The following is a 72,089-nucleotide window of genomic DNA, read 5'->3' as shown; positions in this document are numbered from 1 at the left end:
TAATTTTATTGTAGACATCTTCCACTATTTCCCTTCACCATTACATACCTAAGAAATGTCTATAAGCTACTCTCCAAATCAGTCCTTCACTTTCCCACCACTGTGCCTTTGCACATCTTTTGTCTGGAATTGCTTCCTCTTCATCGCCACTTGCTGAAATTCTAGTTGTCTTTCAAATTCAAAATCCATTGCCATCTCCTCCAAGTGGCCTTTTCTGATTTCTCTAGCAGGAGATGAATCATTTTCTCTTCTGTGCTTTCTTTACCCTGTTTATGTCTCTTAATTTTGTTTTAGTTCCTTCTAACTTCTTAATACAGAAATGTTGTTTTGTCCTTATTAAATCTATGAGCTTTTCAAGAACAAGAATCTTGACTTTTATCTTTGAACCCCTAATGCTCTGAGTTCAGGTCATTGTAAATAAATACTCAAGAATTTTTTTGTTGAACAAAAAGAATAAAAGAATGAATAAATAAATGTGTAGAAAATGCACACATTTATGTCATTTCCTCATGACTAGTTTAAAGAACTGGTATAACATATCTGATCTGCTTTAAAAGGAACACTTTAGATTTTTAAAACTAATTTTATTGAATTATCTCTATGGTACTAAAGAGTAAATATCATATTACAGTTTTAGAAGGCAGTCATAATAAAAATCTTCTGATACAACAGTATCATCTGGGTCTCTCTGTAACATACAATGCAATAAACATTGTAGATAATCTTTAGACCATGACCATTCTTGTAGTCTGAACAATTTCCCTACGGTTGATATGGTTCTTTAATGATGTTCCAATGTTTGTTTCTCCATTCTCTGATTTCCTTATTTTTCCATATTTTGAAAATGACAATGTTGTTGTCTCTAAGCAATGTCAGCCCAGAGCCCTAGGCAGACAGAGTGAGACAAATGTGCCAAACATATGGATGACAGGGCAATGATTTTCCCAGAAATGATAACCACATAAAAGTTTTAAGAATGTCCTCCTTGGCTTTGGGACTTTTTCGCCAAAGAAAGTGCAAATTATATGAGCTGAAGTGGGAGTCATACAGAGGGACAAGGAAACTGGTTCAATATTTTCAGAAAAGAGAATCACCTTCTTGACATAGAAAATAACTTCATTATTCCTACATAATATTGACTCTACTTCTAAAAGGGCACTGTTGGAAAATGGTATTTCTATGAAACAAGAAAATCAGTGTTGTTGGAACTAACAACATTTAGGAGACATAAAGGGAGAAGTAATTCAGTTATATTGGGGACATTGTGTATTGAATGCCTGCTCTGCTAGGCACTAGAGTAGGAACTGGGGACACCAAAGCTAATAATATAAGGCTTTGCCCTCAAGAAGCTTAAATTCTCAGCCACTTCGTACTTGTTTAATTCACTAAGGGGCTAATGGGCTTTCCACAATTTATTTTCAATGATTCAGCTTTTGGTGAATTAACCTGCTTCTGAGAAATTCTAAGAATTTCTGAGAACTGAGAACATAGTAGTAGGAAAAGATAAATAAATGATTTTATTTAAATGGGGTAAAGAGTATGATGGAAGTTTTCACAAGATTATTTGATAGTCTAAAGAAGACCCACCAAGACAGCTTTCTGGATGAGGCGATACCTAAGGTAAGTCCTAAAGAAGGAGAGGAAAGACCCAGGCAAAGGTGAGACATCTACAGGAAAAGACTTAGAGAGAGAACAGGATGTATTTGAGGAACTCTGCATAAACGAGGCTTGTTGGAACAAAGTGCAGCAGGATGTGCCCGGCGAGATGGGAAGGAGAGGTGAACAACAGCCAGATCATGAAAGGTCTCCTGCATGCTACCCATGCATTTGTATTTTGTATTGACAAACCTGGGAAAACTAGACAGAAAAACCTGAAATATCAATAGGATTGAGGTAAGACAGAATGGAAGAAGGGGCATTTTAATTTGTAGATTAGATGACATGGGATTGAAGAGAGAAAAGGAGAGGCTTGGTTAGTTCTTGAGCTTCTGCAGAGATGTGACTGGACCGCTCAGTGTAATGGAAACATTGGAGCTGGAGAGATGAGAGACAAGAAGGTCACTTAGGAGGCACTTGCCATAATTCATGAAAGAATCATCAGGGGGTGACAGAGGTCTAGAAAGAAGAAAACAGATGTGAGAAATATTGGGGAAGTAGTATTAACATGATTTAGAGACCTATTGGCTATGAGGGAGGAAGACATTGCAGATGACCTAGTGATCTCCAGCCTGGGAAACTGGGAAAGTGATGATGGCATTAAATGATAGTAAACCTAGTGAAAGTGGCACAGAGTTCATGGCGGAGGTGAGAGAAAAGCTTGCTTTATTTATTATGTTGACTTGCACACATTAGCCCAGCATCTTCATGGAGCAGCTGAAAATTATCCAAGAACTAAAAGTTTATAATTTAGTATGATTTTTCATTTAAAATGTTTTCTAAAATGTTGCCCAAACATGTCATTAATACGTAAAGAAGATGCACAGAAGTGGCTTTTATACCACTCTCAGAGTCGTTTCTATGTAATTTTACTTGGCCAAAGGAAAAGGTATTAATATTTGCCAAATACCTGTTATATGCAGGCACTGTTTTAGAGTATTTTTGCATACTATGTCCTCTAATACTCGCAACACTTGAAGAAAATGATGTCCAGGAAAGTTCAGGAAACTTAGAGGTAGTCATCTCCGACTATAGCCTAAACCTTAACTTTGTAAGTTATAGGCTTTCTGTGCCCAGGGCCACGGAGTAGCAAATGCTTTTCTTTTCTGAGCACAAAGGTAGCCCATAGACAGAATAATACTTTATCTTTTGAGGGCACTTAGCTTTGTACATCTTTGGTAAAGTGGTAATCCATTTGGTCTTGTGGTGTGTGAAAGGTTAAAATTGTAATATATCATTTGGACACTGGATGGCAATATTATAAACAGGCTAGTCTACTTCCTTATGTTGGGGACAGTCTTACACCGGGTTTACATAATAAATCTTCATTTCTGAAATCCTATTCAGTCTCTGGCTTTCTGAGCCTTGTATGGTATTTTTGCCAATAGAAAATAGAAAAGCCAATTTGGCTAAACCTGCCTGTCAGTCCATCCAAATACTTGCAACAGGTCAATCATATTATCCTTAATGAAGGAAATGATATACATAGTAAATTAACTCCAGGAGGCTAAGAGCTAAATTTTCTCATAGTGAAATTAAGAAGCTGAACCCACTCAAATAATTTCTGCCCCAGTGCAAAATGTGAGCGTCAATAATTCTGCAGCATTCACGTCTGATGAACATATTCTGAAATGGATGTGGTCTGGGTGTGAATATGTTTCACTGTCCCCAAAATTGGGGAATCTGTGATCATATGGATCTGTTTGGGGCAGCATAATACCAGATTAGAAACTTGAGGCGGGAGAGATGAGGAGAACAGTGTCAGTTGGGTGGAGTTTGGTATTAAGACAAAAGGAGAAGGAGTGTGTGTGGAAATGAGGCAGAAGGGACTCATTATCTGATTTATCTGTGCATGTATAAGACTTTCCCTGTCTGAAAGAAGGAATATAGAGCTGGGTGGTTTTTTTAATGTTTTTTGTTTGTTTGTTTGTTTTGAGAGATTCAAGAATGTGACTTGCAGCCAGACTTGTACAATTTCAGAAAGTCATACGCCAGGTCCCTCGGTGGTTCATACTCTAGGAAAATTCCCCAGTTTCTCCAACTTTTCAGAGCTAGATCTTAACAATAGATTAGAAATCAAAGCTAATAAATAAATTCCTGAAGCCAGCCATGTGTCTAAAAGCACAGATCTTGGCCATTTCCCTGGCCAGTGTCTCAAAATGGTAATAACCAAAAGCACCTGGTGAAGCTCAGCTCTTGGGAACAGCTGTCAAAGCTGAACCTGCTTCAGGAGCAGGTGTGTACTCATCTATAACAGCTTGCTCTCCTAAACTCTGTTGCCATTCTCTTTATAGTGCAAGTGATATTATGAAACACGGGGGGAAATACTATACCTTAAACAAAAAGCACTAGCAGCAAAAAGTTGTTCCCATGCGAAAAGCACATAATATGTGTATATCATTCAAGTGTTATCTTCTGCTGTATAGTATGATCTCTATGTGAGTTTAACTGAGATTGCTGAAATTTACAGAAGATGCTGAAATATGGGATCAAAATCATCTTAAGGTTAAAAAGAAAATATCAGAAAGCTAATCTATTTTATTGGATTTTAATCCCACTAATTTCTAAAACAGGGTGGAACTGAGGATAGTTATATCTTCTCTGAGTAGCGATTAGCAGTTTCTGGGTATACAGCAACATAACAGCAGTATGCTAAAGAAAAAGATTCTGTTTAGAAGTAAGAGAGTATGCATTTGTTTGAGCAGTAAGGGAAGTAAAACATCGTTTTTTAATTACATGTATATTCGCATTTACGTGTTATATATGCAGTTTTTTAAAAGTTTGAATGTATACTATTTCTAGATGGTTTATTACACTTGTGAGGAGGCAGCAATGAAGATAGTTAGGCAGGTGGTTGTGGAGGGATGTTCACAGAGGTTATCATCTAAAAATCCAGTGGATCTTAAACTCGACTCAGTAATTGGGAAAGTCTTTTAAAAATAAAGCTACATCCTAACTCCAATGAATCAACATCTCAGGAAGTGGCACATTCATATACTGTCATTAGAAATCATGAGAATATCCCCTTTCAGTTGGGTGCCATGGCCCAGCCCAGTAGGCAGCACTCTGGGGTAGGCTCCTTTCAAGACAGCTCAGACCTAACCACCATCCGAAATGTCCCTTGATCTTCAGGAAATGGCATGCTCTATTTCTCCACCAATGGACAGCTTACCCAACTGTGGCCTGCTTTCCTCACCCTGCTAGCTTCCCACTTTCATAATTCTCCAGGTGGGAAGCAACCACTAATCCCTATAACTACATACACTCCCGACCCCTAGAGAACATGCATTGAGATCATACCTGATGCTTTGGTCCATGCCCATAGATGTGCTTCAGCCTAGTCAATATCTGGTGCATGCCTGCCCAATCTTCTTAAGTGTTTCTTGACTTAGAGACTCTCCTTTGGCTGAGAAAAGAAGTACCCTCCTCTTCTCTGGGAAGAGAAAAGTCAGAATATTTCCTACTGCGACACATTTCTTTAGGAAATTGATTTTTCCAAATTGTAATTTTCTTCCCTATATGCTTTAGATGAGTCCTGCTAGTTAAGAGACAAGCTCATTCACCATGCAAAAAGAGGAGATAAATTTAGTAATTCTCTTTAGAATAGGGAAATACTTATCTCTTATTGTTTTCCACTTTCAGCCTTAGCCAACATTTAGGAAGTCGCTTTAACACCCTGTTCCACAGATATTTAAACTCAAGTCAGCTGAGTTCAATAATAAAAATATTGTGATGGTTAATTTTATGTGTTAACTTGACTAGCCATGGAGTGCCCAGATATTTGGTTAAACATTATTTCTGGTGTGACCCTGAGAGTGATTTTCGATGAGATTGACATTAGAATCAATAGACTCACCAAAGCAGATTACCTTCCCCAATGTGGGTGGGCATCGTCCAATCCATTGAAGGACTGAATAGAACAAAAAGGATGAGTAAGAAAGAATTCTCTCTCTCTCTCTCTCTCTCTCTCTCTCTCTGCCTGACTGATTTCGAGCTGGGACATGGGTCTTCTCTTGTCTTCTGACTTGGACTTGCATTGAAACTTTTATCTTTGGCTCTCCAGGTTCTCACCTGGAATCAGACTGGAAGTAACCCATCAGTTCTCCTGGGTCTCCATCTTTCAGACTGCAGATCTTGGAACTTCTCAGCCTCCATAATTGTTTGAGACAATTCCTTTTAACAGATAGATAGATCGATCGATAGATAGATATCTATTGATAGATGGATAGATAGATAGATAAAAAGATATCCTGTTGGTTCTGTTTCTCTGGAGAACCCTCATACAGATATGTAATTCTTTCTCAACACTCCCTGTTAAACTGATTTTGTTGGCCTGTTCTCTTACCCACACCAATTCCCCACCCTAGACTCCATGAGGAAGAACTTATCCTATAACTTTTCCCTTCTCTGTTTACCGCAGAACAATCTCAACTAGTTTGCACCAACTCAGTTGAGGTTAAAATGTATCTACTATTCGGAGACCTTTCGTGCTAGTTGTTAAAGTTTTGGTAGCTTGATGTTGGCAATCGTGGGAGTATTTACACCACAAAATTGGTGAATGCTAAAAATCAGGATTGGGGGGAGGGGATATAGTTTTACTAACACCAGTCAAAGAGAATAATAGAAAATTTGTCTTAAAACTACCCCCTCCCTAAGGCTGTGCACTATACTATAAGCATAAATGTTACATTCAACCGATGTTAATAAAAAGTTTCTTAAAAAGTAAAGTAGTAAAAAAGTTAAAATATAATAATACCCCATTCCCCTAACCCCAAGACTGTGGCTAGCTTTAGGCTTGGAAACCTAGCTTGGAAACCATGACAAGCATCTTATCTATTCTCCTTTCTTACTTTCGTAGTTCTCCTCTGCCACTCAGTACCTGCTGTTCCTGATCTTTCTAAGGTGGGGCTTCAGATGGAAGGAGCTTGAGGAGAAAGAACACAGCTTTAGGTAGCTGGTGCAGTTGTAACCTGGCATTGGGTCCCCATGACTGCGGTGGCTGCAGTCACTATAACTCTTCTCCTACGGGTTTCTTTTGAGGTCAGAGTTTTCAGGCTGGAGACCTCCAAATGGTCTCTGGCTACTTCTCTGGCTGATTGCTTAGGTCATTCTTTCAGCCTTTGGATTCAGACAGTCCAGCCTTTTGTTGAGGTGACATGGCCCTTCCAGGCAGTCCTCTTAGATGAGCTCCCTTTTAAGATGACTCCCAATAGAATCCCTCCCACTCACCTACATTTGCCTCTCCCTGCATCTTCTCCTTCAGAAAATAGGTACCTGCAGTCCTCAATCTGCTCTGTCCCTCAAGAGTCTCTTGCCCTTGACTTTGCAAACATGAGTCAAGGTCACTGTGTCCTCCAAACCCCAGATAGCACAAGGCAAGATCTCTAAGCAATTCTCTTGAAGCGTCCTTTCCCAAGTGGGCTAATGTGAAGAGGAAGGATCACCCAAGTGCCCCTCATTAGGGAAAGGAATCCATACAGCAGAAAAATGACTTTCCAAAAATGTTGTTCTCCCAATTTTTTTATAGCCTTGTGATGGATAATGAGCCAATAGCAGCCACACAAGCTTTATGGCTTCTCAATACATCCTGTATAGACAGTCTGGCATCTTGCTTTACTATGTAAGGAGAACTTGGTACCTCTATTATTGCTCTAGGAGCAATAGATCTATTGCTTTGGAGCCTCAGCAGAAATTCTGAGATAAAAAAGTCATATTTGACATCTTATTAGATATGTACCTATAAATATGTTTGAATTAATATATAAAATAACTTGAGCAATGCATATAATTATTACAACTTAACCTCTGAGGAAAAGCATTTGGGGGATATATATTCTTTTTACTATATAGTTTTTTGTTGTATGTAGTTTATTTCTACAAGGTGGATGTATTAACATATTCTGTTTTAAAAAAAACAAGATGGCTCTTGTGCCCTTCAGTTTTAAGAACCACTGACATCTCAGTATCTATTATTTTGTTTAAGTAACTTACTGCAATCTGTAATACTTCCACTATTTGTGTATATTTTTACTGTCTGCCTCTCTCTCTAGACTGTAATGTCCAAGGGCTGTTTGTATTTTTTACTAGTGTATTACTGGCACTAAGCAGTTAGTAGATGCTCTTTGCTGAAGCAAAAATGAGAGGCAGCAAAACGGGAGCTAGTAGAAGTGGTTACCCATAGTTGGTGGGTATGAGATAGATGGGAATTGCAACAATGCTCTTCAATGTATTTTTTTTTAATTGTTTGGTTTTTTAATGTATTACATTGTTCAAAATGAAAGTGTTTGAAAAAGAGAAAGCTGAAGCAAATATAGGGGGAAAATGAATATCTTCTTTGACTTAATAGTAGTATATATGTGTGTGTTATTTTCAGAAGTTTTGGTATGTATAAATATTTCATAATTTGTAATTTTTAAGGAAAAGATAAAAATTAAAACACCAGATGATGTAATAGTTTTAAAAACATTTGGCTGTGAAGTCAGAACAACAGCAAATCTGTTTTGTGCCACCCTCTGTCACCCAGGCTGAGCTACCAGAGACTTTAGGCAAGTGACCACTCCATTTGTAAAATGAAGAAGATGGCAAAATTATGATATATGTGTGTTGAAGTGCCTTGTAAAATCTAACATAGGATGCAAATATTAATATTTTTTTCTTATTATTTCAAATTCTTTAAATTTGGGACTACACTTTCTTCTTCTTTATATACTCCCCAACCATTATCTCAGTACCCAATTGCAGGACTGTTATCTTTATTTACTGAATATAAATTAAGATTTTTCAAGGTTGGCAATACAAAATAATCTCCACATGGGAAAAAGTCAGTAGGCATTGTAACCTTAACTTTTGTCTCCTTGGAAATGCATCCTCCATATGGGAGAAAGGCTGTTAATTATGGCTGCCAAGAGCACAGCATCATCCAGGGCCACTGCTCTCTTGTCAGTGTGGCCTCAATGTTCATCCAAGACTTCCCTTGCCTGCTCTTGGCATGACTGGCAATAAGCCAACACATTAAATAGACTTTACTAAATACTTGGAGATAGTGAAGGAGGAGAAGAAAGAAGAAAAAAGAAAGAGGAGGAGGAGGAAGACACCACCATTAGACCAAATAAAGATTTAAAACTCTTGATAAAAGATACACTAAACCAAATAATCTTATTTATAAAATTTGCTTCCCTTTCAGAAATTCCAGACCCTATCCCCAGCTTAAGCAATTGCCTTGCCTCCATGTAGAGGACTCTGTATTAGCACACATAGTCAGAATATGCCCATTGAAAGACATTTTTACAACTGAAAATGCAATAGTCAAAGAACAGGACACATAAACACACTCACACATACACACAGCTGCCTTTGACCTTAAACTTAATGTAATTTCAAGACTTCTTAACCAAGACATTTCTGAACTATTCACCAGATAGATTAGGATTAGTGTCTCAGAAACTCAGAATTTTAAAGGAGTTCTAAGCTTCAAAAAACAAAACCTTTACTTGTTTAAGTTTAAAGTTAACAACACGATCCATATTATACAATTTAGTCAAAGTAATGAACACATAGAGTAAGCTGAAGAGTTGCATTTTATGATTTTCTGTGGTCTAAAAACACATGCCTATTTTCCAGCTTAAGGAAGATTTAAATAGCAGGGAAAGAGAATTTTTCTAGGGTTCTATAAAGTTCAAATATTTCTTATTAGTTATAACATAAAACTTAAAGAAATTGTTTTTGTCCCTGGAGAGACATTTTTCCCTTACCTATTATTTAATTACCTAATATTTTAATAGAGACAGTCTTAAACTCAGGAAGTGAAACAACATAGAAAAGACGCATAAATCTCTTGAGGTATAAATGACCTCAGGCACAGATCAAAAACATTACAGCCATTATTATTATAAGAGAATGAAACAGGGGCTTCCTAATCAAATTAGTGAAGAAAAAGAAATAAACTTTCCACTGCCAAATTATGGTATTCGGTAGTATGGAATAAATTCACTTTCTAATATGAGTATAACATGAATCATGTCCAATTATGTAATTTGAAAACTCTACCCAAAAGAAACAGAGTGTAATCAGCACTCATTCAGAAAATAATCCAAAATTCAAAAGAGGAGAACTTGTTCTCTCAATGTATTTAAAGTGTTGAATATCCATTACATTTTTTGAATAATACCAAATTAGTCAGTCCAAACGGCAACTCCTTAAGGATCCAGCCATTTGTGATCCACTTTCAAGCAAACATTCCAGCTTCTAGATCCCTTCCCTGTAGAATATATATGGGCAAAATTCAGTGGCATCCAAGCAGCCCAAGGTATTAGACTATCCCCGACCTATTTATTAATGCATTCAAAATACATCTAGTAAGTGCATATCACATACCAATTTCAAAGGTGTGAAAGATATCACCTGCCTCTATGGGGCTTACTAAATAACAAGGAAATGATTGAACAAGTAATATAATATAATGTGGTAATAATTGAGAGATACAGTATTCTGTAGAAGTACGTGGCAGAAGTAACTAAATGTGTCATGGGATCTGTGGGTGTGGAAGGGAGCAAACTCCAAGGAAGTGATCTGAAAACTCATGTGTGGCTTTCTTCCCCATGTCTCCATTCATTTTCTCCTCTATTTTTCTTTTTTTTTCTTTTATCTTATTACAAATATTTTTCTTTTTCTTTTTTTTTTTTTCTTGTCCCAACCTGCCTAGTATTAGTTCCTTTACTCTTGCTACAGTTGGAATTGACATAGGACTTGAGCAGCAGTCCTCTTTACAGCTAAAACTCACTTAATTCAGATCCAAATTCAGTTTCCTAAAACCACAGAGAAACCTACAGCCTTGCTAAGTGAGTGAGCACTGAACTTGTAGTCAGAGGATCTGGATTTGAATCCTGTTTTTGCTGAGTAATAATAGCTGTGTGGCTGAGGAGAAATAGCCTCTCAGAGTCTCAGAGTCTTCATCTTCATAATGAACGTAACTTACAGGGATGTTGCAAAGAGAAATGTAGTGAAAATAGTGTATGAAATAAAGAGTCAAATGAAAGGGAATCTTATCATCCAAGAAACAAATAAACCAAAAAAATGTGTATAATTTGACTCACTCGTGAGATGTTTTAGGAGACATTGTTTTGAAATACATGAAAACTTATACTGCAGTTATGCCATCTACAAAATGAATCACATGGCAGAATTGAGATAGTTGGGGCTGTACAGTGTGTGTTTATTTTGTTTTTAGTGGATTTTGTTAGTGTCTAAGTGTCTGAACATGTCTAAATATCTTAACATGACAGAGTTTGGAGAATTTTTTTTTTTAAGACTGTACATTCATCATATATCCTACTCTTTCTATTTGTATAGCTTTTTAAATGATAGAATGAAAGCTTCTTACCATGTAAATCCTGGAAGCTGTCTTAAGCTTAGAATGGACTTACTTAATTATTCAAAATACATAGACATGGATTTATATTATTGTCAACAATTTTTTTAAACATCTAAAAAATACTGAGTAGTTTACACTTTATTTTCCATCATCTGCAACTACAGAGTCCTCAAAGAAATAGCAGCTCAAAGGAAAAAGGATATACTATTAGTGAATTACCATGGTCCTTGCATTTGCAATAGACCCTCATCCAGGACCTAGAGTGATAACCCACTCTTCTCTCATAGTATTACCAGACGGTAGGTCACCTTTTAGCAGAAATTTTTGGAAGCGTGTATTTTAAACTATATATATATTTGTATTTTATATTTATATATATTTGTATTTTATAAAAAGATTTTGTCACTTTATTTTCTTGGAAGATAATTTTTAAGTTTCCCTTTCTTTGCACAAAGCCATGTTCAATTCAGGGCATTTCAGGAAAACTATCTACCTCTATTTTCTTGTTGGCTAATTCAGTCACTATTTGAACAAATATTTATGGAGGAACTAGTATGTGCCAGGTAACCTTTCAAGGGTTATTCCATCTCACCCTCGAGACAACACTGCAAGTTATACATTATCCCCCATTTTAAGGGTAAAGATCCTTGGACAGAGACAAACCAAATAAAGTTCTGTCAAAAACACACGTAAGTGTTCTGTCATCCATATCTTTGTGGAATTAGTTTGCTCATCTAAGCACACTGGGCAGTAAATGCCAAAACCTGTTCTGAACTGTTTTTCAGTGGCACCCCATCACTGTAAAAAAGGCACTTTGTTTTTTTAACATCTTTATTGGAGTATAATTGCTTTACAATGGTGTGTTAGTTTCTGCTTTATAACAAAGTGAATCCGTTATACATATACATATGTTCCCATATCTCTTCCCTCTTGCATCTCCCTCCCTCCCACCCTCCCTATCCCACCCCTCTAGGTGGTCACAAACCATCGAGCTGATCTTCCTGAGGCACTTTGGCATCACTGTGTCTTGGCTGAGGGCACTCCACCAGATTTCCACTTCACACAGCGAACGCAATTCGATAGAACCCGGGAAGAGGGAATAGGAATCCTACTCCTATCTAGAGGATCTGCCACCTAGTGGTGAAGTCCTCTGAATTAGAAGTTGGGTGCTTCTGGATTCCTAAATTATCTGCCCTTTAATCCATTTTGAGTTTATTTTTGTGTATGGTGTTAGGGAGTGTTCTAATTTCATACTTTTACATGTACCTGTCCAGTTTTCCCAGCACCACTTATTGAAGAGGCTGTCTTTTCTCCACTGTATATGCTTGCCTCCTTTATCAAAGATAAGGTGACCATATGTGCATGGGTTTATCTCTGGGCTTTGTATCCTGTTCCATTGATCTATGTTTCTGTTTTTGTGCCAGTACCAAACTGTCTTGATTACTGTAGCTTTGTAATATAGTCTGAAGTCAGGGAGCCTGATTCCTCCAGCTCCATTTTTCATTCTCAAGATTGCTTTGGCTATTCGGGGTCTTTTGTGTTTCCATACAAATTGTGAAATTTTTTGTTCTAGTTCTGTGAAAAATGCCATTGGTAGTTTGATAGGGATTGCATTGAATCTGTAGCTTGCTTTGGGTAGTAGAGTCATTTTCACAATGTTGATTCTTCCAATCCAAGAACATGGTATGTCTCTCCATCTATTTGTATCATCTTTAATTTCTTTCATCAGTGTCTTATAATTTTCTGCATACAGGTCTTTTGTCTCCTTAGGTAGGTTTATTCCTAGATATTTTATTCTTTTTGTTGCAATGGTAAACGGGAGTGTTTTCTTAATTTCACTTTCAGATTTTTCATCATTAGTGTATAAGAACGCAAGAGATTTCTGTGCATTAATTTTGTATCCTGCTACTTTACCAAATTCATTGATTAGCTCTAGTAGTTTTCTGGTAGCATCTTTAGGATTCTCTATGTATAGTATCATGTCATCTGCAAACAGTGACAGCTTTACTTCTTCTTTTCCGATTTGGATTCCTTTTATTTCTTTTTCTTCTCTGATTGCTGTGGCTAACACTTCCAAAACTATGTTGAATAATAGTGGTGAGAGTGGGCAACCTTGTCTTGTTCCTGATCTTAGTGGAAATGGTTTCAGTTTTTCACCATTGAGGACAATGTTGGCTGGGGGTTTTTCATATATGGCCTTGATTATGTTGAGGAAAGTTCCCTCTATGCCTACTTTCTGCAGGGCTTTTATCATAAATGGGTGTTGAATTTTGTCAAAAGCTTTCTCTGCATCTATTGAGATGATCGTATGGTTTTTCTCCTTCAATTTGTTAATATGGTGTATCACGTTGATTGATTTGTGTGTATTGAAGAATACTTGCATTCCTGGAATAAACCCCACTTGATCATGGTGTATGATCCTTTTAATGTGCTGTTGGATTCTGTTTGCTAGTATTTTGTTGAGGATTTTTGCATCTATGTTCATCAGTGATATTGGCCTGTAGTTTTCTTTCTTTGTGACATCTTTTTCTGGTTTTGGTATCAGGGTGATGGTGGTCTCGTAGAATGAGTTGGGGAGTGTTCCTCCCTCTGCAATATTTTGGAAGAGTTTGAGAAGGATAGGTGTTAGCTCTTCTCTAAATGTTTGGTAGAATTCACCTGTGAAGCCATCTGGTCCTGGGCTTTTGTTTGTTGGAAGATTTTTAATCACAGTTTCAATTTCAGTGCTTGTGATTGGTGGAGAGGGTGTGGAGAAAAGGGAACACTCTTGCACTGTTGGTGGGAATGTAAATTGATACAGCCACTATGGAGAACAGTATGGAGGTTCCTTAAAAAACTAAAAATAGAACTACCATATGACCCAGCAATCCCACTACTGGGCATATACCCTGAGAAAACCATAATTCAAAAAGAGTCATGTAACAAAATGTTCATTGCAGCTCTATTTACAATAGCCAGGACATGGAAGCAACCTAAGTGTCCATCATGGGATGAATGGATAAAGAAGATGTGGCACATATATACAATGGAATATTACTCAGCCATAAAAAGAAACGAAATGGGGGTATTTGTAGTGAGGTGGATGGAGTTAGAGTCTGTCATACAGAGTGAAGTAAGTCAGAAAGAGAAAAACAAATACAGTATGCTAACACATATATATGGAATCTAAGGGGAAAAAAAAAGGTCATGAAGAACCTAGTGGCAAGATGGGAATAAAGACACAGACCTACTAGAGAATGGACTTGAGGATATGGCGAGGGGGAAGGGTAAGATGTGACAGGGTGAGAGAGTGGCATGGACATATATACACTACCAAATGTAAAATAGATAGCTAGTGGGAAGCAGCCGCATAGCACAGGGAGATCAGCTCGGTGCTTTGTGACCACCTAGAGGGGTGGGATAGGGAGGGTGGGAGGGAGGGAGACACAATAGGGAAGAGATATGGGGACATATGTATATGTATAACTGATTCACTTTGTTATAAAGCAGAAACTAACACACCACTGTAAAGCAATTATACTCCAATAAAGATGTTAAAAAAAAATTATCTGCCCTTTTGTTTCTCTGGCTCTCAAAAATGGTATTGGCAAGTATTTTCCTCCTTCATTTCCTGCTCTTTTTAACTTATAAAATACAAATTTCAGTATTCCTCACCAAATGACAAATGTAAAGTGTTTGGGAATTTTCAGAGGAACAGTCTTTTTGCAGACACTGCAGTTTGCCAAAAATTCTGAAGTTGAAGTCTGAAGAAGAACGAGACTTTCATTAAATGACAGGCAAGAAGTCTATCGTTTCTAAATCTTATGTAAGTATATAATTCTGTATTTTATGTTACAATCCTATTCTGCCACTGAAACATTCATAATATTGAGATGTGGGGCCAGGATGAGATTTTGTTTTGGAGTGGGAATGAACTGAGTCACTCATTCTCAGATAAAATGCACACAGTCAAGAGCTCCATGACTATCTGTGAGACAGATGAGAACTCCAGATGCATACCAGGCAACTATTCTTCAGCAAAGGAAACAAAAACCCAGGCGCAGAATGTATTGGAGCAGTGCAGATGGGCCTTCAAGGGTGTTCACTGTTCACAAGAAAAAGGAACAGAGCTCTCATCACTGAGTGACCACTCTTCCTGGGGATCTATTTCCCCAGCTGGTCTCAAGCAGCATATCCCCCCAAAGGCCCAAGCAGCAGCTGTCAATGACCTCTGGCCCTTCAAAGGGAAAGGCTGGGTGGCCGCTCTCCCCCCGTCAAGACGTGCTAATTACGTGAAAGCTGAGAGTCAGAGACTACACACTAGAACCGTTTTTCTATAGCCTGTCTGCTTCTCACACATCTTTCTCTTGTCTTCAGTCTTTTTAAGGAGAACAGTTTCCATCTGCTTCTATACAGATTCCTGGCATCTTTTCCATCCAGTTGTATGTTATCAGCTCCCAGTTCTGTCTGAAACATGCTGTTATTTCCCCAAATTGAAATTGGGGAATTGAAAGTCAACTATAAGAAGAGGAATTTGGAAAGAGAGAAGGGCCCTCTTGATACCTACCCTGTGCCAGGTGCATGTCCATCATTTACAGATGAAGCTTCATTTGATCACCATCATAACCCCTACAAGAGAACATTGCTGTTCACACTTGATGGGCAAAGAAACTGAAGCTAGGGGAGACTGATACTCTCCACAACTCTCTAATCTCTCCTCTCCTCATTTCATCTTTCACACTACTTCATTAATCTTTGTAAAATTCTGATTATTTCATACCCCACAGCCCTTCCCTTATCTAGTCAAGGAAGTACAAACTGCTCTGTCTGCCTCTTAAGATGTAGTCTCAGCCTGACCTGTATCAGCTGTATCCTGAGTTTCTGCCCTTCCTCATACAGCTAAGGCTTCTCTCACTTACCTTTCTTACCCTTTATTCTCGCCCTTCTCCCAGGGAAATTTTACCATATTTTGCAAATCAGCACAAATACCATCTCCCTAGTGAAATCTTTTCTCCACCTTTAGTATGTGTTAAATCCATTATAACTCTTAGCATGTTAAACTTGTGCCCCTTAATCCATTAAAGGTGATGTTGAACTATCTATGCCCACACTGAAAACCGTCACCAAAGTGCAATATTATAACGATCTCCACGGGACACCGTATTAGGCATATGTAAGGAGAATTAGAGAAAAGAGGCTGAATTTCTGATCTTGTCTGAGCTGGGTTGAAAGAGAGAGAGAAACAGAGAGTAGAGAACTGAGTCACATAATATAATATGAAATTAGGTTTCCAAGTAAAAATCTATTATCATTCTGTTTTGTCTAGAGGTGTTGAAATCAAAGATTTTCAGACACATGTGCTCTATAGGGATGGCTCAGGTGAAGGAAAATTCATATTGCCTCCCTACAATTGATGAGAACCTATTCATTATCTCATTTTATACATAAGCAGAGATGTACTGATAAATGTTTAACAATAGGCTCTCTGAAATAAAAAGGGGGCCTTGATCTGTACTCTTTGCCAATTTATTTAGTGTAAATATTTCTACTACTACTATTTCAATTTCAAACTACTGATATGACATCTCTGATCACAGAGTTAGAAAAGTTATGCACACCGGGCTCTTAGGAGCTGGTACAAGCCTCTCCAGCACACCTCTCTAAAAGCCTATTATCCCCATTAAGCAGATGAGGAAACTGAGAGTCAGAGAGGTTTTATAACTTGTGCAAGACCACCTTGTAGATATATTGAAGACATGTGCTTTTAGTCTGATATGTAAGATTACAAATTCCATTCTTTCCTGCTAAAGCAGACTGTCTGGACAGAGTCAATAAGTGATGGCATTAAGGACATTGAACACAGACACTTCTCAGTCCCTTGATGCTTCTACCAGAAGTAGGGAAGCAGAACACAAAGGAATAGTCACACAGTAGGCAAGTCTTCAGTAAAATATTTCAACAGGGGAGAAATATCTGGTAGCATACAGTGATGATTCTAAGAAAGAGAGAGGGATAGAGCAGGAATAGAGCTTTTGCCTTTGCACATAAACTTCCCTCTACTTTTACAAGCCCTTCATTTTCATGGAAACACACTACTTTCCTTTAGGCCTTAACTTAGTCACACAGTGAATTTCTCCCTGTAGTTTGCATTTTTATCCCTCCCTCATTTCTTCCCTCTGTCCCTCCCATCACTCCTTCCTTCCTTCTTTACTCCTTTCTTTCCTCCTTTCTTACTTCCTTCCCCTCTTCCTCATTTCTTTCTTTCCCTAACACTATTCTATCGTTGCTCTTTGGTTATCAAGTCTGAAATTATATATGACACTGTTTACCAATGATGTATACCACATATAATTCATCCTGCAAAAGTCACTTGGCCAAATAGGATACAAAAAAGTAGTCACAGAGTCAGGATCTGTTAATGGAGTGGACAAAAGTGTGTTATGAGGGTCAAATAAATTTACCCAGAGGCATATAAAACACTCCCATTGAAAGTTTGGAGTGAAAAATTAATTTCTGGGATAAGCAGCTGAATTTTGACCCTTCTCAATATGTACAAACCAAGGTTAAGGTCTAAATGTTCGTGCATATACCTTTCAGATCTTAATATCTTACAGAGAAAAAAGATTATAGTACTATAAAGAACGCACAAAGTACACTTCCTTTTATTCCCATAATGAACCTGCCTGATACACTGTTTAACACCAAAATGAATTTCTAACTTAGCCTTTATAATAAAAAGGACCAATTCGCTGATAGTTGACATTGAATATCAAGTGAAATACAAAACTACTCATGACAAAAAGAAGCCTTCCAGTTAAATCCAATGAGGCCACACACTCAGAAATCACTTTGTAGCCCTTGGCTTTTGGTCTAAAGTATTCACAAGGGAAGAACCAGCCCCTCTCCCACCCACCAACACCCTCTTCACGTCTCCCATTTGTCAAGCCATTTGTCAGCACACAGCAGTCTCCGAAGTGCCTGGACTTTGTCAGATTCTCATCTGGGAAGCAAAGTAAAGCTGTTAAAGTCACTCACACAGCCACCTCCTTACAATGACCAGAACTCAGCCTCCGAGAAACCTGCCCCGTCCTGAACTACACTCAAGGAACAGAGCTCTCTGAGTAGCTGTGACACATCTACCTAGAGAACCATTAAAAACTGGAGGAACCGAACGGACAAGAAACAGGAATTGAGACCTGGCTCTGAGTGTCTCTAGGCCTCAATTTCTTCATCTTTACATTAGACAGGATCTGGACCAGATGATTTTAAGGTCGTTTCCAGCTTCAAATCTCTATAACATAAATAAAGGCATCCCTAGGGTGTAGTTTACTTTTTTAACTTCATAGATAAGATTCAGGGATTCTACAAGTAAAATAATGTATTTTAACTTTTGGGATGTTTGTCCCAAACAGACAAAATGTGATGTACCAGTGTGTGCTTTGGAACTTTGTTTGGTTATCTTGGAAATTCTGAAACAAAGGATATATAAGTAAAAGATCTCAAGAAGGGATGCCACCTTTCTATGCAGGAGGGAAAGAGTTTGATTTCCATTTAACACCCACAGTGGGTTAGATGCTTGAAGTAAGTACACTAAGTTGGTAGCGTCTTGGTGGGGGTCACATTTTCTATGGTCTAGTCTCGAGTGTTCATGGTTTGGAGCATATTAATAGGTGCTTCACTTCTCTTTGAGATGAATAGGTTCCTAGAGCCTGCCTCACACTGATGAAATAATAATAACTGCCACACAAGGACCCTGTCAGGCACTTTCCCCACAATACGTATTTTCGTACTCACTAGAGCCTTATCAGTCCCATCGTATACAAGATGAGGAAGCTGAAGTTCAGAAATGCTGAGAAATGCCCCAAATCATACAAATTGTAAGAGGCAGAGCTTGGTTTCAAACCCTGGTCTCTCTAATTATGAAGCTAATTTTCCCTGATATGCCAATACAAAGTGTGGTCCAAAGACTACCTGCGTGAGAAGCACTTGGGGTGTCTGTTTATAATGTAGGTTCCTGGACCCCAGGCTGGACCTTCCACACAAAGAGTGTGTGTATGTGTGTGTGTGTGTGTGTTGCTGGGGAAGGGGGGCAGAAATCTAAATTTTTTAAAACAAATTTTAAGTGATTGTTTTACCCATTCAAATTTGAGAACTTCTGCACAATACTATGTTACCTTTTGAAGTGAAACTTACAGAACCTGATATGACCCAAAATGTAATTATAGAAAGAATTATAAAAAGAAATATAGATGCCAAGAGAATGGTAATACTCGGGTTGGTTGGGTCTATTCTGTCCCCAGCACATGAGAAACTAAACTCCTCTCAGAAGGGCTCTGGTGAGTGAGCATGGAGTAGGTGCAAAGGGGTTTGGATTAACTCAAGAATAACATCATTATGCCTGGGTCTACAATGGGCCTAACCTGACAGAGGAACCTCTATTTTGGCCAGATCTAGTCTGCACTGAAAAATTCTTGCTCCTTGTCTCCCCTGACTAATTCCAATCTTCCATTGATACACACCATCAGTTGGTGTGCAGTGACATTGACGAGGCTGTGGTTCTTGTTTTTATCTCCTGAAGAAGCAGCTTAGGTACCTCAGTTAGAATGGGATGCTTTCCTGATTGCACTTTTGCAAACTATTTCTTCAGCAGGGAATGGATTTGCAGTTAATTTAAGTAGCTAGCACATATATACAGTGTTCTAAGGATTTGACTTGTGTGATCTTAATTAATCTTAATTAATTAAGCAACCCTCTGAAGGAAGTACTGTTAATTGTCCTCATTTTACAGATGCAGAAACAGAGACACAGAGAGGTCAGGTAAATTTCTGAGGGTCACACAGCTTTAAGCAGCAGAACTGGGATTTGAACACATGGAGCCGAGCCCCCGTTCATTCTCTTATCCACCCTGATATATTGCTTCTAAGAATACTTCACATGCTTATTTTTACTATTTTTATTCTTCGATGATGACAAAACCTCTACATTCAGGTGACATTTTAAAGAGAAGATTGTGAATGTAACAATTAAAGGTACAAGTGACTCAGCATTATATATATCACACACACAGGAGAATACCTGAAAAAAACTCAATTGTCTTTATAATATCCATTTGTCATCTTTCCCATAAGCATAGCACCCATTCCCATTCAGGGATTATTTTGACTGAACAAATCAATTTTAAAAAACGTATAATTACATAATGTAAAGTCTACACACAAATTGTCACTGGGAATATAAAACCAACTGGATGAAACAGTGTAATGTAAATAATACATCACTTCTCTCCTATGGTTATATCAGCCCTCCTATGTGTGTCTAGATGTTTTCACTAATACGCTAAGGATCACAAGAACTCAAGTTAATTACACCTTCTATTTCATAATACTACCATTACCACATCACTGCTGACGCTGAAGACGTCTTCCAAGTCAGTTGAACTAAGTCCTACTTTTTATATTTATTTTTGAAAAGATTCTTTTGAAGCTCCATGGCATCAGGAGGTGAGGGTCTGCAGGAATGATAACAGGCCAGATACAAGCTGTTTATACTGTTTCTTCTCTTTCATGTAAAGACCTGACTTAACACAGTATCCTGAAATTTCCACTCTGTACTCACCGATATCGCTGCTGGGTCTCTGTCTCATAGAGAGACAGGGTTGTTGGAATTTTCCAAAGTGATTTAGGAAGCTGTAACCTCCTAAAGTTTACAGGAACTGGACAATGCTTCTTCTTGAAATGTTTGTTTTATTTTTATAAGCAAATTAAAAGAGAAAACACTTCTCCTCTTTCTTTTTCCCTGCCCTTGCTTTGATTTTATGTTTGGTTGCTAAATAGTAACCAGTGTACACTATTTCATTTTTAAGAAAAACCCCAGCAAAGTTACCCCAGTTGAACAGGAAAAAATTCTATAATGCTGCATCAAACCTAGATTAAAGTTAATTATAAATAATACAAAGAAGATTTTAGACTTCATGCTTTACCAGGTAAGTCAAGTATTTGATCAATACCTGAATTACCACGGATTAAATATTACCAGTCAACAAAAGATTAAATGATTCAGTTCTAGGTGAATGACTAGATGGATACCAACAGACCTTGAAAAAGAATATCAACTAGTCTTTCATTCTAGAGGAGGAATATCACATATTCACCTTATGCATAAGGTCTATGGTTGGCCCCTTGAGGAGCATGTATACAACACCAAATCTCCCAAGGGTTTCCAAGACAACCTTGATTCCAAACATCTTGCCATGTTCACCCCAGGCAATTACTGAGTGGCTCCTCTGTGCCATACAGAGTATATTACTGTTGGTCAAACTGTGTGTCCTAATTTTTTGTTTGGAAAATATGGTCAGAATAGACTTTTATTTTCTCTATCATCAATGGGCTTTATGAGGGTGACCTTTCAAAATGTATCTGATAGAACTTGGACTTGAATGAGCTAATTTCAAGAGTTCATGTTTCTGAAACCAGATTGCCTGGGTTCATAGCACAGTCCCTATTTGTTACTCACTTGTTGTGTGAACTAGGGAATGTAACTTAACCCCATGGAGCTTTAGGTTCCTCATCTGCAAAGTGAATAATAATAGTACGCATTTCATTGGGTTAAGATAATTTAGTAAGGTAATCAACATAAAGTTCTTAGAGTAGTCCTTAGCACATACTAAGTTCTCAATAAAAGTTAACTCAGTATTTTATCTAGGCTGACTATTAATCAATTTAATTGACCATTGGATGACGCCAACACAAGTATCTTGCCATCTTACCTCAAAAATGGCTCTGTACAATAAGAAGGGTGTACAATTTGTACTATGGATTTGTTGATATAATTTAACCCATTCCTAGAAAATTGTCTCACCTTCTACCTTGCTCTTAATTTATAGTGTATAACTACTGTATTGTTGTATAAGTACCTTTAAAATGTGAGAAAATATTTTTGTCAATTTTTTAGTGTCAATAAGTTATTACTTTAATTGCTCACTAAAGGAAAAACCCTTTAGGATGACAATAGCCCATCTTCCTCATTACCTGCCTCTATACATTTTCAAATGAATGGAACTGCCTGTTACACCAGGACCAAATTATTTAAAGTATTGCAACAAAGATATACTCATTTGCTGTTTTCTTTTCTGATTTGTCTATTATTAAGCATTGATACATATTTTAAAAATCATACATCTTATTTTCAATGTCTAATAGAAGGTTGGCAAATGAAATATCTATATGGCACCTTTGTTAACTTGGGATAAGAAATATTTATACATGACATTTTTTTCCCCCAAAAAAACAACGTAAATAGAAATAGTAATCCGGAAAAGCACATGAGCAGGAGAATCTGAGTCCAACAAATAAGAATCCATTAATTCTTGGGAAGTAAATGTTACAATAAACAATTACAAAAGTTCTAACTGAAGCTTGCAGAAAACCAGTTCCCATGGGTCCACTACGGGAAGGATGGATGGCATAATATGTCAGAATCAACTGTGTAGTGCTAAAGTAGTGTCAAAGCACCAAGCGGGGGAGGGGGGCGGGAGGGGGAGGAGGTTTATTAAGACATTTGTAGAACAACTTTAAACCACATCATCTAATATAAGCACCTCCCAGTTTTGCAGTCGACACAGCCTCACCCATAGTAGGAATTCAAGAAATGTTAGCTGGATGAATGAATAAATGAATGAGTTTGGTCTTGGACTGTAAGAGGATAGGAAATGCAGACTAATATATGTTGTGGGTTTGGGGTTTGTTTTTTTTTTTTTTTCATTTGTTTGGTTTTTGACAGAATGGTGATCACAAGTAACCTACTTCTCTAAACCTCAGTTTCTTCTTTAGGAAAATGTATACAGTAATAATGTTAAAATTGAATAATCCTTCCTACCCCAAAGGGTCATTGTAATTTTCAAATGAGTGCACTCTGGAATTTACAAATGCTCTACACAATTAAGTAATTTTTATTTCACTTCCTTGAAAAAAGTGAAAAGTCCCTGGTATGTTTCCACAGATTTTGTCCCTTTCAATCTACCTTTACATTATCTAGGGGGGGTCGGGGTGATGTTAAGGGTAGAGTGGGAAAGGGAGAAGTGAGCATTTGTACAAAAGAAGTGGAAGGGTCTTCAATCATCTTTCTCCACGATGGAGAGGGATTGTCTGCAGAAGGTGTGAATGAGAGAAGGGAGTCTCCATTTTTTCCCTCCGTAAGTCAAACATTGGATGGTTTATAGGAAACAAGGTGGGTGTGGTGAGTCCGCAAGGAAAAAGGTGAGAGCAGTTACAACCATAAATGGACGAACAGTCATCACAAGTTCAAAGTGTGAAAAGCACAATTAGTCAAGCAGGACTACTTTAAGCTTCACTTGCACTCAAAGCAAGCAGTATGTGAGAAGCTTAGGCCAACCCCCTCTCCCTTGCTGAAAGCAGAGAGGAGACAGATCAGAAAGGGGAATCAGGGTTTCTTGGGTTAAAATATTAATTATTTGTGGGTGGTACTTTTTAAACATAGCCAGGAGTTGCTATTGAAATGCAAATGTGTGTTTATAGCCCTGAAGGAGATGTTGTAAAAAAGAAAAAAAGTAGACAATACCCAGAGCTGGAAATTGCCCTCTGGGCCAAGGGCAGATGTTGGGCAAGAGCAGTAACAAGCAGAGAGGACAGGAAGAAGGGAGGAGGGGCAGGGGAAAATGGGCCAGGAAGAAGTAGAAAAGGCCAGTGTGGACATCCCATGAAAGCTGACAAAAAAGTCACAGCTGAGCCCAGACTTTGTCACAATCCAAGAAAGGATTCACAAGGTTTAGTGGGTAGAGTGGTCAACTACTAAGGACTGAAACACTCTCCCCCTGTATTTAGAAGTAAATATGGTCAAGCCGATCTATACTGCCTTAATAATGTGAAATGATACACATCTGCTCCTGGTGAGATATGGACCAGATCTCCCCTCTCCTTAGCATAAAAGTTGGCTTAGAAATAAAGCAGCCTTAGAGAACCCAAGTATGGAGCAGAATAGCAATATCACTAGAGATGAAATAGAGAAGAGGCAGAAAAGGCTGAACTTCCGTAATATTTATTGGAGAGATTTCCCACTAATCTTTTTTACCCAGAAATGGTGATAGGAGAGGAAAATTGAAGACTATTAGGAATGGGTCTGGAAGAAATAGGGAAGACCTGAATAATCAAACTCCCATTGTTTCATCACTTTCCCGCGTTAAACCATACTGGAATATGATTAAAAACAACAGCTAAAAACAACAACAACTAGTCTTAGACACAATCACTCATCCAAGAACTATTGCTATTTCTGGATAATTTAATACATAAAGGCAAAATGCTAAGGAAACCTGAATACATACAGGTGGGCTGGGAAGCAAGAACTAGAACTAAATTCATACCTTTATGTCTCCTATAGACTCAAAGTGCCTCTGTATGTGAGTCCGTGTACATTAATATGAAATGTCACAGAACTACATATTTCATTTAGAGGTTAAACCCAAGTCAAATGGAATTTAAACACCATTTTTAAAAATTTTATTTACTTATTTATTTATTTTTGACTGTGTTGGGTCTTCGTTTCTGTGCAAGGGCTTCCTCCAGCTGCGGCAAGCGAGGGCCACTCTTCATCGCGGTGCGCGGGCCTCTCACTATCACGGCCTCTCTTGTTGCGGAGCACAGGCTCCAGACGCGCAGGCTCAATAGTTGTGGCTCACGGGCCCAGTTGCTCCGCGGCATGTGGGATCTTCCCAGACCTGGGCTCAAACCCGTGTCCCCTGCATTGGCAGGCGGATTCTCAACCACTGCGCCACCAGGGAAGCCCCTAAACACCATTTTTTTTAAATTGATTTGTTCAATCAAAAATTAGTCATGAGTGCTTCCTCTATGCCACATGCCCTGCTGAGTCCTGGGACAGAGCCGTGAGCAAAGATGGGCATAGCGCATAAACTTTATGTCCAGGTCACAGAAACATAAGAGTGATGAGGAAGCTCCCCTAAGTTACCCAGGCCTTTTATCCTTAATCAGATGGACAAAAGGGACCATTAGATGTGTTTTTATCAGAAAAAAAAAAAAAAAAAGGCAGAATCAATTTGTACTGCAGGAAGATGATGCATTACTTGTATGCAAACAGGGGTGGATGGGAAGGAGAATGAAGAATTCGGGAAAATTCGGGAAAAGCGAGGTTGCTGCATAAACAGTCCTCAGGACACAGAAATGTAAACTAGAGTGGTGTCAATGAGAATATTTTTAAAAGGATCAGATCTTTACCAGAAGAACTGGCAAAACTTGAGAACAATTAGAGACAGAGGGTAAAAGAGGAAGGAAAGATTGCAAAATGATGAGATGCTTTTGGTTGAGAAATTCCACATGAAAAGGAATAATTTCCTAATATAAATGAGCTAAGTCATTCTAAGAACCATAGAAAACCAAGAAATCAGTAAGTTTTCCTCAAACCGGTGGTAACTGATAAGACGTGTCAAAATGCTCACAGCTCTCCAGGCACGGGGTCAAGAGTGGTTCTTAGATTTCTAGGTTTCTTATCTTAACTTCATCAGTAAGATCCTTAATGTTAACATATGCTGCATTAGAGCTAAGTTTGTTTTACAGTTGGTGGAGATATCATGCATTACACCAAAAAAGGTAAGTGCTAGAGGAAGAAAAACACATTTGAGAATGACCTCTTATTTATTCTTAAGGACGTGGCTTTATCAACTCACCTCGTTTCGCAGACCAGAAGATCTCCTTGTCAGAACACACTAGGTCTCAAGGATCCCAAAGTTAAAATTAGAGGGTAAAGATTAAGGATAAAGTGTAAAGAACACTGGATCAGGATGAACTTTTTTTTTCTTAACCCTGCCCTGCTACTTGCTAGCTATGTGCCTTGGATAAGAAAAACAACAAACACGCTGTAGCTAAATACACACACATACACGGGCACACACACACATACACACACGCACACACAACACTGGGAAGTTAGTGGCATTGATTCATTTGTTTATTCATTCAACAAGCTTTTATTGAACATCCTTTTTGTACTAGGCACTGTTCACCACCCTGGGGGACGGCAGAGGAGGAATTATAAGGTACTAATAGTGAAACAAAAGACAACTCAGTGTGCTGGGAATGCTTCCAGAGAAGACTGGAAAGCTCCCCTTGGCTATGGAGAGACTTCGCAAAGGAAGTAAAATCTGAACTCTCTCAAATGTCGAACAAGCGTTTGCCACGTGTTTCCACTGTGGATGACTTTCCTACTAGAAAGAACTGACTAGTAATCAGAAAACTAAAACCCATTGTATTGACATTTAAATGATTTTGAAACCAATCTTGTAAATTTTAAACTTAAAAGGTTTTCTTTCCAGAGAATAATACATATTCTTTTGAGAAGAGGTTAATAGGATGAAAAGAAATTATCCTGTTTGAGAGAAATTAAGAAATTTTATGAAAGTCTCAAAAACAGCTGAACAAGATTAACATTTCCATATAATCTAACAGAGATAGATAAAAATGTTTTAAAATAGTGACCTATTCGTTCAATATTTTTACAAAGTACATGAGTTCTTACAGGTTTTTTGATGTGTTTCATTCTTCTTTGTTCTACTGAAAAGACCTTAGTAAAGAAAAAAAATCCCGCCAAGTAAAGGATTCTGTTCAATTGTATGAGCATTTATAGAAGCGTCCTGATTTTTTTTTAATCAATGTTTTATTCTTATGATTGGGAGAATCAAGGCAATAAGAGTTTGTCTTTTGAAACAGTAATTACTTGATTCTATTCCATAGTTCTGTGTATCCACACATGAGGATTCACAGTAGGTCTAATAGGCAACAGTTTTTGCCTCCTACTGTAATATTCAAAAAAATGTTTTCTGTTGTTTCTTTGAGATATGGGTTATAACATGTATTTTTAAAGGTAACTTTGAGAAATGACATATTAGGACAACATAGTAAAATTTGTACTAAATAATCTCTAAATTAGAATGAAGTGATACAGTATCTTGAAAGAGAAAAAAAATCTAGTTATAATTTGCTGAGTTTCTACTTTGTGCCAAGCACGTTACATTATCTTATTAAATCCATTACATTATCTTATTCCCCATAAAGCACATCACAGCCTTGTGCTTAAGAACACTAGACACACTAGAGCACTATGCTTGGGGCCATACTGGAGGCAAAATCAGCAACAAAAAGCACAAAAATGTGAAAACCATGGCATCAGCTAGACTGTGAAAAGGACACCTGTTTATAGTATGAGAGCCGAAGTAAGACAGCAGAGGGTTGCCTTGTTCAACGTCAGCTGGGGATGTGCACGGTGGACAACTCACATTTTTCACCACACTGCACATGTTCATGAATGCCTGCAAAAGTGCCAAATATTGATTTTGAGGATACAAATAAATTTTAGCAAGTGAGTGAATTTGCAAATACAGAATCTTCACATAATAAGGATTGACCATAATTATTATTACTCCTATTTAATAAAGAAATAGAGGGAGCTTAAATAACTTGCCCAAGGACATCCATCTAGGAAATAACCGCTCAACAACTATTCAAACTTAGCCTCATCTAGGGACTTTAATCTTAACTAATTTTTTCAAACAGTCAACGTGCTAGAAGGATTAGGCTAGAAGGTTCTAGAATCTCAGTGGCTGGGTTCAAATCCTAGTTCTACCATTTACTATGTGTTTGACCTTGGGATATTGGTTAACCCCTCCAAGCCTGATTGTGTCATTTGTAAAATGAGGACCGATAACAATCACTACATAATTGGTGATTGTGAGGCTTAAACAAATAATGCCTGTAAAATGACTAGTACAGCTCATAGTGTATGAAATGACTGTTAACCACTTAAACGCTCTCTTACCCTCTCTGTAGCTGCCATACAGTGAGTGTCAATGGAGTCAAACACTGCACCAGGAAAAGGGTATTTGTGTACTCCTTCCAACAACCTTACAACAAATTTTGTAAATGAGTATATTGAGGCTCATGGAGGTTTAATAACCTCTTCAAGTCCCCTAAGCCATTAGTAGAGAAACCAAGATTTATTTTGTTTTGTTTTATTTTTATTGAAGTATAGTTGATTACATTGTTGTGTTAGTTTCAGGTGTACAGCAAAATGATTCAGATATGTATGTGTATACATATATACATATGTGTGTGTATATATATATATATCCTTTTTCAGATTCTTTTCCCTCATAGGTTATTACAAAATATTGAGTATATTTCCCTGTGCTCTACAGTAGGTCCTTGTGTGTTATCTATTTTTCATATATAGTACTGTGTAAAAACCAAGATTTGAATTCAACTCTTTGACTCCAGCCAGTGTGTTTTTAATGTGTCCTCCCACTGTCTCTTTGGTCCATCACTGCAGTATCTGTATTTGAAGAACAATTATCTCACTGGGTTGACGTGCACCATAGCATAACATGCTACCCTCTTCCACCTGCTCTGTGCTTCTAGATTCAATTTCAGATAAATTGGAAATTCTGTAAATGCAAATGCAACTATTTCAGCACTCTGAAGTATTTCACAATTCTATGTCAGTTTTATAAAAAAAAAAAAAACAAAAAAAAAACCTCATTTCACGTTTAGTGCCCTGCAAAGTATACTGTCAATATCAATATTTTTTTGAGATTTCTTTTTGAAATGTCTTATTTCCATTGCTTCCTCAAGATTGTATTATTGTAGACATCAAATTTTTCAAGAGGCATTTAAAGTGACATGACTGTGATGATTAATTTAATGTGTCTACTTGGCTAGGCTATGATGCCTATTTCATCAAACACTAGTCTAGATGTGGCTGTGAAGATGTTTGTGGATGTGATTAACTTTCACAATCAGTTGAACTTAAATAGAGCAGATTATTTTCCATAGTGGGTGGGCCTCATCCAATTAGTTGAAGGTCTTGAGAGCAGGAGAACCCTGACTAATCCAGTGACCAACCATCGTGGTTTGCCCAGGATAGAGAGATTAAATGGGACATGGAGCTTTAAGTCCTAAAGCCAGGATAGACTTGGGCAAACCAAGACAAGTTGATCATGCTACATTAAAGTGTCTCTTCCTGCAGTAAATTGCATGGCGAAAAGAAATATTAGTGTTATACATATTTGCAGGATCTTTCCAATTATTGTTGGCACAAGTTATCTAGCCAATCACAAGTCAGACTATATTAATTTAGCACTGCACTAGCTTGTGTGTGTGTGTGGTAAAGTACACAGAACACAAAATTTACCATTTAAACCATTATAAAGGTGCACATACCAATGTGCAATCATCACCACTAGCTACTTGCAGAATCTTTGCATTACCCCAAACAGAATCCCATATTCATTAAGCAGTCACTCTCCCCTGCTCCTGGCAACCACTAATCTGTTTTCTGCCTCTATGAGTTTGCCTATTCTGGCAAATATATCACACTGAATTACAAGGCTGCCTGAAGGAATTGAGTTTTGAGCCTGATGACTCAACAACACAGATTATGAGAAAGAACAAGGAAAAGTGTTTCGGGGTTTAAATCATTTATTCCCGCATTCAGCAACTCTTTATTGAACAGCTACTATGAACCAGATGCTTTTCATAGTACTGGGGCTCTAATTGTCCTCAGAGTCATGGAGTTGACACAGAGGGGCAGCCATTAGTGGCAAAATGTTTGGATGTACTGAGTTCATGGAAAAATGGAAATGGAAATGAAGCTGATGGAAGTTAGAAGCCCTTGAATTCTGGACCGAGGAGTTCAAGTGTTAACTCTGTTAGGCCCTGGAGAGTCACTGTAGATTCCCGAAACGTGAAGCAACCAGGAAATCCTTGGCTGTTCTTGTCCTGTTTCTGTGTGGACAGAGATAGGGGCCATCAGCAAGCGATTGTTCTAAGCTGGCATCAAGACGAGTGTGGCTGCCTTAGAAAAGGGGGAGAATAGAAATGACTGTGGACATGGAAAAGAAGGCCTTCCACTTTTTCACGGGATTAAAAAAAAAAAAAAATCTGTCCAAACTGCTTTGAACGGGGCTTAGCTACGCATTCGGATATCACTCTCCGATAAGAAATACTATAAAACACCTGTGTTAGGTAATAAAAGTCAACAACATCTCCTTTCTATCAGGACTTCTATATTCATCAGTGGTTAGTAGGACTTCTACCATGGCCCGGCAAGGGGATACAAACAGGTCCACCTCTCTGCAGAACTAGAGATAAGTACTTCCACAAAATATTACCATTATGATACTACATAGATCAAGTTTACAGTCCTGTAATAAAGCCACTAATAATACTTTGTACTTATGAATTGCCTCACACTGAAAAATCTCAAATGTTTTATAGACCATAAATTCTCCCAACACCCTTCATGAGATAAAGAATGATTACTCTCCCCGAACAGATAAAGCAAAAACTAGCTTAGCTGAATGACTTGCCCAAGGCCACTGAGGTAAGACAGAAGTCCACTTGTTCTGGAGATTAAAGCAGGGCCCTTCCTGGACCAAAGAGGGTAGTAGATAATACTTTATCCCAGGGACTGTTTCTAGTTTCCCTTTCTTTTTCTACCAATTTCTGGCAACTCTCCCAAGTTTCCCTCAAGGTGTTAACTGATACCAGTTGATAATGCTCAAAGTGTTAGCCTTCCCGGGGAAACCTACCTTTTATTAGGGAGCTCTTGAAGCCTGGATGAATTTCAAGAACCAAGGAAAAGAGCTCTTTGAACCACTGATGGAGAGTTTGTTCCCTTCTCATTGCTCACAATGTGTACTGCCCAGCGGACCATTCACCCCCTGCTCTGCCACCCCAGAGACCATCTCCAGAGAGAAACCTCTTCTCCTACTACATCAACCAGTATACTTTGAGGTTTTGCTTTGTCTGAAGGACAGAGGTGGAAACAAAAGAATCATCTTTGTGCCCAGAAGTTTCTGACATCAGGACCCATCTGGTTCTGTCTCAGCGACCTCCTCATTAAGCAGCAGGATCCCTGAAAACATTTTGTTGCTCCATTCTTTGTGCCCGAATATTGTTAGTAAGAGAATTGTGCCTTGACATTTGCTGGGAGTACAATCCAAACACTGCCACCAGCTGGGATTTCTTTCACCTAGCAGGACAGACATTTCCCACAGCACTTCCAAGATCAGCAACATTTAAGACCTTTTCCTACCTAAATGGGGAAAAATTGGAACAATTTGAAACCACTAGAAAAATACCTGGTTGTCTATTGCCCTTTGTTGGAACTTATATCTGATTTCCTAAATTAGTTTCAAATAGTCAGTCTATTACACATGATTCAAAGGGAAAGTGGGAAATAGGCACTCAGGGGCTGAGGTTTGCTGTATGATCACTTGCATATCTTTTATGACATGCATCATTTACAAATATTGGAGAAGGCAGTTACACTCACATTATGTATAAGTGCTGAATGAACAGAGAAAAATATTGAAAAAAATTTTTTCTCCCAATCTTTTTCATCACTGGAAGAGTAGTACTGCTTTTCTCTAAGAAGGAAACACATTTCTGCTATCAACATGAATTTCCTCTGTATACAGCCCTGTGGGGTTTGGAGATATAATAGACTATCCCAAGTTTAAAGCTTCTCTTTTTCATCTTTATGTCATCTTAGGTGACAGAACTAGGATATCGCTATTTGTGCCTCAGTGTTCTTATTTCAGTTACTTTTCTAAAGGGTAGCTACTGAATATCTACTGTAGTCAAAAAGCTCTCTCAGGCACTACACGTGATTCTTGTTCTTAGGAGGCTGCATTCTAAATAGAGACGCAAATGTATACAAATGCCCATTTTATATGGTCAGTTAACTTCTCATATGTTTATGTATCAGATAATAATGGCCTAAAGTCATCCAGGAAAGCTTTATGAAAAAAATAAAATCTGAAGTATGCTGATCCGGAGAAGATTCACATTTTGGTTTGGCTTGGGTGTCACATTAGAAGGAAACTTGCACCAGAGTGTTTTAAAGCAAGAACAGCTGCCATAGGACAGCAGCATATTCCTTGAGGGTATTCCTTGTCAATTCCTTAGAATTCAAAAATATATGCTGAACTAGCTACAAAGATCATCACGAATCTCTTTTTAATTATTTACACTTCCTTCAAAATATGGATTTCAATAAAAATGTATACTTAGTATAGATGTAGGATGACAAAGATGCAAAAGAAGCAGCCTTTGGTCTTGCTGAGCTCAGGATCTGTCAGCTTCCATTCAATGTCAATTCCAGTCCAGCCAAATCCTACTTAGCTCGCCCAGCACGACCCAGACACTCCTGCTCTGTTTACAGCTCAGCAATGGTTACCAGGATTGACGACATGGATACCTGAAGCATTTATATAGCATTTATGCAATCACTCTTCATTGCCTAGTAAAGACGGGTTTGCAGGGGCTGGCTCCTTGCCAGAGTTATCTAGATCTTAATTTTATAAGTCAAGAATTTACCCCAGAGTTCAAAAATTGAAAAACAGGGTGGAGTTGTTGGTGCTGATCATTTGTGGTCAAAGAAAGCTGTTTGCTTTTCTGTGGGCAGATATCCAGGAGCAGTTTGAAATGACTTCCCTCAAGGAAGAAATGACAGAAAAACACCTGGAAATCCTAAAGTGAAAGTAGAGAATAAAATTAGTTCCCAGTAATGATATCTATCATTTCTACACCCCCCATCTGTCCATATTTTTAAAGGATTCATCACCATACCTAAGCAACTTTAATTGATCCTGGTAAGGTTTTTACGTGGGTCATCTGAGCAGCTACGCCTGGAAATTTATTTGCAGGGTGAAAAGGCAGATGCTTGCAGCCATGCCAATGATTGGATCCCTGGGTTGCCAAGGTGACAAATGAGATCACCTCCCTCCAGATACTGGAGGGTCAGTAACCTTTTCAATCCACAGTCCTACTGCCAACCATCATATGGACTGCATTTAGAGGTAGGGCCAGTTGGGAAGGAAGAGGGACAAAAGGAGGTAGAATTAAGAGAGTGGGAAAAGGTAGAGAGAGAGGTGTGAGCCTGAGAGCAGAAGAGGAATGGGGCAGCCACATGTATTTCTGCATTGCCAGCTAATCCTCACCTCTGGGGGCTTGGAGGCATGACTACCTGGAGAGTACTATGGACATATGAATGGAAATGTTCACTGAATTGTGCATGGAACAATTGCTAGGGCACAAAGTAATTTAAGTGTTATACTTTTAGAAACTCAATTTAGGAAACAATCACCAAAAGGGTGAGGGAAAACAGAGAGATGAATTCTAAGAAGAGGAGTTTTTTTTTTTTTTAAAGTAACGGCTTTTCCCAAAAGAATCAAACGCAATAAACTGCCATGTACAGAAACAGCTAAGCCCAAGAGAGAGAAATCTGCTGGTAAAAAGATCTTTAGGAGGCCTTAAGAATTAAAACACGAATTCCAGAGGAAGGTTGCCACCTGAACTGCCTGCAGGAAGAAGCTGATAAAGATGGCAGGTAGAGTTCCACACGCACTAGGAAAACAATAGGACCAGCACTTGAGGAGACACTCCAACTATCAAATCACAAGGACTAAATGAACAGCCAGTGGAAGGAAAGCTTCAAGACATGCTTGCAAAATTTCTCATGCTGTGATTCAAGCATGACACAAAACATTCTACCAAGGGGAAAAACATCAGTTGTTATAAGTAAAGTTCTTTCCTTTTTCTTGGGGGAGGGGGGAGGTGTAATGGCATATTCTCATAGCATCATTATCAGTTGAAATTTTCAGTATAGGTGGAATTGAATAATACAAGGGAGAATATGACTGGGCATGTCAGTTATAAAACCTTAGTGTACATGTGGTTCTGATATGTTGATTATGAAGCAGAATCAACATCGTCAAGCATAAAAAAGGATCCAGTCCCCTCACAATATAATTTCTTTATTTTTTTATTAAACAGTAAAAAGTCAAAATACTGTGTGATTCTAAAGATATAATTAACACGTGGAAATATTCTATGCCCTAGGCACAGAAGAAGGGAGACTGAGAAGTTATATCCCAAGATGCTAATTTTGGTTTTGTTTCGGTCCTATGACGACAGGTAATGTCAAAGTATATAAAATACTGTTTCTGCCCTTAAGGATCTAATTCTTTTTCCTTATTATATTTGTTTAGTCATCTTTAATTTTCACATCGTTCAAATTTTAAGGAATGTCTTAGTTGAAAAGCAGGTGAAATGAATTCAGAAAATAAGGAAATAAGCAACAGCTAAAATCAAATTATTTTGTGTTGTAGGAAGATAAACATGTTTTATTCTATGTATTTACATAGGAAAACAAATGTGTTTGGTGGGAGATGTCTGGTGCAACACCCCTTCATCTTGTCACTATTCAGTTGGATTCTGTTCCGCAAATATTATGTTAAGCATGTAATGAAGTGTAAGGAAATTAGAGGAAGGCGGAGGACGTAAAAGATGAATAACTCTCCCTGCCTTTGCATCTAATAAGAAGTCGGATCAATGTAAGGACACTTCCAGGTCTCAGTTCAAATGCTGGGTCTTCAGAGGATGTCTCTTGACCACCTCATCATCCGGGAATACCCCAGCATCCCCTTCCAGACACACATACCATTCTAGATCCTGTTACTTTGCTGTATTATCTTCATGATACTTCTGTGAAATTCTTAAATTTTCGGCTTGGTTTTATTGTCCATTTCTCTTGGAATATAAACTCCATGAGGGTAGGATTTCAATGGTCTTTTGTGTGGCTATATCCCCAACTTCTAGAATAGTGTATGGCTTATAACGTACGCTCAATAAATATTTATGAATAGATGAGGAAGCACTTGCCTCTGCCTCTCTGGGTCTTACTATCTTGACCCCAGATTAAAAAAAAAAACAAAAAAAAACCCATGTTGTTCCCATTGCCTCTCCAGCACCGTAGAGGGATTTCTGATACACGATGGATGATCAGTTAAATAATTGTTAGCAAAAATGATGGTAGGACAGGAGCCAGGAAGAAAAAGACCCAAAAAGCAGAAAATCAAAATGTGGTATAAGTCAGATTATGGAGCTGTGTGTTGATATCTGTGTGTTAATTTCCATGAACCTTTAGTCAATTATTGTTTGCAAGTTCCAGGCTTGCTTCAACTATGTGACAAAAATCCAAAATTAAATTAGTTGTGTGTTCAAGCTTAGCTAGAATGAGAGAGAAAGGTGTAGCAGAACCCTTTTGTGCAATGCAGTAATAAAAATAGGAAGCAGCCAGAGAAAGATGAGGCAGATGGAAAATCTCCGGGGACGAAGAGTCAGACAAGAGGTCCAGCCACTTCTTCCGCAGGTGGATGTTCTCCCATTGCTGCCAGCACTGGGGGAGCTGGGTTTTATTAGAGAAGCAGCTATTTCTTTATAAAAGTAAACAAAAGCAGCATATGACAGAATCTCTTAAGTGTTATAAGAGGTACTAAATGCTATGAAGATTTAAAGGATTAAGAGCTCACAAGCCATTGGACTGATTAGGAATCACGGCACAGAAAAGGTAGCATTTTCAGATGGATCTTAAAGATTACAAACCAGGCAAAGGAAGACTGCAAGTGAAAAAAAGTGGGAAAGAACAATCTACTCTGGCTAGAGCATAGGGAATATGTGGGAAAGAATAGAGATACACCAGAAAACTGGGCTGAGGACATACTGTGGAAGGCTATGAGAATCAAACTGAGGATTTATTTTGTTTTGCTTAAGTTTAGTTGGTAATCAGCAACTACTTATTTGTTTTTGAGAAAGCTTGTAATATTACTGAAGTAAGTTCTAGGAGGATAAATCTAGTAGCAGTATTTAGATGATTACTATGGTAGGCAGAATTCTAAACTGACTCCCAGTCATTTGTACAATCGTCAATGTAAGAGAAAGCTATAGATATGATGGGATATCCTTTTGGTGATTATACTATATGGCAAAATTGAGTTTAAGAAGGGGAGGTTATCCTTGGTGGGTGGGCCTGACCTCAGGCAAGTCCTTTAAAAGGATGGGGACTCTTTCTGGAGAAAGAGATTAGAAGCACTGTATAAAACGTGCAAGAAATTCTACATTGCTGGTTTGAAGATGGAGAGAACCACATGGTAGAAATGGCAAGTGGCTTCTGGGAGCTGATAACAAGACCAACAAAAAGATGAGAACCCAGCCCTATAACCATAAGGAACTGGATTCTGTCAACACATGAATGAGCTTGGAAGAAGATTCTTACTCAGAGCTAGCAGATAAAAACACCACCCATCCAACACCTTCAATCTGAGACCCTGAGCAGAAACCCAGATGAACCCACCTGGATCTGACCTACAGAACTGTGACATAATAAATGGTGTTGTTTTATGCCTTTAAGTTTGTGGTAATTTGTTATGCAGCAATAGAAATCAAAAACAGTTGGAGTGACGAGGAACCGGAAGCCATTTGGGAGACAACTCATCTAGATTAGAATATATTAGCAACTAAATGAAAGAGATTGCAATAAAAATAAAGAGGACAGATGGCAGAGATATCACAGAGATAGCTTGCATGGGACTTAGCAATGATTAGATATGGTAGTCAGAGAGAGAGAGAAGGCAAATGTGACTCTAAGACTTGGAACCTAGATGGCTATAAGGATAATGGTGCCATTCACAGAAGAATGGAAACCAAGAATAAGATGGTGGGGAGGGTGACGATCAGTTTCATTACAGATGCACAGAATTTATGATGCCAACAGAACATCCACAAATTTATAAAAAATGGAGTCTGAAATTTTGTAGGTTAGGAAAGTCATTTGGGGAGTTTCTGAAAAGCAAATAAACGTACATAGCTAAAGTGACTTAACTACCAAGGAAATAATTAGAGAGAGAGATTGGTATGAAGTTGGAAAAGGATCCCAGAAGAAAGGCCTCTCCTACTTCTGTGTTCTGTATACTTCCTCTGCCTGGAATATTGTATCTGAAATTGTCCTGGAAAACCACTTATTTAACTTTCAGATCTCAGTTCAGTATCATCTCCTCCATGTAGCACTTCTGGCTTTATTCAGCCATTCAAAATTATCTTAAGGTTTCTCAAGTGATAATATCCCTATCTTCCCAGTAGACTAAGTTTCCAGAGGATAGGGACCATTTCATTCCATCTCTGTATTCTCAATACCAAACTAAGCATCAGGAACACAGTAGAGGACTTCCCTGGTGGCACAGCAGTTAAGAATCCGCCTGCCAATGCAGGGGACATGGGTTTGAGCCCTGGTCCAGGAAGATCCCACACACCACAGAGCAACTAAGCCCATGTGCCACAACTACGAACCCGTGCTCTGCAACAAGAGAAGCCACCGCAATGAGAAGCTCGTGCACCACAACGAAGAGGAGCCCCCACTCGCCGCAACTAGAGAAAGCCCGTGTGCAGCAACGAAGACCCAATGCAGCCAAAAATAAATAAATAAGTAAATAAAACACAGTAGACACTAAATATTTGTTGAATGAATGAAACAACAATATGTGTAATCAAAAAGATAGGAAGAAACCAGAATAGGTAAGATAAAAAAGGAAGAGAGTTTCAAGGAGAGGGTGGTAGATAGTGTCAAACACTCAGATAAGGATGAAGCCTGGGGGTTGGGGTGGGAGGAGGGTGGCAATTGGATTGGTGATTAGAAGGTTAGTGCCTAATACAAGGACAGTTTCAGTAGAGTACAAAGATCTTGTTACAGATGGTAAGAAATAAAATGAAGTGACGTGATTATAGGTAGTGAGAAAGTGAAATGTTAGGTGTAGACTACTTTTTAAACAAGTTCAGAGATCAAAGAAAAAGTGAGAGGATGATAGTTTGTGCCATAGATATGGAAAAGAGTTTTGATGTTTGTTTTTTAGAATGGAGAAAAACTAAACAAGTTTACAGGCAGAATAGAAAATAACTAATAAACGGATTGAAGATTCATAGACTCTCAACATTGGGAGGGTCCTTATATCAAACCCTGTTAGTTACTTTACATTTTCCATTGTCCCTTCTTCCTTGACAGCTGAACTCAGATTCTATTTGCAATGGCAATGTGCCCAGGCTGAGATAAAATACTCCAGTCCCCCTCATTCAGATAATTTTGAATGGCTGCAGGTAAAGATGGCCATGAGATAAGATTTAGACCAGTGAGATATAAGCAATAACAGCCAGAGCTCTGAGAGAGCGTTTGCTTTTCTTGATGAAAAAGAAGAGATATAGCTGGTGCCTCCCCTTTCCTCCTTCTTTCTTCCTTGAGCAAGGGCTGGATGGCTGGAGTTGCAGGAGCCATCTGGTGACCCTGAGGCAGTAAGAGAGAAAAGATGAGTCACCTAAACATTACTAATGACATTGTCAAGCCACTGAATAAATATCAACAGCTCTTTATCTGCAGATTTCTTACAACAGGATGAAGAATAAATCCCTATATGTTTAAGCCGCTGTGAATCAGATAGATATATACATATATCCTTGCAGTCAAGTAAATTTGCAACTAATAAGGCTTTAAATATCTTTAATCAACCTTCTGATATTTGAATCAGTTCTAAAATTTCTCCAAGTTGTCATCTACCTTATGTTTACATACTTCCAGAGGCAGGAAATTTATTAGTTATTAAAACTTTCCAGACCACTTTGGAGAATTGGACCATTAGAAGGGCTTCTCTTCTCAAAAACATTCTATGGTTCCCTACTTTCCCCTTGATCTAGCATTCAGGGTCCTCCATAAACTCATTCGAGCCGACAATCCATCTCTATTTTCTGTACCCTCCAGCATACATGCTCTATTCAAATCAGATCAACCTTAGTCCCAACAGGCACAGCCTTATTAACAGGGCAAGCTCATTTTGACTTCTGCAACTCATCTCTTACTGCTATTCTTTCCTAAATTACAAGTCCTTTATGTTTGACTTGTCTAAAGTCCTACTCGTTTTTCAAGGCTAAAAAAGTGACTCACCTTTTCCAGGAAGTCTTCTCTGGCTACTCCATCTCCCACTGACTTCCTCCTTTTGACTGACACAGCAAATTGTGACACAGTCTGCAAAACATGGTTGAACACTACTTCTCCCATTATTTGTTAGTTGTCCCATGTGGGTTTCTTTGGTTCACCTACTAGAAGGTTAAACTCCTCCAAGCCTAAGACACAATCTTCTTATATATTTTCCCCACAATTGCTACTGCAGCCTTATGTAAGTATTCAATAAAAATTGTCCATGGGATGTTTTTAGAAAATAAATGTATATAGTGCTTAAGAAGGCTAATAAGAGGACATGCATTATATATATATATATACACACACACACACACATATACATATATACATGTATACACACATATATACATGTATATACACATATACATGTATATACATATACACATATATATGTATACATATACATGCATGTATATACATGTATATACGTATACATATATACACATACATATATACATATACATATAGACATGTATACACACATATATACATGTATATACATATACATACATGTATATACATATACATATATATATATATATACATATACACACACACAGAGACATGATTTTGTGGTCAAAAGTAGAGCTCAACTCAACGGAATCCACTAAAATCTCTAATTTGCATTTGCTGTTAGATTACAGAAATGTCTTTCTTTAACCCTCCTTGTGTTTAGGAAAAGAGACTGGTAAGCGTCCTCTGATTCAGCGGTTGGCGGTAACAGTAACAGCTACTCGCTAAGATAAAAATAGGAAACTCCTATCACTAAAATATAAGACAGATTTTAATTAACCAGACTCAACAAGAAATCAGACCATGTACCACCATTAGATTCAATTCAGACGTTCCTTCTTTTGTGTAGCTATAAATCCTCCAAGTATCAGGTAAGCCAGATGCTCAGCCAGAATTATGAATCCCACTTTTCATCCCTTTTGGGGGAAGGCATCTAAAGATGCCAGCATTCTGAGACAACTTAGACCATCCAGATTTGTGATTCTGTGAACTTTGATAAAAGGAACATTGTGCTACGGTTGTGAAGTATCATAAGATGGCATCTCTAGGTACTCTGATGAGGGAACTATTACTCCCAATTCAATTTGCTTTCAATTCAGTTTCTCAGGAGGTCACTCAGAGGGTCTGACATGAGTGTCATTTCTTTGTCATTGAAGAACATTATGCTGCTGGCTTGATCTGTTCATCCCTTGCTCCATCTACTTGGGTGTAGGTTAGTTGTAAATGAGGCACTTTTGGTCCAGGATCTGGCTGCTACAAGTGTTCTTCAGTTTGCCAGCTTTTATCCACACTTTTTTATCTGGTCATGCAATTACAGGTGAGAGTCCCAGGTAGGGGTTAGTCAACCCGCTTAATATCTCCTTGTCACTTTGTTTACTCTGAATGTAATGGCTGGTCACTAAAATATAAAGATGAGTATGGCTTGACCTCTTTTTTTTTTTGACCTCTGCTTTAGACAAAAACATACAAGCAATTCTCTCTTAGCTCAGAGCTGATTCTTCTTAAGCATTTGGCATTTGTTATGTGCTAGGCACTGTACTAATCTCTTGACATGGGCTGTCCCATGATTTTTTACAACGACCCTGTCAACAGGAACTATTACTTTATACTTACGACTCAAATAAGAAAATGGAAACACAAGGAAGGGAAAGTATATACATCTAGGAAGAAGTAAGGGTAGACATTGAAGACATGTGGTCAGCTCCAGCAGTCACAGCACAGCTTCTACAAAGGAAAAATTACATTGAGTACAAAGTAGCAGAAGTAACAATGGAGCTATGCACTAGAATTAAAGGAAGGGAAGTCTTGGGGATGGTTTCAAAACGGAGGAAGGTGAAATTTAAGCAATGCAGACTGGGACTGGGAGAGTGCCAGAACTATATATTTGAAGGTCAGAGGTGACCACCAAAGCAGGAGATTTTTTTTCTCAATTTGGTATCCTCTCAAGGCAGGTTATAGACATGTGAGAAACACTGAAGGCAGGCCAAGAAAGAGGAGGCAGCTCACAGAACTGAGAGAGAGCAAGAAGCAGAGGGAAAGAACCGAAGATTCACAGGGAAAAATCAAAGAGGGAGAGAATTTCCAGGGCCTATTGAATTTTGCAATTGGGTCTTCATTATTAATCACAAAAGCTATTATGTTCTTTATGCCAAAGATCACACACACGATCTCACATAAGTCTCACAACCAGCCTAGAAGTTTGTGTTATTATCTGCAGCACAGTTCCAGGGGTGGCCAAGGGCAAATTCCAAACCACAAAGGGTTGAGAAGTGACTTAGTGGGGAGAATGTAGTCTGCATTCGGGATAAATTTGGGATACAAAGAGATTGAGCCCCTACTGGAGGCTAGCCAGTATGCCAGTCACTTTAGCACTGTCTTCTACTGTCATGCAAACAAAACTCTAAAAGGAATGTGTCCTTACTCACCTTCAAAGAAGAAAGGGAGATTTGGAAGCCCAATGTGATCCCACAGCCTATATTCTTCTCCATAAACCCCAGTCTTCTCCCACCGAGGGAACAGATAGATACACTGCAACAGACATTTACTGAGGTCTTTACTGCAGCAGGCCAGGCACTGTGCTAAGAACATGTACCTGAATTGTCACACTGAAACTTCAGTTTAAATGCTAGTTTCTTAGAGAATGGACTTGAGGATATGGGGAGGGGGAAGGGTAAGCTGGGACGAAGTGAGAGAGTGACATGGACATATATACACTACCAAACGTAAAATAGATAGCTAGTGGGAAGCAGCCGCATAGCACAGGGAGATCAGCTCAGTGCTTTGTGACCACCTAGAGGGGTGGGATAGGGAGGGTGGGAGGGAGACACAAGAGGGAAGAGATATGGGGACATATGTATATGTATAACTGATTCACTTTGTTATAAAGCAGAAACTGACACATCATTGTAAAGCAATTATACTCTAATAAAGATGTTAAAAATAAATAAATAAAATAAATGTTAGTTTCATTATCAATAGTGTGATGATTAACGGCTTGAGCCCAGGAATCAGACTCCCTGAGTTTGGAGCTCAGGTCTGCCATCTCGGAGTGTCCTTTTGCCTCAGTTTCCTCATCGGTAAAATGGGCTTTCTCGTTAAAATCCTTTAAAGATAATACACTTGAAATCAAAAGAACAGCGAGTACCTAGGGCGTGATAAGTGTGGGGTAAAATGTTAGTTAGCTAGTAGTTTAATTGCCATTTTACAGCCAGGAAAGACAGGGTGAGGAAGGACCCCAGAGGTGCTAACTCTGAGAGCCCGCTCTGGATTCTGGCGCGTCCCAGAAGTCTTTCCGTTTCACCACCGCTCACAATCCTGCCGAGAATCCTCTCGAGGGGGAATGTGGTGGTGGGGGGTTGTAGTGTGTTTGCTTGTTTATTTGTTTTAAGACGGGATTGACTCCACTCGCACATCTTTTTCTCCTGGGGGGCGGTGGGGAGGGGGTGGATACAGAGTGAAGATGCAGAAGAGAAGGAGCGATGATGGGTAAGCTCTCAGAGACACAGGGAGAGATGGCAACCCGGCACAGGTGCAGGGTCCGCAACCTGGGTCTCGAGAGGCCCACGAAAGGAAGCGAGGATGGTGTTCACATCTTGATCTTGTTTGGAATCAGAAGCGAAAGTGTCCAGGAAGAAGTTTATTTTTCCTCTGCTCTCTTGTTGGCCGGGACATAGCCAATGTTCTTGAAGGGATTAAAAAAATAATACCCCGTCCCTCCTACCCTTTCCTTCTTCCTCGATCTTCTCCTTTCCCCCCTCCTCTCCCCTACCACCCCCAACCCTGCTTCCTCTTCTCTCCCTCCCCCTGCTGGTTTGCTGGTTACTTCCCCCTTCCCTTCTCTCCCGGCTATAGCGGGGTCCCAGCTGTCTGCGAGGGCGAGGGATACACCAAGATTGGCTGCGGATCAGCCAGAGAACGAAGGCAGTCTCTCTCTCTCTCTCTCTCTCTCTCTGTTGCACACAACACACACACACACACACACACACACACACACACACACACACACACACACACGCATACACTCAAAACTCGGACTGGCCGCACCGCGGCTGCTCCAATCCTTGCAAAAGGCGAGCGAGCGCCCTCAGGACCGCGGCGCTCAACCCCGCTCAGTCTCTGCGCCCGACGCGGCGCTAGTCCCCGTGCCCAGCGCGGCAACTTCGGCCGGGTGTTCCCGAAAATAAAGCGGGGAGGGAGGGTACAGACAGATCCGAAAACACCCCGGCCACACACGCCACGACTTCAGCTCTTTCTTGGGGTCCGAGTGGAGACTGCGCCGGCAGCGCCCTGCGCTCGTGAGGTCCGCGCCGCTGCCGGGGAAGAGCCCACCTGCCGGTCCGCGATCGACCGGCGAAAAAAGTGGGGCTGGTCGCTGTCCTGCTCAGCAGCGTCCGGGCTCCGGGCGCCCTCGCCCAGCCCGTTGGGAGTTCAACCTTCCTGTCTGCCGCCGGCCCCGCGCGCCGCAGAGGGACCCCCCAGGACGCAGCAGCGGACGCGGACCTCGCTATGGCTGGGGCGCGCAGATTGCTCCGTCTATGGCTGGGCTGCTTGTGCGTGAGCCTGGCGCACGGGCAGAGACTCAAGCAGCATTTCCCGGAGCTCCGCGAGCCTGTGCCAGGCGACCGCACGGCAGGTGGCGGCCCAGACCCCCTCCCGCAGCCGCTCGACAAGGTGTCAGAGCACATGCTGCGGCTCTACGACAGGTACAGCGGCGGCGGCAGAGCCGAGGCGGCGCGGACACCGGGGTCCTCGGAGCGGGGCTCGCCGCCTCGGCTCCCCCAGCCCCTGCGCGAGGGCAACACGGTTCGCAGCTTTCGAGCAGCAGGTGAGTGCCCGAGGCGCCCCCTTTCCGCGGTCCCGCCCCAGGTGTCTCCCGGGACCCCCACGGCTTCCTCGTCTGCCCTGTGTTACCTAGAGACCTTCCCTCGCCCTCCAGCTGCCCTCCGAGGCCCTCGGTCCTGTCACACCCCGCATTCCGCCTGTGAGTCAGCCCAATGGTAGAGTCCGAATTGAGAAGGAGAAGTGGAGAGAAGGGCGCCGAGCCCTGGAGGGGGTCGGCTGGAGGAAGTGTGTGAAAGAAGGGAAGGGGCTGCCCCCGGCTGCCCCCGGCCACCCCCCCCCCACCACCGCCCACAGGGTCCTCCTGCCCTGGGTGTCTGCAGCTTCTCTGGGGTACCTTGTGCTGATGTTTCTTAAGTCGGTCAGCGGAAATTCCCTTGGACTGGGCTTTAGCCATGTTTACCTAGAGGCAGATGTCATTTTATGCCAACCCCGGGGGCACCAGAGAGAAAAGTCACACCTGAACTAGATGCCTTCCCTCGGGCTTTTAGACAGTCGCTTCTCCAGACCTTGCACCTCCTCTTAACTCGCGTCCTCTGTGTTACTATATTTGACACTGTCTACTTGATAGTCCCTTGGTGGCAAACACACAAACTAAACCAGGTGCTTGCGTGTTTTGATTATTTAAAACCCATCTGGGCAAATAGGGGCTGTACCACCCACCTTGGGAGGAGCTGGGAGGGAGGGGAGCAGCCGTGGATGTAAACACCTCTTGGAATCCGCCGATGAAAATCTGCTCATCCCGTTTTTCAACACACAGATCACTGCGGACTGAAATTCATGGCTTAACAAGGTTTCTCCTGGCCCCTGCGGTGAAGCGAATAACTTATGCTAACAGCCTGCCTCCCTTGTGCTAACAGCTTGAGGGAAAGTTTCCTGGACACTAACACGCTTTATGTGCTTTGAGGATGCACCAGGCTTTTTTGTTCACTACATTCACGATAAAGGGACCTGTCTTCAGTGAACCGTTGAAAAATAGCCAAGAACTTCAAGTAAGGGGGCCATGCCTCATGCTCTATCAATTCTGTCAGAATCACTAGAAAGAAATCTCCCAAAGCTTTGATATGTAGGACTCCTGGAAAAGAGGAACACGAAAGCATCCATCAAGGAAAGCCCTAGGTTGACACTGTAAATATACTCTAGAGCTCATAGGCATGATGACATTTACAATAAACGTGAATTATGCTTTCTAATGCAGAAGTCTTCAGCTATAGTCTGAGCTGAACCAGATTTCACTTTCTTCTTAAAACCACGAGCATGATCTATAAGGAGTTGGCCTTTGCTACGGAAACAGAAACCTGCTCTGGTTCATCCACAGTGTGTCAGCCACTTGAGAAGGCTGTCCTGACAGCTGACCACACCAGTGAATGCCCTGTTTACTTTAGTGCAACTCCAAGGGCAGAGCTCAATGAAGAAGTAGTGTGGGAGAAACAAGGGTAGTTGGGTGGGCAAGGCAGGTGGCAATAATGAAGATACTTGAATCATTCTTATCTCGATATTCACTTTCTTGGTACTATTCCTAGGGAGTAGCTGAGGTACCCAGAAGGTGAATAGTATTTTTGGTATCAGCAAATTTCATTTTAGTATGAATCACGAAGTTTGGAAGTAGCATGTGAGTTTGTTTCATTCACACCTATTGTATAGTGTGTTTGTATGTTTGTTTTAGACTGAGGGAACCATGAGTGGGAGATGGATAAGGATTTGAATAACTCAGGCCCCACTTACTTTTTTGGGTCCAACTCACTCCATGCATTATAATTTCAGAGTGTCCCTTATCAGCCTCTCTGTACTCTTATACCATCAAATGATAAACTCTGATACAGAGGCCAGAAGTTCCCTTGAAATGATGAATTGCAGCTTGAAGCATATATACAAGGCTGCGTGCCCTGATAAGAAAAGTAATTCCTTTAACATCCTAGAGACTGTCTTAATGACTTATTCATCAACTGTAGACACTGGTTTTTGTGGAAGCTCAAGTGTCCTGTTACTACCTTGGAGACTCCTGGAGAGACTGTTCGCCTTGGACCCCTTCCAAGAGTGTTTAGTTACTAACACACTAGAAGGACCTTATTATGAGGCAGTTCTGGCTTTAATAAGGCAGAGCTCCAGGAAGGTGCTAAGGTTTTCTTTCGTGTGTGTCTCTCTCCTTTGTCCATAACAGCATTTCTGTAACATCCTTCATCTTGTGACATATGTTCTGATGCAGGCGAAAGATGCTGTCTGCATTAATAAATTAGATATGTTTTTTCTAGTCCGTAGTGTTTAAGTTTCACAACGTATGGGCTTCTCCGTACCAAGGATGTTACAGATTTTAATGGGAGGTCAGGTGTGTGCTGTATCTATGAAGTGGCTGCTGTTCTGGCAGACTTTCCCAGTGCTTATTCAGGCTGAGTTATAGCCTTAGAGCCCTATTTGCTCCTTGGAACATACCTGATTAAAATTATTTATTGTTCTAAACCTAGAATATCTTTGGTTGAAATTTAGCTGCTGTGGTCTCCCTCTGATTACTTTCTACTTAAACCATTACTTGATGGTGGGTGGCATTCATCCTAAATACACTTTCTGCTAACCCTTTTCTCCTCCCTCAATGGTGTGCAGTTGGTGTGCCAAAACCGTAAGTTTGGAGAACTCATAAGTCTTTCTGTGATGTGTAAGGGTTTACATAAAGATACGTTTTATCTTTCCCTTTGTAAAAGGTAATTTGCAAAATTATCGATGACAGAGAAGTTCGGCTTTAGAAAAACACACCGTCTTAAAGGAAGACAAGAGGGATATGAAATCAGCTTTTATTTTAATCTTAGCTTAAGTTGTCCTTGGCTTCTATGTAATAAAAGAAGAGTGTTTTACATGAGGTTTTCTCCTGGCTTGATCCTTTAAGATACATACTTTGTGTTCATTAGTTTCTCATCATTTCCATAGTCACTTAATCTTATTTTTCTTAATCATAAATTTAACCTCTTTAGGGAAAGCAATTAAAGCACAGATGTTCTTATTAGGAAACTATCATTATTTTAATTTATGACATGTAACTACAAAAATGGTTGCATTTCAGTGGATTTATGTCACCTTTAAAAAAAAAAAAATCACACAGACTTCATAGACAAAAAGAAAAGAAAATTGAGGAAAGTCAGACCCAAAAAGGAATATTTTCCTTCAGTGAGAAAGGGGAGAGTCTTTCCTACTGTAACCAAAAGTCTTTAAAAATGAAGAACTATAAAGTGACATGTTTCTGAAGTGCAAGTCTAAAATGTAAGGCTTTAGAAAAGATATAATTAAGGGCTAAACAATCATTCCAATAGGAGCCAGTCCTGTAAAATGCATGGGCCAGTGGGAAAGCATCATTTTTGATGGATTTGATGGCAAGGGGATGTCATAACTTCATTCAAACACAGTTACCTTGAAATTTCTGGCACCTAGAAACTAGGCTTGAAATTAAAGCGTACTTAGATTATCTGATGTTTTTATTCCAAGAACAATAGTACATCTGGAGAAGGGGAGCTGGATGTGCAGCTGCTTTGAATTACACACTACTTTGAATACATGATAGCCCTTAATGAAGTTCTTACTGTAATAAGCAAGACAGCTTTACAATCTCTGACATTTAAAAATCCATAATACCATGAATTCTTGATTATCTATGCTAATGGAAAAGAGAAAGAGAACGTATTACATAGAAAATAATTTAAATTTAGCTTTTTAGTATAGTTTAGACATACTCAAAGAGACCAAGAGACCACGAGGGTCAATGAAAAACATCCCCTAAGCAGATAATTCACTCGGGAAATATTTGTACATTAAAAATATATACATATTTAAGAATATATTAAAAGGGTTACAGGCATTTTATCTAAGCAGTGGAAATTTATAAGCACTTGATTGACCCAGTTCAGATTTTTCTAAAAATTAAATAGAGATGTGAATGTCAAACCTGCTCTTAAGCATTTTGGACTTATACAATTTTGTATTTGGAAGAGGCTTTAAAGAAAGCAAGTCCAACCCCTTACTTAAATGGAAGAAGAAATGGGCATCATGATGTATTTGCCAGACAGTTTTTCAGACATACTGAGCTCATCTCAAAACCTACGATTTCTAATCATCTTATTTTCTAGGAGAAGATTTTTTAAAAGAGGGTCTTTAAAAGATGTTAACAGGTGTTACATAAATTTGCATTCCATGGTCAAATAAGTTTGGGAAAAATGATCAGTTTGCTCTGGGACCTTTCAGGTCCTTTAAATGTTAGTGGACCCTCTTAAGAGTGGATCACTTTCTCCCCAAGAGAGCATTTTAGAGAATTATGGTTCTAAGATATCTATTTGGGGAAACATTGGTTCAGAGCCTTCCTAATTTCTCAAGAAAGAAGATATGCAAAATTCAAGTGAATATTATGACTGAAAACTGTCTCGTTTCTCATTTGTTTATTCAGGATGTTTACTTACATTGTTAGTTTTTGGACTTGAGTCCAGTTGGCATTGTACAGTTGGCCCTCCACATCCCTGGTTACCAGGGATCCAACTACAGATTGAAAATATTTGAGGGGAAAAATTTCAGAAATTTCCCAAAGGCAAAACTTGATTTTGCTGAATTATAAGTACTCTAGAGATGGTTTAAAGTGTACGGGAGGATGTGGTAGGTTATATGCAGATACTATGCCATTTTATATAAGGGACTTAAACATCTGTGGCTTTTGGTATCTGCAGGGGTCCTGCAACCAGTTCCCTGCGAATACCAAGGGCCGACTCTACCATCTTCCTGATTAAATATCTTAAACTTCTCTGAATGTAATTTTAGAGTTTCTGTCATTAAATTTTATTTTGCCTGTTTCCCTATGAATTCTCCTTCATTGTTTTCTTCTATAGGATTAATATTTATTATTTTACATCTAATCTGGTATTATTCTTTTAAAAGAAAAGCTACTTTATTTGTGGAAAAATTCACTAGAGATCATGCACATCACTTCTTTAATGTTTTACCACAATTAATCCTTGGTTATAGACACCTCTCAAATCTCTTGTATAATCCCAATTTGTTTGCTGTATTTATTAGATATAATAAAGCTCATACCTATCAAAAAGCCTAGTGAAAATTATTGAGCAACTTTGCATATACTTTGTATTTGCTATTCAGGATTTTTGTGCTACGTCAGAAATTTTCTCCTAAAATTTTAATGGTTTTCTCATATATCCAATGTGTATACCCTAGTAATCAGTATCTTAATAACTTTATTTCAGTGGTATGGTGGAAAGAAGTTTGGCATCACAAATAGTCTCTATTTGAACTTTCCTACGCCAAGTTTCAATTCAGAGTGAATTTTTAGGATTATGTTATGAACACATGAAAATAGAATTTTGTAATGGAAACACTGACATAGTATTAATCAAGTGACACAAGTATACCAGGATAATATCTACTTTGGACCATAGTAAACCATGGCAGTATGACCGAAGAGCCCTCATCTATGGAATATATTTAAAAATCCATAAAATTGCTAGTCTATTCATATGTTAGTAGTGGCTGTGTCCTAGAATATTTTCAGGGATGATATTATTAAAGGCACGAATGTCTCTTTATTCATCTGAAACATCAGCATGTAAGTCATAAAGCCAATTGACCATGGTGTTTTATTGACTCCTTCAATGATCTACCTTCCTTTACGACCCATCGTTTCTTGGCAATAGAACCACAGTAAATGCAATGCCTTGATTTTATTTGGGCACACTGTAAGTAAAAGTGTTTGGACAAACTGATCCTACTGTATTACCAACTTCAGTATGTTCTTCTTCCTTTATTGAGTGAGTAAATATTAAATATTCCTATTAAATATTATAGTAAGTGTTAAATATTCCTTTTATAAAATAATTGCATCCAATAGCATTAGAAATGAAAGCTTCTTTGCCCAGTCCTCTGATTTTACAATTAAAACTATTGAGGCCCAACATGATCCTCTTTGCTTTTCCTTCAAAGAAAATTTTAATTTAATTGCATGGAATTAATCTAAAGACTGTTTGAATTGAGTATAATTGCTGCACTTAGGCATGGGTTAAGATAAATGGTTTTCAAGAAGAGAATAAATTCCTAGAGTTTCAGTTTTTCTATTTCCTGAGGCTAAGCATTAAGAGATCTAAATGCAAAAAAAAAAATTAAAAAAAAATAAAAAATAAAAAAAAAAGAGATCTAAATGCTAATCTTGGCTGAATTGCTAATTAATAAAGTTATCTAACATTGCTAGGCCTAGTTTTGACATCTATCAAATGGCTTAAGTCACACTTACTGTGCTAGTCTCACAGAAAGATGGTGCAACTTAATTGAGAAAAATTGAGTGTGAAAATGCATTAAAAGTTTAGAAGCCCTATATAAATGAGGTATTCTTAATATTTGGAGATATTGTTTCTCTCTAGCTTCCCACCAAACCTTAAACCTACGTAAAACATTAATAATTGCAATTGTTTGTAGCACAAAGGATATATCTGGGTAGCAATGTAAATATGAAGCGGTAGTAGTCCTCTTGTAATACAGTCTATGCTATGCCAAACCTACATTCAAGAAATTACTGTTTCTGTCCTGACCTTGGTGGCTGCATGCAGCAGAGTTGCGCCTCTTTATAGTGATTTCTTGAAGTTTGTTTTTCTCAAAATATGGTCCCTAGATTGGTAGTAGCAACATCACCTGGGAATTGTTAGAAATTCTCCAGCCCACCCAAACCATCTGAATCATACTCTGAGTGTGGGGCACACAAATCTCTGTTTTCACAGGCCATCAAGGTGATTCTGATGCATGTTTGAGACACTCTGTTCTAAGCTCACGTCTCTGGAGTTTTGAGTATCTTATAATCAGCGTCTGAAATCTAGGATTGATTAACGTTCTAGTTCTGGTCTCATCCGGCCCTTTTAGTGGGCCTTTCCCCCAGACAAATGGTTTATTAATTTATGTAAGGGTAACTTTCTTTCACTTTGGAAGGTATATTAATGTCTTTATGACAGTTTTACCCTGGGGAGGAGTTCAAAAGTAAGTTGATAAAGACGTCTTACCCTTCTTTCACAGCTGCAGAGAGTTTGGGGCCTGAGTCGCAGGGGCCAAGTCTCTGGAGGGCAAAGAGCGTAGCTCATGTCATGCTTGTATTCTGAAGGCCTGGCATAGTTTGCCACACAGTAGGCACTCAGTAAATATTTCAGTTGACCTGAATTAGATGTTCAGAGGACTAGATAAGAAAACATAGTAGAAAAGCTATTTGCCAGGCAAAGGATCCTTTAAAAAGAAACTTGCCATGAAAGAATTTCCCACGAGGCACTTTACCACATACACGTTGAACGGCAAAACTATTCTATTTTATAGACCACTGTTCTTATAATGCTTCTTTTCTGATGAACTGAAACTCCATACGGTATTTATCCCCAAGAAGGCCTTGTGCTGACTTGAAAGTTTTTTCACTTGAAAGCTTTTTCACTTTAGTGTGAAGTAGGAAACATTTTAGAATCTGGTAAGTTTATACCGTTGCTCATTCAACAAATTTGACAAGTATTTTTCAGGATCAGTGCTCCAGACTGTGCAAAGAACTAGGAGTTCAAAACTTTATCTGGACGTGGGTCTACCCTCCGAGAGCTCACAGTCTAGGAATGCCCTTGGATGGAGGCGAAGAGCAGATAAACTGATCAGTGAACATTTTGCTGTTCTAGAAAAACATACATTATACCATCTTTGGCCATGTTTTACTTTGGACATAGAGAATGGTTGTTTTGAGATCCCATAAAAGTCAGTCATTTGACTGTAACCCTGCAAGAAAAACCACATTCTGACTTTGTGTTCTATTTACAATCTCTCCATCTCACCTTTGCCCGGAAACGGAAGGTGGCATAGAGGAACTGCAGCTTTGACTCCATAATCTACAGCAAATATTCAGCCAGTGACCATGGACATATATGGCCCTGTCCTAGGCACCCCTGCATTTCTAGCAGCTGTGCTTTGTTTGGAGAAAGAGGTGGAAAAAAAGAGTTGTTCTTAGTTACATATTTTCTGTATGACTAAAATGTTTTCCCTGCTTCCTGGGGATTTAACAAATCATCAAGATTTCATTTAGTCTATTTGTTTTAAAATCAGACTTTACATAGAAAGCTTTCCATTGTATATTCTATTTCCCTTTGAAAACGTTCTGTGTGGGCCAGCACGAAGGTGACCTTCCACTCACCACTCCCTGGGCACTGCCTTGGCTCCTCCCTGAGAGGAACTGAACTGTCGCAATAGTACAGCTGGTCCCAAGTCACAGTTTCCTTGCTGAGCCCTTGGTTTCATGAGGTGCAGGTGCTTTCTTTTCAGATGAAAACAGAAATAGATCTTCTACCTTTATCTAATAACCAAACTCCTTAAAAAGTCCATATAGGTAGTACAAGACCTGGGTTCCTCTCCAAAATCAATGCTCACCAGCTGGCTGGCTTTTATGGTCCTTCATTTTTACATTTCTACAATGAATAGGTTGGACTAAATCTGTTTATTCACAAAAGAAGCATTTATTGAGCACCGCTTAAGAGTTAAGCCCCATGCTTGGGACTGAAGAGTCTGATGTAATTACTACAGAGCCTTGTCTTTAAGGAATTTATGGTCTTAGGAAGGAATAACAATATAATGAAAATAGTAATAGAGGAGGGGTCTGAACCGAAGGAGTGGGTTGTAGTGACAAGCTTGCCTCTGCTTTGCCTTAAAAATCGAATCCGGATAATAATCAAGGAGAACTACGTTGGGTGAAAGCATTTCAGGGAGAAGTGGCAGCAGCCGCAAAGTCCTAACAGATGTGCAAAGGAAAGTATGGCTTGTTCCGAAACTCAACTGACTTCTAAACCCCTTTCCAATTCACAGGTATTATGACTCTAGAAAATTCAGAGTAAGATTATCATGCCAATGGCATGATAATCTAACTAGACCACAGTAGACGCATTCTCAGCAAGGAAAATCCAAGTTTGTGCTAGTGCCAGCAAACAGTAAGAAAACAGCACCACCTATTGGTAGTTATATTTTGGCATCAAAAACATTTCCTTAGGAAGAGCTGGATATATAGCCTGTCGTAGTTCTTTGCAAGGGATCTGAGAGGTTATCTAGTTCACTTTTCACACCTTCCCTACCATAAAGAGATCCTCCTGTAATAGTCTTGAATTATGACCATCTCTCTTCTGTCTGCCTGGTCCCACAGGGGTCTCACCCTCAGGCTAGACACTTAGAAAGTCATTACTTACGTTGACCTTGATTCTGGTTCCATTCAGCTGTCACCTTTAGACTCAATTCTCATCTTTGACACTGACAAGAAAAAACCTGATCTCTCTGCAGCCCCTCAAATATTTGCAAACAATTCTCATGTCACCGATTAACCTTTTTTTTTTTTCTTCTTCCAGAGCACGTATTCTCTATTTAACTCAAATTTGTAAGAAATAACTTTAAGACCAACATCTTGGTTACTTTCCTACTTGCTCTCTTTTATATCAATAAACTAGTTAAAATGAGAGCACCCAGAATTAAGCATGCAACTCTAGATAGAATTGGATTGGCGTGGCACAGTAACGTTCTCTAATACCTGAAGACTACCAAGAGCCTAAAAATACATAAACTATTGTTTTGTAACCTGATAACATCTGCCATTGCTTTTTAATATTATTATTATATGTTTGTTCTTATTAACCAGAAAGTATACCTCCGTTTCCGGATTCATCGATTCCAAATAAGTAAGTATCGGAATATTTCAGAAGAATAGAAAAAGTGAACATGAAAGCATTTTCCATTCACTGATATTTCAACGTAGATATCTTCTTCACAGATAAGTCTGCTACTCATGGGGAAGAGAGAGAAGGCTACTGCAAAACTCCTGTTGTTAAGTATACGAGAAGATACTTTTTTGAAAAGTTAATTTAATATAAAATCTAAAAAAGCATGAGAGTAATTGAATAGATATTATTACCACATATTTCAACTTGCAGGGAGGTATTTATCTTATCTTATATACTCTACTGCACTCATCTACTCAACTCCATGCAGCTCTCTAACTACTCTTTTTGTCCGTTTATAAAGACTAAGTATTTGTTGACTTGCTTTAGGGAAAAGAGCATTGACTTGCACGGAAATGAAATGTTTAAAGTCAGGGAAGGCAAAAATAAAGTATGGGTTAAAGAAATCAAGGAATGTTTTGTGGAACTGTTGAGACTTCTAGCTCATTGTTTTAAAAGACGTAGGGAGGAGGGAGATCTAGGGCAGGCAGAGGTAATTCGTCTCCTCATCTGGGTGGAAATAGCAAAGGCATCGAGTGCTACGTATCATACAACACCTTTAGTTAGGAGCTAAATGTGAATTGGCCATTCCTTTTCTGAATTTCAGCAGCTTAGGTGTCCGTAAGGACTTCGAATAACCACGTTAATCTGGGATATTTTTATAAGTTTCCATTAAACATTGGAAATATTGCTCATGCAAAATCTTCCAGATGTCCCGCACTGCTTGTGGCTAGAATGTGCTGCTTTTATCTCCTCCCCAACACTCCCTTTTCCTTTCATTTTTTTTTTTAATTAAAGTATAGTTGATTTACAATGCCATGTTAGTCTCAGGTATACAGCAAAGTGATTCAGTTATACATATATATATATTCTTTTTCAGATTCTTTTACCTTATAGGTTATTGCAAAATATTGAGTGTAGTTCCCTGTACAGTAGTTCCTTGTTGGTTATCTATTTTATATATAGAAGTGTGTATCTGTTAATCCCAACCTCCTAATTTATCCCTCCCCACCTTCCCCTTTGGTAGCCATAAGCTTGTTTTCTATGTCTGTGGGTCTATTGCTATTTTGTATATAAGCTCATTTATATCTTTTTTTTTTAATTCCAAATATAAGCGATATCATATGATATTTGTCTTTCTCTCCTCATTCTTAAAAGTCTGGTTAAAGGTTGCATCTTCCCCATAGGTCCCTCTTCCCCATACATGGGGAAAGTTCATTACTTCCTCCTTTGTGGTCCAAAAGCATAGTTAATACCTTTGACTTTGACGGAAAGTAGCATCATCACGGTGTAGCTACCTGCATATTAATCTTTTCCCCTTGTCCTGGTGTGGACAGCAGTGGCCACTGGGCAGCCCTGGGACCCAGCCAAGGGTCCAGCACCTAATAGGTATTCAATTCATATTTATTAAAGTAAAACATTTGTTTTGCTTTAGTTCCTGTTCTTTGTTGGTTGTAGTGGTTGTATATGTGTAATACACAAATAACACAATTGAAGCTATGTGTATAATTGCTTTGCCATAAAGCACTGTTGCTCAACTGCCCATTTAACTCTATTTTAGAGCAGTCTGTTGGTCTTAGACTTTTGATTGCAGATTGAACTGATTAGCTACAGCTGGAGGGAAAATTTTAAAGTATTCACCAAAATTATCTTAATATAATATGTCCTTAATAAAGGAAGGTGTGTTGCATTCCAAGAAAATAATCTTTTGCTCAACTTACATTTTGGTTTGCATATTCATGTTTAGCAAATTCCTAATTCTTCACCGCCTTTGAAAAACAATGCCTTTTTTCTTTCCTTTTGGGCTATATGACCACAAAAATGGTGGTCATTCCACTGTCCAAGAGAAATTTACTTTGAACCACAGATGTGAGCCACATATGTAATTTAAAAATTTTGGTAGCCACATTAAAAAATATGAGAAGCGAAAGGAGGAATTAATTTCAATAATATATTACATTTTAAATGTTCTGCGCCCACACCAACAAGCAATTCTTGAACACCAGCAGGGGGTCTGAGAATTCAACTGAATTCTCCCACCATCTACCCGAAGACAGCATCAAATTCCGTAGGTAAAGGGCTCAGTCCCACAAGACTGTCCTCCACTTCAGATGCCAGCCCCGAACTCAGGTTGTTTCCTGTGCCTCTGACCAAACTAGCTACAGATTGGAGTTTCCCACAGCCTCCTCCTTGGGTTTGGTTAATTTGCCAGAGTGGCTCACAGAACTCAGGAAACCCATTTACTCACTAGATTACCAGTTTAGCATAAAAAGATATAACTCAGGAACAGCCAGATAAAAGAGATGCAGAGGGCAAGGTAGGGGAAAGGGCTTGGAGATTCCATGCCCTCTCTAAGCATTCCACTCTCCCCAATCTCCATTTGTTCACCAACCCAGAAGCTCTCCAAACCTTGTTTTTTAAAATGTTTATGGAGGCTTTGTTACCGAGTCCAAGTTCGCTCTGCTCGCCACAGGACAGGACAAAAAATTGGAGACGAGGTGTTGAGTCAAGGAATACGACTTTATTTGCAAAGGACAAGAAGATGGCAGACTAGTGTCTCTGAAAAACCATCTTATCAGGGTTTGGATGCCAGTTTCTTTTATAGCACAGAGAGGGAGAGGAGATGAGGAAGTAAAGTAAAAAGGCCATAAGTTTTGCGAATATCCCCTGGAATGGCCAGCCTCAGGGAGGGGATGTGTTCATTTCTTCTTAATTGCAGCCATCCACAGGTGGACAGAGTCCGTATGTTTCCCTGAACAAAGGCACTTTGGTTTAACATTCAGGCAGAGGAACAGGGTTCCCCGAGGCAGGCCATTATGTACAGACAGTATCCTTTTAGTGAACAAAAGCAGCGGAAGGCAAAGGTTAAAGTCAAAGAAACAGATCCAATATGTTGTCAGACTTGGCTCTTCCCTGTTACAGCTTCATTATGTAGGCATGGCTGATTAAATCATTGGCCATTGGTGATTAATTCAACCCTCAGCCCCTCTCCCCACCCCAGAGGTGGGGATTAGAGCTGAAAGTGCAAATCCCCAATCACAGGGTTGGTTCCCAGGCAGCTAGACCCCATTCTTAGGTGACCTCCAAAAGTCACCTCATTAACATAACAAAGGACACCTTATGGCTCTCATCACTTAGGAAATTCCTAGAGTTTTCGGAGTTCTAGACCAGAAACGGAGACGAAGACCAAATATGTATTTCTTATTATAAATCACAGTATCACAACATTTAACCCAGTGTATCCAAATATTATGATTTCAACACATAATCAATATAAAATATATTAATGTGATATTTTATACTAAGGCTTCGAAATACAGTGTGTATTTTACACTTACGGCACATCTCAATTCAAACTTAAGTGACTAGTTGCTATCCTAGTGGACATTGCAGGTCTAGTTAGCTAACATTCATTGAGTTTTTTCCTAAGGGCTATGTGCATTACCTGCATTCTTTCAATTAATTCTCACAACAACTCTGCCGTTGATACTATTGGGTTCATTTTACAGGTGAGCAAACTGAGACTCGAAGAGTTTAGGTAATTTGCCTGAGTACAGCTATTGGGTGTGGTGGAGCTGAGGCTGGGCCATAGGGTTTTGACTTCAAACGAAGGCACTGAATTAAAATTAAAGCCATCAGAAGAGGCAATATGGCGAGTTCTGTGACATTTATGAGACGATATTGAAGATTAGACACAAGGCGGAGGCTGGTTAACAGCAGGGCACAAGGTGTCTGGAAACGTGTGTGAAAGAAGGAAATAGTTTGAAGCAAAATGTAGGGAAAGGAGTAGGATTGGTTTCCCCAATAAGACACGACCACCCACATCCCTCGGAGTTCATTTCTTCCCTGCCACTGTGTTCGTTTGGCAACCATCTGATTGCCACATACTTAGAACAGAGTGACTTCTCTTCCTTCCATTTAAAACTTCCATCTGGGTAAAAGTACATGCTCTTTGAATGTATGAATTAAAAGTATGAATTAAAGCTAGAGTCTGAACAAGTCTGATGCCATGGCTTTGTTATAAAGGTCTGTAAAATATTATCCTGGTGTCATGGATTATACAAACATTCACAAATGGCAATTTACTCCTTTTCCCTCACACAATGTTAGAAATGAGTAAAATATGTTTCCCACTGCACTTCCCTTATACATGGGGACTCAGTGAACTCATTTTAAGTTTCCAGATCTTTATAAAAATGTTTTTACTAAAATATGTCTTGGATCAAGAGCATAATTTCACGATTGCGTGTATGTTTCTGAAACAAATATGTATATGAAACAAGTGTATGGAGGAGGGCCCAGGCTCTGGTGACCGATCCCAGGACAGGGGATTCTTGAGCCTAAGCTCAGCCTTACCATTAGCTCATTAGATGATCTCAAGAACAGGAACCAATTTCTGCCCTTACTAATCAATCGTCCATTCTGTTACTCTCTCTCATTTCTGCATCTGAAGACTTGGATATACAAATTGCTCAGTTTCAATAATTTTGTTGCACTCTATAGAAGCAATTCAACTCTTATGTTCATGTAATGTCATAAACTTTAGACAAGCTCCACAACAGCACTAATTCTTCATGACACTTTCTAATGTGTGACTCATGTTTTCAGATGTTATCTGAAGATGGAGCTATATGGTCTTGCTTACCCACCCTCATCCTGCACCCTTAACTTTGTGAGGAAGATAGAAGAAGGGGTAATCCCTGTATTACGGTTAACACCAGCACTAATAACAATAATAATTTATACTTAAGAAACACTTACTGGACCCCCTGAACTGATTTACACACATCTCATTTAATTCTGATGACAGGAGTATTATTCCATTTAATGAATGAGAACACTAGTTACATAGTTAATAAGCGGCTGAGCCAGGAATCGAATCAAAGTGAATTTACTTCCACTAATGCTTGTAACCAATAGGCTAGACGCTGCTTCAGATAAGATGCTATCATGGCACTGTGCCAAAATTACAGGACTAGTTCTTGGCAGTCTCATAATTAAAAGCCAGAACTCTCAGCTCTCATACCACTAAGTTTACAAGTGTGTTTCAGTAAAGGAAAGAGAAAATTAGTAAAAATGGCTGATCCTTGCTTTCATCTTCATCCAGTTTATAAAATTACTCCTTTTGTTTAGTTGTGGTGAAAATTACATAATTTAAGCATAGCTATTTTTAAGTGAACAACTCAGGGGCATTTGGTACCTTCACAGTGTTGTGCAACCACCAGGTTTATCTAGTTCCAAAATATTTCTATAATCCCAAAGTAAAACCCCCTACCCATTAAGCAATTTCTCCACATCCAGTCCCTGGCAAACACTAGTCTGCATTCTGTCTCTATGGATTTACCTGTTCTGGATATTTCACGTAAATGGAATCGTACAACATGGGACATTTTGTGTCTGACTTCTTTCATTTAGCACAATGTTTTCAATTGTGGTTCGTCCACATTGTAGTATTATCAATCCCTCATTCCTTTTTATGGCTGAATAATGTTCCATTATATGACTATACCACATTTATTTATCCATTCACCCATTGATGGACATTGAGTTGTTTCTACCTTTTGGCTATTGTGAAGAGTAGTGCTGCTATAAACATGCATGTACGTGTACTTGTTTGAACACCTGTTTTCAATTCCTTTGGGTTTATACCTGGGGTAGAATTGTGGGGTCATGTGATATTTCTATGTTTAACTTTGAGGAATTGTCAAACTGTTTTCCACAGCAGCTGAACCATTTTACATTATAGCCAGCAATGTAAAAGTGTTCCAATTTCTCCACATCCTCACTAACACTTGTTATCTTGTTTTTCTTATTATAGCCAACCTAGTATATGTCAAATGGTACCTCATTTTGGTTTCGATTTACATTTTTCTGATGACTAATGATGTTGAGTATCTTTTCATGTGCTTGTTGGCTATTTGTATATCTTCTTTGGAGAAATGTCTATTTGATTCCTTTGCTCATTTTTTATTGGTCTGTTTGTCTTTTTGTTTTGAGTTGTAAGGGTTATTTTTATATTCTGGGTCCTAGATTTTATCATATATATGATTTGAAAATATTTTCTCCATTTTGTAGGTTGTACAGACTTTCTTGATAATGTCTTTTGATGCACATAATTTTAAGTTTTGATGAAGTCCAGTTTATCTATTTTATGGATTTATCTACTTTTTTGATTTATATGTTATTTTCTTTTCTTACTTGCACTTTGGGTGTCATATATAAAAATCCACTGTCAAATCCAAAGCCATGAAGATTTTACCCCTATGTTTTCTTCTAAGAATTTTATGATTTTAGTACTTATATTTAGGTCATTCGTTCAGTTTGAGTTAATTTTTGTATATGATGTGAGGTAGGGGTCACGTTTACTCCTGTTTACTTTCTTTTTTTTTTTTTTTTCTTCCTAGGGACCCTTGAAAATGAGAAACTGCATATTTTTAACCTGACTTCTCTAACCAAGTCTGAAAACATTTTATCTGCCACACTGTATTTCTATATTGGAGAGCTAATAAATATCAGCCTGAGTTGTCCTGTGTCCCAAGGATGCTCACATCATACCCAAAGGAAACACATTCAGATTGAGCTCTCTACATGGATCCTCAAATCCACCGGAAACCAAAGTCAACTCCTGGGTCATCTTTCAGTAGATGGAGCGAAACTTCATCGAGATTTTGTTTCCTGGTTGTCTAAAGACATCACTCAACTTTTGAGGAAAGCCAAAGAAAATGAGGAGTTCCTCATAGGATTTAACATTACTTCCAAAGGACACCAGCTGCCAAAGAAGATAACACCCTTTCCTGAGCCTTATATCTTGGTGTATGCCAATGATATTGCAATTTCTGAGCCCGAGAGTGTGGTATCAAGCTTGCAAGGACACCGGAATTTCCCCACTGGAGCTGTGCCCAAACTGGATAGCCATATCAGGGCTGCCCTTTCTACTGAACGGAGGAAGAAGCGCTCCACTGGGGTCCTGCTACCTCTGCAGAACAATGAGCTTCCTGGGGCAGAATATCAGTATAAGGAGGATGGGGTATGGGAGGAGAGAAAACCTTACAAGACTCTTCAGACTCAGCCCCCTGAAAAGAGTAAGAACAAAAAGAAACAGAGAAAGGAACCTCACCAGAAGAGCCAGACACTCCAGTTTGATGAACAGACCCTGAAGAAGGCGAGAAGAAAGCAATGGATTGAACCTCGCAATTGTGCCAGGCGGTACCTTAAAGTGGACTTTGCAGATATTGGCTGGAGTGAATGGATTATCTCCCCCAAGTCCTTTGATGCCTATTATTGCTCCGGAGCATGCCAGTTCCCCATGCCAAAGGTAGCCATTGTTCTTTGTCCTGTCCTTCCTATTTCCACAGAGTAGAAAGGCACAAGTTGAGTGTGTGTTTTCATTTACAAAATCCATCTGGACCTTTATTCTTGCATTCTGAAGTGTAATAGGTAACATGGTTATGCTTGGTTTTTCTTTAATGGTTGTTAAAGTAATACGAAGTCAATATTGGTATGAAGAAGGATATGAGAAAAAAATGTATGTGTAAAGCATGTTTTTTGCATTGTTTCCAAACACAGTGCATATTCAGCTACCTGGTCACATGTGAATCTGTGCCGGTCCACAACAAGCAAGCACCAAGTGGTAGAAGGCTGATCTTTGAGGGGGTATTCAGGGAATGAGTGAATGTCATGAGAGCAAAAGGAAGGACTAATTGGACTGATGCCCTGATTCAGAACATTTTTGATAGTCTCTTGTGAGATGAATTGTCATGGGGCTTAGTACCAGGGTTGGGCTAGGAAAACTTGCCTCATAAAATCCACCAGATGCTTATATCATTTGCTTCTCTGATAAATATCAAAACAGGAGTCAGAATAGAGAACGATGACTCTGTAGACTTCTAAGACTCATTTCATCCGGTCAGAGCTTACCTGTGCCTCTTCCAAAATCGATGGACTGAACTTCCTCCTATCAGTACTCAGAATCCTGACAGATATATTCTCAGAAGCCTTCCCAACCCCACCTCCATCTTGCACAGCAAGTCCCAGTGACTGTTCTCTTTGAATTTAGAGTTAATAAAACATATTTGTACCCCTTTGCCTTCCGTTAAGCTTATTGCTGCACTTTCATTCTTAGCTTGTTAACAATTTGAATTATACAATGAAAAGTGTTCCTAGAAATAGAATTCAGAGGAAGAATAAGAGTGTTTTTTTTGTTTCATTTTGTTTTTGTTTGTTTGTTTGTTGCAAAACTTGAAGTGAATCAACTTCTGCTATTGTATGTTGATGGAGGAAAAAAACCCTTTGCCTCAAAAAGTGACCAACTTCTGCCTACAGATCTTTAAAGCAGCTTGTTCATGTTACAGGCCTGTGATCATTGGGATGCTAAGGGCAACACACCCATAAAGCAAAGGGCCGACTGAACAAGACCAGGTCAGCCTCAGGGCCAGGACCTTGACTGAAATCCCATTTTCCTGTTACAATGTCTCAGGAGGATGAGCTTTCTACATTTTCTAGACCTTGTGAATTCCATGTTTTGTCAACGCAAACACAAAGTAAGCATTATATACATTTATAATGACATAAACTGCCTTATCTTGTCTAAATATTTATAAAGGACATTTTACTGATCAAACGAAACTTGGTCAAACTGGGAAAGCATTTAAAACACACAACGAAGATGCCAAATATAACAGGCAGTGATGAATCTTTATTTTACAGTGTGGCTTGCTTTGTGGCATTGAGAGGCAGAAATGGATTCAAACTGTCTCTAAACCTGGGATGACTGATTTTAATTGGGTCTCTGAGTCTTCCAAATAATTCCTCTCACTCGCATAAACTGTGGTTTCTTCTAGGTAGCCTGGGGAAGGAGTTTCCCTCTTTCCTCTTGACTCCAGATTTTAAGACCCAGGGAGCCATGATAACGTGGAGATACTTAGTCAGTTAGCTTACCTGGCCTGGTCTCCACAATTACCCCAATTTACCTCTCCCATTTCCTGTTGGCTCCGCTTGCTTTTCCTGTTCAAAAACCTTGCTTCCATAGATCTTCATTGTGGCTCTCAGTGATCTAAAGAATAATAATTCAAAAACTTATGAGCGTTTTAAGAATAGAAGAGATAAGTTTAAGGAAAGAAGTGTGGTAGTGCAACAGAATGATTAAATGTGCATGCTCCATCATAGCTGTGTTTCTTTTTTTTTTTTATTTTTTAATATTTTTTATTTAACTTTTTTTTTTAAGGAATTCCTTTATTTTTATTTATTTATTTATTTATTCATTTATTTATTTATTTTTGGCTGTGTTGGGTCTTCGTTTCTGTGTGAGGGCTTTCTCTAGTTGCGGCGAGCGGGGGCCACTCTTCATCGCGGTGCGCAGGCCTCTCACTATCGCGGCCTCTCTTGTTGCGGAGCACAAGCTGCAGACGCGCAGGCTCAGCAATTGTGGCTCACGGGCCCAGTTGCTCCGCGGCATGTGGGATCTTCCCAGACCAGGGCTCGAACCCGTGTCCCCTGCATTGGCAGGCAGACTCTCAACCACTGCGCCACCAGGGAAGCCCCATAGCTGGGTTTCTTAACCTTAAGATGCCTGCAATTGCCTCAGGATCTTGTTAATCTGTAGGTTCTGATGCAGTGGTTCTGAGGCTCGAGCCTAATATTCTGCGTGTCTCACAAGCCCCTAGATATTGCTGGTGCTACTGGTCCACACATCGTACTTTGAGTCGTCAAATCCTTTTGCCTTAAAACTTGGTTCCACCTCTTACCAGCTTTGTGTTTTTTGTATTTTTTTGCTGGGGGGGGAAGTTACTCAAACTTTCTGTGTGTTAGTTTTCTCATCTTTGAAACAGTTACTGCAGTAAATAAAAATATAGTATCTACATGATGAAAACAGTGGGAAAATGAGATCATAGGTCACCTTGTGCTTAGCAGGCACTCAATAAATTTTTGCCATTGACATGATTATTAATGGCAATTGTTTATTATTATTGCTGTATTAATGGCCAATGGACTGAGGAGAATAGAAAATCAAATGTAGAGGACTGAAGAAAAACCACTTAGGAAAAGGGATCAAACGAATAAAAGATGTAAGACAAGAAAAAGTTTTGTATATATTTCTTACCCCTTTTTTAAAAAATTAATTAACTAATTAATTTATGGCTGTGTTGGGTCTTCGTTTCTGTGCGAGGGCTTTCTCTAGTTGCGGCGAGCAGGGGCCACTCTTCATCGCGGTGTGCGGGCCTCTCATTATCGTGGCCTCTCTTGTTGCGGAGCACAGGCTCCAGACATGCAGTCTCAGTAATTGTGGCTCATGGGCCCAGTTGCTCCGTGGCATGTGGGATCTTCCCAGACCAGGGCTTGAACCCGTGTCCCCTGCATTGGCAGGCAGATTCTCAACCACTGCGCCACCAGGGAAGCCCCCTCTTACCCCTTTTTAAACATCACAAAGCTTCAAACTGGATTCTCCCTTCGGTCCAATAGTCCATAACCTCTTTGGAGGGTAACAGAATCAGGAGGGCATTGGTTGCAGCACTGAACTCATGATAATATTTGTCACAACTTGAGATGGCATCAGAACTATAGGGAGACGTAACAGGGATAAGGGTGTTTTCTCTCTGAGTTGGAGATTTCCTTCTGCCAAGTTGAGAGTAGAAGTTTGGCTGTGATGTGGAGTTCTCAGTCTCTCATCACCTTGTGTGGATCTGCTTTTCAAGCTTTTTAGTGGTTCCCTTTAAGTGTTCCAGGCTTTGTGTCTTTCAAATGGTACAGTCACCTAAAGGATGGGAAGCGTGAAGCAGTGTGAAGCTGTGACGTCAGGGGTAACTAATCAGTGTTGCTGTTATCAGCGGTGTCCAGCATGGTAAGCAGAGTAAACTATTTCAATAAAAGTATAGTCTGAGCAACAGAGGAAAACAAGGTCTCTGACCAGATCAGTACAAACACATGTGGAATAAGTGAGGTGCCAAAGAACTTTCAGACTGTAGATATACATTTTGCCCCAGAGAAAATTTCTCTCAGGCCAGACTCCTCTGCTGGCCCTCCTTCCTTCTGGCCTCCTGAGTGAGGGCCTGCTCTCTAGAGCGGGTTCTTTGTCTGCAAAAGTTGACAACCTGTCTGTAATTCAGAACAGCTGTGTTCTGCCTTTCCCAAATTCCAGGCTTTGCCCTTTCACTGATTCCAATTAGATAGTTTCTGGGCTATCACACCCATGTGGGCTGGATTGGAAGAGTGTAGAGCGAAACCCCATGGCCTGAGTCAGGAATGAAGGCTTGGAGCTGATGACATACTCTCCCCTGCTAATGCATTTGTAATCAAATTCAACTCGAGGACATCATCCACAGCTTGGCAGGTGCGGGCCTGACCACTGCAGATTTCATTCACAGACACGGCAGCTTGAATTTTTCTGATTTCTAGCCCCTACAGCCAATCTGTCCTCCCAGGGAGAGAGACCCCTGGCATTCTGCCATGAGATGAGAAATACCCATGTAGCTTTAGCCAAGCCGTAGGCTTTTTGCCTCCCCTCACCACCATAAAAGAGATGGAAAACAGAGATTTCAGATGAGAATGATTGAGCCATTGTTGCTGACAGAGGTCCAAGGGAACCAGCAAGGATCGGAGGAGTGAAGGACTTTTTGCATGGAATGGTGCAAAGGCTGGGAATAGCAAAGACGCAGAATTAGGGAGCAAAGAAGCTAAACACTTTGAACCAAGCATCCTATATAAAGAAGAAATTCACATGGATGAGGTCAAAATGATGCGCCCTCAATTAATTTCCTGAGGTTTCCAGTTCCAATCTCTGATCATGAAGACGAACTCTAAAAATCCTAAATCTTGATGTACCGAGCTACCTAAGCAAAAAATTAAAAAAATGACCTAAACAGATGTCGATGTCATGTTTCACCTTCAATAAAAAGGGAGGCTGGGGAGAAAAACAACACAGGTTTGCATTTGTCATCGCTAGGTTTCTTAAGCTACGTAAAGAGAGTCCTGAGAAATGTAATCGGAGCTCAAAAACAAACAAAAATGATAAACTGGCAAATGCTCCACACTAGCAAATGACCACATGGATCTTTTGTGCATGATATAATTATTCCTGGTCATGGCAGCTTGATCAGAGAACTTCACAGTGAGAAAAAAGGGGACAACTCCCTCGAAAACAGAGGTTACTGATAAGACACACCAGCAGGGAATCAGGGCTTGCACCTGGATTCCAGTGAGCCCACCACAGACAGCTCAAAGTTCCTGAATCTATCATTTGTGAGTTAGAGCTTTAAAAAAAAAAAAAAAAAGACAGGAATTTTCCTAGGGAACACCCATGAATATTTTCCATATCTGCGCCAGGTCATTTGCTCAGAACCTTTTATTTTTGTTGATGGGAATTATTTCCACAGAAATAGGTACAATGGAGAGTATGTTATTATTTATAAGTATTTCATCCATTTGGCAAGTATTAATTCAGTGCCTAGAGAGCCAGCTCTGCTTCAGGACTAGCCGTGCACAGCAGGATTTATGGATCAAGTCCTCGTCTACTTAAATAGATCTACTTTATATGAAAATTAAATAGTGTAGGAGTCAGTAAAACATTAACAATAACAGAATATTGTCATAAAATCTATGGTTTTAAAAAAATCCTTTGGAGCTTTATCATATGCTGTTTGGATGATGGAATCTTAAAAATAAATTAGTAGAGAAAAGTGTAGCTGCAAAAGTTTTCTTTAGAAATCACCAGTACTAATGAAATAGCAAACAGTGGCCATTGAGCCCTGTTGTACAATATGGATTGCAGTTTGTCAATTACACAGATAGTATTGATGCCACAGGGCACATGATATGCAAAATAGAGCAACATAGACTTCTTATCCTTAAGGGGAGAGAATACCTTTCTTTGCAATGCTACTTAATTGTAAGTTAACTACTCTTCTTAACACACACTTAAAATCTCTAGGAAGAAAGAGTAAATAAGGCAGCTGGCCATCAGGGAGACTAATTTTAAAATAATTTGTGCCTGTTAGCAATAATGTTGAAATCTAATGTATGGATAATTTTTTTTCACTAAGATTGAAAGATGAAATGAGACAAATCAGATTTGCCCTTTTTCTGCCCCCCTTCCCCCAATCCTATTTTTTTTTGCACTGTGCCAGCTTTCTATATTATTTGCTTCTTCCTTGGCTTGTATATACTCTTAACCTTTTAACTTGTTCCAGTTTCCCATACTGGGAGTTTTAGGTGTGTAAAATTAGAATACCAATTAATTCACTGGGGGCAGAGGTGCCTCTGAAACATGGCTCAAAATCTTGACATTAGAAAACCAGAGTTTTGGCCTAAATCCCACTCCTGAATTGACACATGATCTCTGGCAAGTTACCAAATTCCTGTTTTTAAATTTGTTTGAAACAAAACTGGTTTCATCTGCTTAAAAGAGACATTGGGGAGAACTAATGTTGAAAATTGTGGCACCGCTCATGAAGACGTTCTTACCACTCTGGCAATACCTAAGCATTCTGGGCTTGGAAGAGTGACCAGTCTTCAATGCTTAGCAGAGCTGGATGATACTCTCTAGATAAAACCACACGTCTCCCGTGGATGTTAATGATCCCATTTGGCATTTCTGGGGAACAGCTTTTACCCAGGTTTCTTTGGTCAAACTTCTGACAGCTATGGGATAACCTCAGGCCCTCTACATTATTCCCTGAGGATGTGCCCGAGACTTAGAAGGCGCTACAACCTTTAAGTCTGAACCCACTGATCAACAGTGACCCCCAGTGGCCAATTGTGTAATCACCATCAATTCATCCTGGTGGTAATCATTAACTAAATCAATGCCTCTCGACACGCCGGTGTTATTTTTAAAACAAAGTATAAATTTCACTATAGCAATGGCAGAAATATCTATGTTAAATAGGTTCTTGTTAAGGGTTCTTTATGATTAGCATAGGATCAAGATCAAATTGTTTCCGTTGCAATCCTGTTATCCAAAACAACCTAGGGTGTATTAATCCTCTGGGGAGTAAGTCATTTTTAATTAAACGATTCTTGCTTTAAAAACTGGATTAAAATCCTCAATCTACATGTCTACATGACTTTAGACATGTCGTTTAAGCTTTCTGAGTCTATGTCTCTACCTGTAAAATGTACGAGATGATTGTTTTGTTGTAAGGATTAGAAATACTACACAGAACATGCCTGGCACTGAGCCGGCACTTAGTAAATGACAAATCACCGTTTTGGTGATGGTGATATTGGAGGTTGGGTTGAATGTGTAATGATGCCAGGGCTTTAGTAAGCTGTTGAAACAAATTCATAATATATACATTTTAGCGATGAGGGCTGGAGAGCGGAAAAGCAGTTCCACCTAACTGGTGTTCTCCATTTTCTTTTCCAGTCTTTGAAGCCATCAAATCATGCTACCATCCAGAGTATAGTGAGAGCTGTGGGCGTCGTTCCTGGGATTCCTGAGCCTTGCTGTGTGCCAGAAAAGATGTCCTCGCTCAGCATCTTATTCTTTGATGAAAATAAGAATGTGGTACTTAAGGTATATCCAAACATGACGGTAGAGTCTTGCGCTTGCAGATAACCCGGCAAAGAACTCATCTGAATGCTTAATTCAATCATTAGTTTATTTTTATGGACTTTTATTTTTTTTGGCACTGCCAATGCCTTTCATTTCAAAAGATTTTGTAATAGTCAAAAGAGAATGAGTAAATAGACTGATGATTTCCACCAGGGAGAACTGGACTATATCTGTTTCTGAATGTAACTCAAAGCAAGATTTTAGAACATATGGACATCTCTTTCTTTAAAAAAAAAAAAAATCACGCAAGAAAAGTGATCAAACTGTTTTTAGAACTATTAGAGAACACACTGATTTATTTTTGTAATGGGCTTTGAAAATAGATTGGAAAAACCCAAGAGCTTATCATTGATCTCTGCTCATAGAGAATAGAATCATTTCATATCTTAAAGTAGGCTTATTGCCTTAGATTCCTGAGCAACGCAGCAAGTGCTAAATAATTCAATCAGCTCTGATATTTATCTTAAAATTTGTGGAGACTTGTTTACCTGTGTTTGTCTCTACAGGTCATCGTGTGACTAGCTGAGGGCAGAGTGTATGCTGTCAGTGTAGATGGACGTGAGCACATTGCCAGGGGCCTGTGCCCTCTTTAGGAAGGTTTGCTTAACATGGATTTATAATTCAGTCTGCACAGGATTCTTGTTTTTTTTCATTTCATGTTCTGGCAAACACCATTCAGTTATGAGAACTTTACCAAAAAGAATAGACTGATCCAAAAGCATATGCAGAGAGTTACCACTTGGCTCAGCCATTTATTTGGAAATACTGATGTTTTCATTTCATGGCCTCCCAGGAAAGGGAACCAGCAACCCAATTTTCAACAACCCAGACGTAATTCTTCTTCCATATCTATTTTCCATGAGTGCTTTCATTTGTTCTTTTAAATGGAACTTAAAAATTCAGTTAAATGTTTAATTCTCTTGTTATGCCTTTACTTCCTATGAAGTAATCAGTAGATGCCAAGGCTCAGAAGTGGAGGGAATGTTGGAGGTTTCTTTAAGTGACCAATCTAATCACAATCACACGTTCAATATCGTTGTTCAGCCACGTCCAGGTCCAGGCACTTTTTCACATGGATCAAGGCCTTTGGCTCAGACGGGGAATCTACATTTTAGCAAAACTCACTAAGAATTATCCAACAAGAATGGGAGTCAAATATAGACACTTCTTGGTGCTTTCCCAATTCTACTTGTCATCAATATCTCCTCTTACACTTTAGCCTTCAAGAAATTGTTTCAAAAATCTTTTCCTCACTATATTTATGCGTGTGACAGAAATGTTTTCAGACCATGGATTGTTGCTGATATTCTATCTGTGGTTAATCCTTATCTCAGTTCAGTCTGACCTGATTAGAGTCAACTAAGCCATTTCAGAGGCTGTGAAGTGTCAGAAGACACAGGGTTTTGTTCTGTCTCTGCCTATAGCTATCTATGGTGGTTCATAATTTAATAAATACTAATTGAGCATCTACTTTCCGAAAGACATGTGTTAACTTCAGTGTCTTCACTGATAAAATAAAGAGGTTGACTAGTTGAGCTGGAAGTCCTTCCTGCCACCGAAAGCTTGGATTTACAATGCAGTACTCGCTATGTCACACACATCTTCCTTGAATGGATGGTAGCAATAGAGCTTAAAAACACTGCAAGTATAGCTATTCATAAACCAAAGGAAAAAGCATCCTACTCTTCAGTGTTTATGAGTGAGTATGGCATCCTCCATGGTTTAAGTAGTATTTCTATCTTATTGGAAACCCATTAAAAAAGTACCATGAAAAGAAGTTTTTGACACTTCTGGAGTGTGTGTTGACGCCATGAATGAGACACACCTGTTCTAAATAATGAATTAAGTCTTGGTGCCTGAGTTACTATGGTTTCTTCCAGTCATTTTTTGTTCTAGTAGCATAAAGTTAAAGATTCAAAATGAGACAAGGGATGACGTTATTTTTTACTAACTTTTATCAAAAATTTGAAAGCAAAATTATATAATAGAAGTGAGGCAGTGTGTGCCTGCCCTATCCTGGTCAGAGTGTCTTTCAATAAAGAAAACTTTTCTTTCATTGGTAGATTGAAATGAAATTCTTAATTTAGTTTTTTCTAGAAAGGTATCAACCAAAACCTCTAGCAATGCCCAGTTGTACTTATCAGTCTTCTTCTATCCTGATGTCTGTTTGTTACCTTTCTTCATTTAAATTGATGCCCACTTGTCACAGATTAAATCCTACAATGGCCAAAAAAAAGAAATTCTCTAAATAATATTTTATCTTTAAGAACAATTGACATGACAAAATTACAACACAACACAATGAAAGAGTCTGAGCAGTAGTTATTTCTCGGTGACCTTGTAACCATCATTTTCTACTGTATTGAGCAAATATTATGGTTTAAATGGGAAAATGTTTAGTCCCCCAAAGTAAAGGAAGATTACTTTTCAAGGGGTTGAAGTAGGGGTTGAAATAAATGAGTTAATATTTTAATTAATAAAAATTTACACGAAATAGTTGGAAAATTGAGTGATTATTTCATAATTTGTTAGGTACTAGTATCTATATAGTTACTATATAAACTTTTTATAAATGTCTTGATATTAAAGTGGCATTAATGAGAAGGGAAATTATATTTATAATGCCATTTCCTAAATCATGCCTCTTTCTTTTCCTCTCTCTTTCTCTTCCAACCACCCTCCCACCCCCATTCCTACATATGAGACACACACACACAGCTAGTTAAAAATGAATTTTTTTTCAGTAACTGTTCTCTTGAATTCAAATTCAGGGACTGCTGATGTCGATATAGTATTTTCAAAGTTTTTTGTTGTAACCTGTGTAAATAATATGCAATTTACAGGATTTGGGGTTGTAGAATTTAAACTGGAAGATTGGACTCCCCAGATCTCAGGACTACAATATTCCAGATCAATTTTGACACTTACCTAGCTATATATTAACTGATGATCATTTATTCATTAAGCTAAGATTTTTTACCTTAACATTTCTGAAAAAAATAAAATAAAACCTTTTTGCCCATTTATTATTTTCATAGACAGTCATATGTGTATAATACTATTATCAGTCTGGCTTATAAAAATTTTTTATATAATTTCATTATTCAGTTTAGTCTTTCACTTTTCTCTGTGCTAGCAAGTAAGAAATGTCTGGATATTGACTTGGTTGTATCAAGGCTGGGTTAAAAAATAGTTTTGCACACCTGATGTGTATGATTAAATATGAGATTAAATACGATACCTTGGGTAAGTCTGACTTCTCTGTATATCTTTTTTCCCTTGAGAATTGTATTTTAATGTAGTTTATAGGTGCTTAAATGATCCCCTTTTCCTAAAAACCAAGCTTTCCCTTCGGCTTTCCACAGTAGTTTCTGTAAATGTTTTAGTTGAGAACTGAATGCTTGTACAGTCGATGGCAATTTTGAAAATATAACTTATATATGTATATGGAAAAACTTTAAAGATGCTTTTAATTTATTTAATGACTGTTGCCTTCCTATCTACAATGGTAATAATTTTCGTACTTAGATGGTGAGAAAAAGTTCTTTTTACTACAATTATTACATGCAAAATGACATTTGGTTCTTCAGTACATTTGCTAAAGGGGCGTATTGCAGTGAAACTGTGAAGGACGCTTCACTACTGATGTGTAAGCTTTGCTGGCTTTGTATCACTTTCCTCCAGTAATGGAGAGCTTTTCACTATACAGTTTGGAAATAAAATTGCTTAACTGAACGCCTCCCCATTCTCCTCTACTTATCATTGGGAAAGACTGCATTTTCAAAACTTGAAAAAGTTGAAAAACTGTGCTGCATTTGAAAAGAGATAATAAAGTTTGGGCAGAGTTGAACATTTTCAAATGGTATCATGAATGGAGTATCATAACCTACAAACAACATAACATGAAACATAATTAACACTGTGCAACAATAATGAAATATACCCATAAGAAGAAAACTCTTATGTCTTCCAAACTTGAGAAACTCAATTTGAATTGTTTCATATTTTCCTTCTCTTTCTCTCTCTCCTTCTCTCTCTCGGCATTTCTGGTTTAACCACA

The 72,089-nt window shown here is 39.0% G+C and overlaps 1 protein-coding gene across 1 annotated transcript; it reads left to right on the top strand.

Annotated features, from left to right (window-relative positions):
* The first annotated feature begins 43,222 nt into the window (after window positions 1–43,222).
* BMP3 (bone morphogenetic protein 3) lies at window positions 43,223–71,768 on the top strand. Its single transcript, XM_082390822.1, has 3 exons — window positions 43,223–43,727; window positions 59,886–60,796; window positions 67,841–71,768. The coding sequence occupies exons 1-3, from the start codon at window positions 43,409–43,411 to the stop codon at window positions 68,030–68,032; spliced, it is 1,422 nt and encodes a 473-aa protein (XP_082246948.1). The 5' UTR covers window positions 43,223–43,408; the 3' UTR covers window positions 68,033–71,768.
* The last annotated feature ends 321 nt before the right edge of the window (window positions 71,769–72,089 follow it).

This window comes from Balaenoptera borealis (assembly GCF_965194805.1).
Source record: "Balaenoptera borealis genome assembly, chromosome: 4".
In the NCBI taxonomy this organism is placed as follows: Eukaryota; Metazoa; Chordata; class Mammalia; order Artiodactyla; family Balaenopteridae; genus Balaenoptera; species Balaenoptera borealis.
The sequence above is the reverse complement of the archived record's forward strand: the minus strand, read 5'-3'. Positions and strand labels throughout refer to the sequence as shown.

Coding starts and splice junctions, on each gene's coding strand:
- BMP3 (XM_082390822.1), top strand. CDS start 43,409: ATGGCTGGGGCGCGCAGATTGCTCCGTCTATGGCTGGGCTGCTTGTGC. Junction 43,728..59,885: donor TCGCAGCTTTCGAGCAGCAG/GTGAGTGCCCGA, acceptor TTTTCTTCCTAG/GGACCCTTGAAAATGAGAAA. Junction 60,797..67,840: donor GCCAGTTCCCCATGCCAAAG/GTAGCCATTGTT, acceptor TTTCTTTTCCAG/TCTTTGAAGCCATCAAATCA.